The following is a 72089-nucleotide window of genomic DNA, read 5'->3' as shown; positions in this document are numbered from 1 at the left end:
TTTGCAGTTGAAATCTTCAAGGCAAGATTGTAACTTAGCAAATAAACACATAAATAAATCGACAACTTAACAAAGCACACAGATACATACAAAACCTACACACATGCAAGTCCCTTCCCTCAAACATAAACACGCATGGAGACTTATTAAAGTCTGAATGAAAACTATTCAGTCCACTATGCAGGATATTAAACCCAACAGTCCTTGCAGATAACGTCAATTGACTCAATGTCATACTTCATGACTGATCGCTCTGTAATTGCTGACGTGGCATTTACGTTGGACAGCGTCTAAAAATAATTGGCAGCATTTGGAGGCAAACCACTATTTCAGAACCTCTAAGTACATTGGTAAGCTCTTATAAGAGGCTGATCTGGAGTGCTGCCACCAAGGGTTAATCCACCTAAGCCGAGCCAGTCAAAGGTATCTTCAGCAAACAAGCTGCACTTCTCTCCTCCTGCCACTAGTAGTGGTCTAGGGTCAATCTGGGGCTGGACAAACCATTGCGATCCTTCTATGCGGAAGCCTTAAGGCAGCAGGTTTCAGACCAATCCTCAAACCCAAGGCCTAGAATTCTAACTATCGTAATCCTTGAGTGTAAATAATAACAGCTCAAAATGTAGCCTGTCCTCTATCCCAACTGAACCACTCACTACTTTGAGCTATGCTCTCTTCCCTTTGTGCATCAAATGTACTGAGATTGTCATACAAAAGTCAATGCTTGTGTATATGAAATTTTCTGTGGTAACTTCTGACTGTTTATATGTACAAAATTAGCATTTGGTTTTCACCAGAAAGGATAAGCTTGTGGGACTCAGGATAAGGCGGAGCTGGATCTGTGTGCTGTGTTACTCGCGTATCCATGGTTCCTCCTCAACAAGTGAGAAGTCCGCAGGGGAGCCATTTGAGGCCAAGGTTACCTGAAAGCAATTATCAGGAACAACTAACTGTTGGACCAAGGCACATTCAAAATGCATTAACCGGTGCTTACTAAACTGTTTATGGTTTGGAGCAGAGAATCCAGGTAGTTTGATATTTTAACAGCACAATTTATATCCAAATTCACAGAAATGTACCCACCACAAGACAGATAATAATTAGCTGCAGCAGTATTCCTTACAGAATGCTGAAAGACTGAATACAGATAGAGAAAATCATTTGAATTATTATATTTTATAAATATAAACTTTGTATTTTGTATTTTTTTACTAATTACAGTGAATCTCTGCCCAAAGCTAATCTTCTAAAGGGTTTGTGAAAAAGTGCCATGCGTGCTACCACACAGACCTATGCATTTGTGAAACACAGGGTCAAAAGAGGCATAAAATTCACAAAAAAAAGAAAGAAAACAACTGCAGTTTTCTTACTGATGGAAAACAATCACTTTTCTGTCAAGCTTAAAAACACTGAGCTTCAAAGAAATGAAATAGCAGCCTTTGTTGTCTCAAAATGTAAATGGTAAAAACGAGATGTGCATTAATGCATTTTTTGTCGAGAACAGCCAAAGGCATCTTGGCATTAGTACTATACAAACATTTGAACGATTTACTGTGCACATGTGTATAGTTGCCAAACTGATGATTTCCAGATAGTGATATGGATAAACAAAGTTTGTACAAAAACTGCTATTTCACCAAGTATCAGAACAAATAAATAAACCATATTTATTTATTCCTTCATTCTGTTTAATGTATTATGCATTCACATCAGGAATGACCAAAAAATACAAAAGTGTAAAAAAAATCACAATGGGACATACAATGTCGGGGAAAGAAATAAAAGCATCTACATACATGTTTCTATGTCTGTGAGAGTAAAATGTACCTTGCAGTCATCTATTTGGACCGGCTGATAGGAGTTGTGAGATGCATATACACCGTGGTTACTGTTATTCTCAAAAAAGGATTGTGTCTTGGCCATCTCAAAGTCATCTGGCCTTATCTGCTGTGCATCGAACAGGTCAAGCTCATCTTTGGAGAGGTGGTACACGATTCCCGCCCCGTACGAGTCACCAACGACATTGACTGATGTTCGAAAACGATCACTGTTTGATAACGCAGAAGGAAACAAAGAAAGGTGCCACATCTCTCAGTACTAAACGACTCCAAATGCCATTAGGGCTTGTACTAACATGCAAAGCGAATGCCTAAACATGCCTTGAGATTTGCTTTAACAACAAATCTTAATCTGGAGATCATTAACATATCATATATAGATCATATAATATAGACTGTGTCCTTGATTTATGAGTTAATTATTTTTTTTCCACTGAAAGAGCAGAGACAGAGAGAGAGAGAGAGAGAGATTGGTTTAACTTACAGCAGCCAGTCAACTGCTACCAGTAAACTGATGTCTTGAGTCGGTAGACCCACAGCAGTCAAGATCAGAAGCATCGTCACCAGGCCAGCACTGGGAATACTGGCTGCTCCTACGCTAGCGAGAGTCGCCGTAAGGCTACAAACAAAACAGAAATCTTTTATTTGATAAGATTGTTCGTTTGATAACTGCACACTTTAATACATCACATGACTCTCATTCTCACTTGGACAATGGCATAATGTGATTTTATCAATAGTTTGTTTTAAACAAGTATACTGATCATTAAAGGAATAAATCTGCTCAAAAAAGTCCAAACTGTCATAACTTATTCACCCTAATGTCAGTCCAAAAGCATTTGCTGTGATGCGTTTTCTGTAGAACTGAGAAAGAGAGCTTTCAAAGAATCTTCATGCAGCTTTTGTTCATACAGTTCTCATACTGACCATATGAAGCTAGAAATTATATATTTCCCTGTCTTCTGAAACAATATGATAGTTTTATATGGCAAACACACTGAAAGTTCATTCTTCATTTACTAATAACCATTCCTGCTAATGAGTTGTTAGCGGCTGAGTCAAAGAGTTGAACTTGAAAAGTAGATCAGCTCTATTCATTAAAGAAACCACTATTTTGAGCTGATTCTTTTTCAATGAACCGGTTAATAGAATTCATAAATCAAACTGTATTATTCTTTCCTGACTCAATGATCCAGATGTACCTAGGAATACTTTAAGGAATACAGAGCACAATTTATATTGGACTACTTTTCTGGTGCTTTTTTGAAGACATGATTACTATGAACTGTCACTGTATGGCAAAAACTGCGTAAATATTATTCTGTTTTTGTTTAATGGAAAAAAAAATAACACTAAACAAGTTTGGAATGAAGTGAGGACAAATAATTACTGAAGTTTCACTTTTGCCAAAACTATTCCTTTCATTTTATATAGCTATGTGGCTCAGCAGGTACATGCCATCAGAATAGCATTTTTGTAAAGTATACAGTATATATATTTCTGCGTCCAGACATTTGGTCTTACCTGACTGTCACAATCTGACCAGGATCAAGTTCTATTCCATTCATCTGGGCGATAAAGATGGCCGCTACAGCCTCATAAAGCGCTGTACCATCCATGTTGATTGTGGCTCCAACAGGTAATACAAAACGAGTCACTCTCTTGTCGATGCCCAGATTTTCCTCCAGACAGCGGAAAGTAACAGGTAATGTCCCAGCACTGCAAAAGATTTGAGTACAGATTCTTGTCATTATTCATAACTCAACTTCCAAACATGCCAAATTGAATAATAATTGCCTTCCCTTTATTTTAGTCAATATGTGTTCTAAGTCTCAAAGGTTTTAAAAAACAAAACAAGGCACACTTATAGAAAATGTTGTTATTTACCTCGAAGCTGTTCCTAAAGCGGTGACCCATGCCTGGAAAATTCCCATGAAGAACGTGAATGGGTTTTTCCGTACAAAAATAAAATATATTAATGGAAGGAATATGCCTCCATGAATAATAAGTCCAACGATGACAGTGACCATGTACATTCCCAGCTGCTTGGCCACCATTTCCAAATCATTAATTGAAATGATCTTGCCACAGATCAAACACGCAATACCGATGGGGGAATACCTGATACAGGACAGAGATGTGCAGTAAAGTCAACTAACAGGTTAATCAGACAGTTCAACACAGTTAAAGGCAGTTCAACTGTTAAAGTCACCATCATTATACTACTTTTCAAAAGTTTGGGTTCTGTAAGAGTTCGAATAATACTTTTAGAGTTAATAATAATACTTTTACTCAGCAAGGACACATTCAATTAAACAGCACAACTAATCTAAAGTGACAGTACATTTATTATATTTCTAAAGGATCATGTGATACGGAACTGGAGTAATGGCTGCTGAAAATACAGTTTTGTCATCAAAGGTATAAAATTCATTAAAATAGAAAACGTTTTTTTTTTTTTTTTTAACTATAGTAACATTTTATAATATTCACATTTTTACTGTATTTTTGATAAACTAAATGCAACCTTGGTGAACATAAGAGACGTATTTTGAAAAAAACTTTCTTACCAATCCCAAACCTTTGAATGGTAGTGTACATACTTCATATCTGTATAACAAACAGATTACTAATGTTGGGAATGGAAATCATGTAAACTTTACTCGTTTACGTCATTAACAATCATAAAAGCTGACCACATGATCATGCCGACAAGCTTCATAACGATCTCGTTGAGGACGTTGAAGAACTCAAGCATCAGCTTGGCCCTTTCTCCCATCTTTCCCATGCAAATCCCGAAAGCCACAAAGAACCCAATGAGACCTACAGAGACACACATTGCCACTATGTTAATCTGAAGTACATAAATGACAAATTCATGCATCTACTATGTGATCAAAGCCATTTATTACCTAAAACATTCATGCCACTCTTGAATTGAAGAGACTTCTTAATCACATATTTTGCTGCGCTTTTAGTTGCATTTCGTCCAAACCGATTTGGATTTGGAGGAGGACCTACTTCTACCTTGTTAGTAACAGTCTGGATCTACATAAAGAGATAGAAGAACTGTTAATGAAATATTAATGAAAGACTAATCAAAATTAACAGATGAAAGATCAACAGAAATGGCTTAAAAAGAGATTAAATGGATGAAATTATATGAAATCAAAAGCACAATCGACACCCACACACCTGCTGAAAACAAGCCTGAACGAGATTTTCTGGAAACAGATTTCTGATGAGATCAAAGAAGGCATCTAAACTGGACACTTCATCGTTCTTTTTCCCCTCACCGAGGTTTGCCTTCAGTTTGGGGTTTCCAGGGTGGATAAGGAGCACCAAGATGACCCCCAGCACAGCTGCAATGATGGTGGTAGACATGTAATACACCATAGCCCTTGTGCCTAGACGACCACTGGACTTGGCATCCAACCCTGCTAATCCTAAAAAATAAAGAGCAGTATGTCATTTAAACTACATTAAATCTTACTACATAAAAACTACTTCACAAGGCACCATTACTCTATAACTACTTAAGCATTGTATACTAAAAATTATACACAAAAATTATTTCTCAAGGTTAAGTTTCATAATTATTGCTGAATGAGTAATGAATCTGGAACGTTTTTTAAATGTTCTAATTGCACCTCTTTTTCTGTAACATGTTTAAACTTGTTCCATTCAGAGCTGCTGAAACTGATCCACCCTCAAATTTGAAAGGCATGCCTTTTTTCCCGCTTACACTGGATTACAAAGAACAAGTCAAAAGGACAAACAATGCCTTAATCATTATAAAATTACTATTTCTTTAGTTATTCCTTGGTTAAAATATAAAAGCTATAACACTATGGTTATAACTTGAACTCTGATGTCATTGCAGGCATTATTTCTACAGCTGTTGTTCTTTTCTATTTTTTTTTTCTTGCATTGTTGATGGTTTAACATCATACACATAGCAGAAAAAAAGAAGAAAAAAGTGGGTATTATTATTTTGTGTTGATAGCATTGTTGGAGGTGTTTAGCAAAGCATATAACAGTACCTGTGATCAAACTTGAGATGATCAGAGGCAAAATCACCATTTTTAACATCCTCATGAGAATGTCACCTGGGAAGGCAATGACCATAATGACATCAGCGGGGAGTGGGGATGCATACCGCAGTAGAATACCAGCTACTGAACCAATGATCACACCTAAAATAGAGACAGAGAATCACAATGAACATTGGACATTCAAAACATTATATTTTACCATAAGCAGTAACAAAAATTATTTTATTAGCTACATTCACCTACAGTACAAACTAAAGTGGGAAAATGCTAAAGTAACTTGCCAAGAACTGTGAGCACGAGTATCAGATTCTTCATGATTTTGTCACAGAAGCCTCCACACATGGACTCTTCAGGTAGTGGAGAAGGGTCCAGATGATTCTCATGCATTCTGATTTCCACTTGCTTCTGCATTTTGTTGGCACTGGTGGATAGAAGAAGTGGAGCATACAGTAAAGTATGTCAATATAAATTATCTAATCAAGGAACACTAGCAAACAGCACTAGCTACGTTTGTGATTTCATGTCCTTCTGAAAATTGCCACTTTACACAAAATTTGTTCATTTTTGCTAGAAATACAAATCGTTGTCGGTGTCAGTATGTGTGACCAAGATATGTTTGTGTATGACATGCTGCAAACGCAATGACACCGAATGACAATGCAGTGCAATTCTTGCGCTTACATCTAACCTTTTTATCTGCACATATTGTACAGATGCAATCAAAGTATTTGGACCACAGAGTGGAATGCAAATATACATTTCACACTGAACAAAACATGCAAAAAGTCATGTGTTTGGGCTTCTGAGTATCTGTCCATGACATGTATATCTGATATAAAACAGTAACCACAACAGTAACCACAAAGTAAAAAAAAAAAGGCAAATTTTTTTTTTTTTTTGTGATTTTCTTTAAGTACTGCATAACATCAAACTAGTTTCAATGTAATGGCCTTTTTTGCTGATCTTATGGAAATCTAGTGAAGGTCAAAAATGTGAGAGTACAGATCATATCAGCAATACTGGGAATGAGTTTTCTGTTAATATCATAACTTTAACATACCTGTCATTGTTTCTTTACTTTAATCTACCAGCTGTATAACTAAAACTAATGACCATGTCTTGTCACATGACACGAGAGTTTAGCTTTACTGTGGTCTGGATTAAAAGGTTCTTAAAAGTCACCCCCCCCCCCCACCATCTCCTTGTTTGGTTACATAACCAGTCTTGCAGTAATTGGGCACATCCATGCAACAGTATGTTTTATTATGTCCAGATAAGTTTCAGTTAAGTTGTATGTCTTTCTTACAGGAGACATTTTACAGGCCTACATAAACCAATGTCATTGATATAAGGGCATTTCTTTTTTTTTTTTTTTTGGACCAGCACTATTCAACAATCATTACCTGCATGGAAAATTAACGGTAATGCAGATAAAATCTATTACTAACACATGCAACAAAAACAACTACCAAGAAAATACTCAACACAATAGATCCTTTAGTGTTTGTGTACAATGTGACCTATCAGAGTAGCTGGACTCAGGCTCATCTGAACAAGATTAAAAAGCTGAATGATGCCAAGGATAGACACAGCTCCAGTCCTAATGAGAGAAAAGCCTGGTAACTGGTTAATTTTAGACACTGAGCACAGCAGTAATTGTGTTGCACAACAGTTGTGCGCATGTAGGAAAGGTCAGGGTGCGAATGAGTGTTTTGGTTTCAAATGGTAAATAATAGCAATTGACTGATTTAAATAATGCAGAACAAGTCCCAAAGATTTGATCTGTGATTATTAATTCTGATAATAGCACACACATTTATTGCTAAGATTGTACATTTGTCCTTTTATGTAAAAACTGTTGAATCCAATCTCATTAGTGACTACATTAGCTCCATCTCACTGACATGAAGTCTGAGGTGAGCAGCAACAGTTTGTCTGCAGGTTATTTAAAGATGAAGTGCTTGTCCTTTGGGTGATTTTAGAAATCAGTTCATTTAAAGCAATTAATTAGGTGACGCAACAATATTAAAGGCATATTTTGCACAGGCATTTCCTACAGACTTGCAAACTGCAAACACCTACAGAGTCCTATAAAAGTCTTGCATAAATGTCAGAATATTCATTAGGTTAAAGCTATTCAAAGGTTGCTAAATGAACTTGGCTTTCTATCATCCATCTTACCTGTTGTGGTGCAGTTACTGAAAAGGAAGAGTTTCACAGGAGTTTTCTAGAACGCCATGGGCTATAGAAATGACTCTGAATGAAATGCTGTCAATCTACAGTTTATCCATCAGGAAATCCTGTCCAGGTCATTAGAAATGTCAGTCAAAACTCCAAGCACTAGGTGAACAGCAATATAATAAGTGATTGCTCTGATGCAATCAGCAACACTTCCTTGCAAGATTATTCAAATTGATGGATAGGAGATTCCATGCACAATCCTCTGTCTTTGAATTGATCTTATCCCACCATTAGTACTAGAGAAATGGGAGAAGAGGTGCTGCTAAGGGCTCCGTGGGGCAACACAGAGGAGGAGTCTAGCATCCAGATTATGTGTAAGTAGCAGCTAATATGCTTGAGACTCCTCGTCCTCTCACTCTCATTGTTTCACCCCCTCCATCTCACTCCCCAGGTCTGATCTTCTCTAATGAGCTCTAAAATGAATGAATGGAATCAAAGAGTGATACACGGCAGAAAAGCAGATTCAGGCAAGCTGTCAAACTATAACTTTCATGCAAAACGGGTTCAAAATTTTGTGAACGAGTCCCTAATAACTCTAATAACAGAACAAGATAATCAGTTGTACTCTATATGTGATTATTTGCATACTGTAAATGACCAGTGCAAATGAACATTATAAATATATCCAGGCTTCATGGTTCTTTCCATGGAGACATCATGGCCTAAACGTTGTATTGTTTAAAGGAAACAATCTTGACCTGAGATGACCGTTCAGTTGCATGCAGATCCTGGCCTAACATGATAATAAGCCAGGGCTTCTCAACTCTAAGCACAGACGCTAACAGATCAAACAATTAGCAGTGCATGAGAACAGTGGCCTTCTCTAAGAGCCTCTTTTAATGACATAAAAACCCAAACTTCTGCTTGCTTATAAATATTATATTATATTATATTATATTATATTATATTATATTATATTATATTATATTATATTATATTATATTATATTATATATATGTATATGGTAAGTGTACACTGTAAAAAATAAATAAAAAGATATTGTAATTTCACCCATAAAAGACTGTAAAAATGCTACAGTAAAAACCTGTTATTCATCAGGATTTTTCAAAGTTGTAATTAAAACAAAGATTATTGATGTACCTATTTAAAGAAAATATTATTTTCTACTTTCTACTTAAAAATTTCACATTAAATTCAGTGTGTCACCTGCCATTTCTCAGTAATTAATTGTGAAATTTTCTAGCAATTTCTAAGTAAAACATATTTCTACTCCAAAACTTTTTTTCAGTGTTTTATGGTGGTGATCATATGTACATGTATATGTACAGTAAGTACAAAGGTTTTAGTAGCAGTGGGGCCTTGCTAATTCAGCAGAAAAGGACTGGTATATTTACCAGTTTTATTTATTTATTGTTTGTTAGTTTGTAAATGGAGGTTTTAACCTGTCATATTAGTTATTTTGTTTATATACATGTTTAAATTTTTCTGTATTTTTACAGAATTATTCTAGAATATGTTATTCAAACAAAGAAAAAAAAAAGACCAGATTTTATTTCAGTGTATAAAAAAGAAAAAATGATGACTAAATACATAAGACATTAAAAGTTTGTCTTTTAAAACTTAATCTGTCTGTAGTGAATTTGCAAGTCCCACCAGAGTATGAAACACTCATTTTGTGCAAGTGGAGAGGCTGGACTGAGGACACATGCAAGGAATGTGCACAGGCACATTGTCTCACATCTGCTGTCTGCCCCCACCTGTGCTGCACCACGCTAAATGCTGTACAGCACACTCTTCAAGCTCATCCACCTGACTCCATGCTTAGCAGACAGGTGTCTATAATTAACTAATCTGTTCCAAACCTCTCTAATCCCTCATACATAGACATGGTTCACACACATATACACACACATAAATTCTCATGTGAAAGTACTGCATGTACACAGTGTGTCAATTTTAAAATCTCTCATGCATGTATTATGTTATACAAGTAAACTCCTATACATATTTGCATTGGAAACCTAAGGCTTTAAAATAACTTTGATTTTGTGGTCTGGTGTTGATGTGCAATAATATGCATCTCTAGAAATTTGAACCATATATTGTACATGATTAACAAATAATCTTTTGTCAAAATCAGATTTTCCCTGAATATGTTATGTGGGAAATGGCAGTGCTCAATAGGAAAGGTTAACTACAATTACTACAGTTAAGGGTCATGCAGCTGATTAAGTAACACCAGCATGTGGTGCATCACATGTGTGATGCCTGCGTGTGCATCAAATGTGTGATGCAGATATGTGAAGTTACATCAAAACATACACAATCCACCTATAAAGGAAAGTTAATAATTTAATAAAGTAATTTATATGCATCCGTGTAATGGATGATTTCCTGTATTAATACAAAAAATAATAATAATACAAATAACACTTGAATTAATTAAATTTTTGTTAAAAAGGGTAACACTGTTAGACATTCCATGTAACATCGGCTAGTATATAGAATAAATAAGTAAATTCCAAGATAAATTCACCATAATGAAACATGTTATCAAACATGTTACAAGAAACCTAAAGCTAAAGTGGATGTGTGCAGACGTAGATGACATTGTGCCAGGAAGTGATGTTATTGTTGTATGTTATTTTTGTACAATTAATAAAGATGCATTTGTATGACATCTGATCAACTGAAAGATTACATTAAATATATTGTTTGTGTGACACCACAGGACTATTTAAAAGTTGCAATGAAACGGAAATAGCCATGCACAGATCTTTTCGTCCATATTGTGGTGTACATCCAAGTGAAACTGATTCTCAAAAAAATAGAATAGATTTTGAGATGTGGCCCTTGCACTCAACCATGAATTGAAGCTTGCAGTCGATTGTGAAGGGGCAAGATTTAAGCAAACTGAATTATTGAATTATTAAGTCCAGTGTTCAATACCAGAGAAAAGACTGTTGTTTTCACCAAAAGATCAAGTTACGATTTTTATTTTTTTATTATTATTTTTTTATTTTTTATGAAACATACACATGGATGAATCATTCACAATAAGATGTGTAATATGCATTTAAAAAACATTCATGCCAAATTTAAGTAAACTTCAACAAGCTAAAAAGTGATTAAAACTGGTTGAATAAAATTATAGAAATGGTTACTAAAATTACTGTATATACATTTAAAATAAATATTAACCTATAATATTTGTTGAGATAAGTTCACATCTGTATTATTTGTTAACTAGTTGGATAAGTTTTGAGTACACTCTCAGAAAAAAGGTACAAAAGCTGTCACTGGGGCAGGACCCTTGGAAAAGGTACTACTATGCACCTTTTAGGTACTAAAAAGTACACTAGGCACTAAAATGTACCTTTAAGGTACCAAAATGCAGCCTTTAAAAAGGGTACAAAGGTGTACCTTTTGAAAAGGTACCGCCCCAGTGAGCTTTTGTACCTTTTTTTGTGTATAGTGTATAGTGCCTTATGCACAAATTGCTCATTGTAAATTACTTTATTGTTATTCACTTTAAACTTTGATATATATATTTTTTTAATTAACTTACCTTGAGACCATTCTTTTATGCTTGATTTCTGCATCTTTACGCTTAAACACTTCTTGAAGGATTTGATTGTTAGCACTCCCACAACCTCCCACAATACAATAGTTTCACATGTGATGCTTAGTCAGCGTAAATCAATTCTGCAATGTTTGTTATTACTGAGAGGAAGGCTTTAATACTTTAACACACTTTTCACAATTCTCACTAAATGCATTTTAAGACTGTTTGCAAAGTATGAGTCAACTAAGTACATAAATGAAGCTTGTTTACAAAGAAGAAAGGCTTTAAAGTTTAATTTTTGGATGAAGCACAATATCACTCTTATTGTACCTCAGAAAGGGAAAGGCAAGCTAGAAAAGGTTAGATAAACAGACAAACCTAGAAACCATAGACATAAACACATACAGCTCTGCCTAGACTTGCCAAACTTCAAGAAACATACCGAATCCCCCTTCACTATTAAAATCCAACAGATTGTGTACATTCATAACACACACACACACACACACACACACACAAGCTGGCGCATGGCCCAGTGCGAGGTAGAGTGTGGGGCCCACCTCGGTCCATTCGTGTTCCATGGGTGGGGATTGGGAATGGGGTTGGTCCCCCTCTGTCTGCACCAGTTGCATCGCAACCCCCCCCCCCCCCCCCCCACACAAACACATGCACAAGTAGACACATGCACAATCATAAGGTCAGGATCCTACCCTGCAGATTATAGGTAGTAACGGATTAGCTTCTACACCCTCTATTTTCAGACACACAACATCACAGAAGAGTGTGGAAAACAGAGAACAACCCCCAGGGAATTTTTGTCATCCTAAACAGTGCATTTTGAATAGCTGAAAGATTACTTTGTGAGTTTATATATATATATATGTGTGTGTGAGTGTGTGTGTGTGTGTGTGTGTGTGTGTTTATGTATGTGTGTGTGTGTGTGTGTGTGTGTGTATATATATATATATAATTCATAAATATGAATAAATTAATAATTCATATTGTATATTTTAAATAATATATATTTATATAATTTTATATTTATTATTATATGTTTTAGATTATTTTTATGATACTTAAATATTAGAATGATTTCTGAAGGATCATGTGACACTGAAAATTGGAGTTATGGCTGCTGAAAATTCAGCTTGGCCATCACAGGAATAAATTAAATTCTAAAATATATTAAAATGGAAAGCCAAGTAATATTTCACAACATTACTTTTTTGATCAAACAGATTTAGCCTTGTTAAACATAAGAGAAAAACAAACAAACAAACAAACAAAAATCTTACTGAGTTTTGAATGGTAGCGCATGTATACTGTACATAAAAATAAGGATTTTGATAGATTTGAGAAAACTCTACATTAAATTATAATAGCATCAGTGGTCAACACTAGTTAGGTTGCTGGTTTCATCCCTGTAAGGAATGAGCCATGAGCTATCACCAGTGTGTCCTTATGAGGGCACTTAACCTCAGGAGGCCTAAGGGGTCCGTCCTTGTAAGTGTACTGTAATCTTTGGGTAAAGCTGATAAAATGACAACAAGGAATATTTGTTAACAAAAACACTAAATACAACATTGTGTTTCTCAAATTTAATTTATTTAAAAGAATTTTGAATAATAAATACACTGTCCCAGTTTTAGCTGACAAGGGCTGCACTAAAGGCAAGAGTAAATACATATTGATTGTGTAAAAAGAATGAGCAAATTGGATTGTGAAACATCCTGGAGAGAGAGCAAAGACAAGCTAAGGCCTGCAAACCCAGTGACTGAATTCACATGGAACGCTTCCTTTTCATTTTACCATGCAAAAACATATCCTCATACACACGCAAGACCATAAAGTAGTTGTGAAATCCCAAATTTCTCACTTTTTCTTATCAATGAACTTTTGATTTTTGACTTCTCTAATATGATATTTGACTTCTGTCAAATGAATGTGAAATTGCAAAGGACAAATGCGACATGTATCATCTCCATTTTCTATGATCTGGAACATGGAAAATGCTATACAGAAAATCACGCTATAATATTTGATCTACAGCTCTATATAATGTTCTTTTCAATCCAGTTTTTAAAGTTGGCTACCCGTGTGTAGACTGATCAAATCTGGATTACAGCCGCGCAGATCATATCCCAAGCTCACTAGCTCCAGCAGTTTCCAAGCATGATGAGAATCAGTGTCCTTCAGCCCTAAAGTGGGTTGGGAATCAGCAGAGGGGGAAAGAATGATCCCTCCGGTTTGAGAAGTGCAGATCATGGACGGGTTGAGTGGATGTTGGTGTTCACATAGCATGTTGTCAATCGTACTGATCGGTATACCGTGTTTGCTGAATTGCCCTTTGCACTTCACCACATCGGCTAATTCAATTAGTCCGGTCCGGGCTGCCTATGAGTGTGTGTGCCATGTGCTGGCCTGCTGTGGGCTAGCCAGTGAGGAAGGCCTGCTTTGCAGTGACCTCTCCACCCTGATGATACGGCAGGCACACAGGGGACACATACTCACTGATTCGAGCTTTGTCCACCAGCTTCAGCATGGCCGGGTTGGAGTCTAAAGCCATGGTCGCACTGCACTTTTCGCTCCATTGACTTCCATTCATACACATGTGAATGTGTCAGACCGGAAACGTAAGCCCGTGTGAAAAATGTTCGAATTTTGCTGCGTTCCAAAGTTCAAACTTGATGAACTCTGGCCTGCGAATTCGCATCACGTGATACCGTGTGACCAACGGCAGATCTATACGTCACAGCATGACATACATTTAAAACTGCAGCGCTGCAGGAAAGTGAAAGAGTAGATTGTATGTTTTTACATTTTAGATGTATTATAATTTGTTACTTGTTGAATTTAAGTTTTCAAAAAGTTGCTGCAGCATGCGAAACAATTTTGCTTGCTCAAAGTCTAGCGTGACTGCGGCTTAAGACGTGTGGATCGTAGTCCGGATGGATCAAGATCTGAGCAATCTGTGTGGGAACAGAGATGATGAAAGACTTGAACTGAAAGAGGCTGGTTGGTTTGAGAAGTAAATAATCAGTCACACAGTGAGCAGCCACCACGACTCAGTGCTGGCTGACCAGAGCCCCGCTGCAGACAAGCTGCCATCTCTGGTCCTTCTTAATCCATTCTTTCTCTTCCTCTCCCTCCTCTTCCTCATCTATGGCAAATGTGTCCTTATGTCTTTTAGTCCTTGCCATAAGAGGACTGGCATTGTACAGACGGGTATATATGGCAGCATGCCATGGCCAGTGAATCTCTGTGAAATTTTGGGGACTGGCAGATGGCAATTTACCACATACTGGAAGAGAGTGAGTACCTGTTCTGTGAGTGAGTGAGTTCTGGCACAGATTTCTAATTTAATCAGATTATTAGTGAGTCCCAGCATTGGAAAAATGAAATAAAATGAGTGTTATCGATTATTGGAATAATAATGTGATTTTGCTTTGTTAGCCTACATCTGTCAAGGTTATTAGAATATTTGTAAATAGGAAAATCGGTTTGCTGTAAATGTAAAATTATATATATTTGTAAATAGGAAAACAGAATACTTAACATGCTGTAAATGTGTTAGTGCTTCCCCCACCTGGTGAACAGAAGAAATGACGTCCACTCCACTTGCCAGTCTTTAGGCATGTGTGGCGTGCACTCAGGGCCATTGCAAGGGGGGTGGAGGCCCTGTGCGAAGCTGACGTGCGAGGCCCTTCACATTTTTGTATGTGTGTGTGTGTGGTTGCTATAGTAACGAGCCCAACTTTAGCACGCATCTGATCGATTGTGATGCCGTGCTCACTGACATGCTTGCGCAAAAATCACGGTCACGCACACGCTCATAAGGATCTACATAATAATAATAATAATAATAATAAAGCAATTACATAAATAAATAAGAATGCTAAAATGACTTCTAGGCTTGTAGACAGTTATATATGAAGAGTTCAGATGGAAAAGCCTCTAAGTGCCATCCAACATTTTCTTCTAAAATGATTATTTTCTCATGCTCCTATATGTTTATGTTCAGTTATTTTACTTTAATGGGAAAGAAAAGAAACTATTCATTGCCATTAAATTGAAATTACTGAATCTACACATGGGAGCCTGATTAAAATGCTCACTTTAGAAGAAAATTTCAAATGGCACTTAGAGGCTTTTGCATCTGAACTCTTCATATGAAGTAGTAATCAATTTACACTATTTTAAAATAATAATTTATTTTAACATGTGCACACTCACTCTTGTTCGTATTAATGGTCGAAAATGCAAACGTCTGTTGTCACATTTATTTATGATTTACATGAATCATTAGCATATCGCATATTTTCGATTTAAAACTGCAAAATTTCATAAAAGGTTGAGTAGTTTGCATCAATAGATAGTCTATTGTCGACCGCTAAACATTTCTATCGTAAAACAGTTTTATAGCTAATGCAGTAGGCTACTACTTAATTTTTTCCACAAACTTGCGTTGTGACACCGACAGTAATAAGAGTATTATTTTTTTTTTTTGGTGGTCTCGTTCATTTTGACATTGACAAGCGCTGTAGGACCACTGAGGCAGACCAGCCTAGGGACGCTCAGGCCCTCGCCCGGCCCGTGTCCGACAGCTTATCAGAATTACTGGCCCGAGCCCGTCTTTCCCCCCTTCTACCAAAACCGCTAATACTACTGTTTCAGCTATTATTACTATTATTCAGCTAATATTACTATTATTCAGCTATTAAAAATAAATCAGTTTTGTATGTAATGGTAACGTGATTATATTTTGTTTAGTTTTTTTATGAATTTAATTAAGAAAAACGTTTGGACCATTTTTTTTCCATTAAATATTTTTTTTTTCTTTTTTTTTTTTGCGACCAAGTGGCCAGCGGCAGACAGTGAACCTATGTTTTAGAAAAAATTTAGCCTTCTCAAATCATCACGACTTGCCTAAAATAAAACCTATAGATATAAAACAGTTTAAACATTAAACCCAGATAGCCTAAATGTGCGCTATATCCAATAGTTTGTAATGGGAGTGCAAGCTAAAGTGCGCTCTGCAGGACATGGATACGCCAGCGCAATCACTTGCATTTTTTTCAGTGGATACGCAGTCATTTTTGCTCATAAAGGTAAGAGTAATACAACATTTGTAACTGTAAAGGGTCTACTTTTATTTGTGTGCACTCACAATATCAACAAAACGTTGTGCTTTTATAAAATAAATAAAATAATCATGATGCTTTTTCTACCGTCTGGTCTTGAACAGGAGCACTTCACAAAAATGAACCGAAACTCAGCGAATACATGCCTCACAGACATGACAAATATATCTATAGAAAGCTTTAAATGATTACTTAACAAAATTTAACAAATCAAAAACAAAATCTCTTTCATTATAATCATAATCCGTAAAGATGCACTTCTCTCTAAAGGCGCGTCTAATGAAGAGGTGGCGAGTCAGGATCGGCAACTTCATCCTTGCGACACCGACTCAGAAACAAAGAATTCAAATATCTCCTTCCTATTTCCCCCTCACTCATTTATGGTAATTACTTTTGTCGATGCTTTGCTGCAAGCTTAAGCCTATTGCGTGCATTTTAATGCAGAACTCTTCAGCTGCGCTGATGGCACGCTACTGCTGCTGGACACTAAACACTGTCGAGTCGCTCTTGACAGTCGTGGTAGCACGGTCTCCTGTTGTTTCCACCAGCGCGGCAATTTTTTCATCAATAATTGATGGATGTCTAAAATATAAAAATAACAAGAAGCCTAAAACAGGACCGAGGCCCGGCCCGCGTCTGAACTATGTCATGAAAATTGGGGTGAAATGCAGGGCTCTAGACCAGCCTAAACGTTAAACAGCCCTTGCGACGGTACTGCGTGCAGTACCACAGTGGTTCCCAACCATGTTCCTGAAGGCCCCCCAACACTGCATGTTTTCCATGTCACCTTAATCAAACACACCTGATTCAGATCATCAACTCATTAGTAGAGACTCCAACACTAGAAATAGGTGTGTCAGACAAAGGAGAGATGCAAAATGTGCAGTGTCGGGGGGCCTCGAGGAACATGGTTGGGAACCACTGCACTACCTGAATGCTTTTAAAGCGCTGAAACACACTCATATTCTATGCTGGTGTACACATGGTGGAAAGTTGGGGGCAAATCTCCAAAAACAGGAAACGCTTTCTCCAGTGTGTCTGCTTCAGTCCCTCTCTGAATGGATGCAGAGTAGAGCTTGTGGACTGGACTTTTCCTAGCATTAAAAAGAGGATCTAAAATGAGGATCTAACTTTACCAGTTTAAAACCACACTGTCACAAAGAAATGACAAATGTCTACCTGGAAGGAGGTTGGTATTTTAAGACCTTCTGCCGCACAAGTTTTGAAACTTTAGGTTCTCTGCAAGCTGTAAAACAGTTTAGGTGTTCAAGTTCACAGTTTGTTTGCAAAAGGTATTTCATAATTGGTTTCAAACTCAAAGTATAGATGATACCTCTCACACACAGAGGCCGACTGCCGCTCCAGGTCCCATTCTTCTGGCGTGTACTTTTTGAGTCTCCACTGAGAATATACGTATTGTTGCAGAAATATTATATATTTTATATATTATATATTATATGTTGCATAATAATCTGCCATCAGAACCTGAAACCTCAGTGGAGTATCCATTGTGGAGTTGTGGTGGAGGTGGACAGTCTTTTATGATTGCTTCTGTAATTCAAATAACAGTAGAAGGGGTCACTAAAATTTGCAATGATCCAACAACCTTTTTACTAACAAAACAGATTTTTAGAGCAGTGAAAGAACAAAACAAAAGCTGATTCTAAGGTATTCTAAGGTTCAAAGAAGCCTGACTCCCAGGCATACATGCACACCTGACTTTGATTGTAAGCAGCTTTGTCAAAAACAGTTGTCATAACTATAAGTGTCTGGAGACCCTTTGTGCATACAGGAGCACTTCCACTCCAAGTGCTATTGGGAAGGCATGCCTGCTGAGATGCTCCCTTAAGCTTGTATGGTTTATAGCAAAGATACTGAACCGAAGTGAGGATGTCACCTTCCTTGTACCGCAGGAAGTTGGGAGTTGCACAGAAAGGTAGTGCTTGTCCTTGTGAAAAGCACTACAATATTATGACACATTAAAAATTAAACAACATTTTTTTGCTGAGAAATTAGTTTAAAGTAATCTCTCCACAAGTGTGAAATCATGAAGTCCACTCAGCAAAAACAATAAAAATCCACAAAGAGGACCATAAAATTAGAGATAACATATACCTGTGTTCATAAAAGGAAAGGAGCTGTATGCTTCAGGATTTGATAACCAAATTATTAAAAATGAATGAAATGCTAACATAATATACTCAAAAATAAATGAATAAATAAAGAAATAACATGTAATAAACAAAAAAACAAATAAAATTAGCTGACTATTAACTGATTTTGTACCTGAGACTTCCTGGAATGTAGCAAAAAAGCCGTCATAGTTATTGTAGCCATCAGACACAAAACGAGAGTTTCCAGAACTTCTGATTGGTGAAGGGCTTTCATCCCCACAGTATCTGCCAATCACAGGCGACGTCAGACTGATACACTAAAAACCTCTACATAGTCATATCGACAACTATGGTCAGACTCCAGGCTAATCATTGAGAGCCTGAATACATGTGAACATTGAGAAACGGTATTGTGATAATATACTGTACATATTTGCTGATTAGCTGATTCAATTGAGAAATGTTTAAACTAAAAAATTGTATTCATTAGCTTTGTAGCATTTATAGTAGATACCTGAGTTCCATCGTTGCTTCTTTGCCAACCTGTAGTGTGTCCATTCACATTTGGCATTTATTGGACAACTTTCACATGACCATGTGGTCTCTGTATAACTTCTCGCAAGCTAAAGTTGGACAAAACATGTGTATCTAAAATGATTTATATATTTGTGACAATAAAAAGCAATAAAGTTGAACGTCATGCATTAAAAGGATTCTGTAAAGGACCGAAAGACTCACTGAGACAGTCTCCACAAGACCACCCTCGACAACATGATGTGCAGTACCTGCCTCTGATCATCCTTGGCCTGCCAGTCGCCATTGTTGCAAGTCTTGCAGTTGTCAAAAATGCTGCAGCCTTGGTGGATATAGAAATGATTTACTTAATTAATAAATAAAGTTTATGAAAACAGCAATTGGAATGCGTAAATAATTAATAAACAAATAAATGAAGTATGCTGACTCTCATATATTAAAAAAATAAATAAAAAAATCACATGTGCATGCAATATAAAACCATAATATGAACTGCTCAGATTGAAAAAATAGCCTTTCTGGTCTTCTAAAGTTCAAAATGTAATATAATATAAACTGCTCAGATTGAAAAAAATACACTTGCTGGTCTTCTAAAGTTCAAAACGTCTAACAAAGTTGTGTTTCCTCTTACCCTGGTGAAGGATGCAGGGGTCACACTCATCCAGAGCGTTTCGACAGCAGGGTACAGCATAGCCCACCTTTGTTCTCTGAGATGGGCACTTACATGAAATCTGCTCATACTCACAGCAGGTATGGCACATGGCATTCCATTGTGGGCCGGGACACTTATGCTCCTGCGACTTAAAAACTAAATCAAGCAGACTAGAACTCAGAGACATAATGCCTTGCATGCTTTTCTAGAATTCATGTGACTTACATTAAGTGAACGGTGCCGTCTTCAAATGAAATAAGTGATAAGTTTCATTTGGCATGTTAGAGGAAAAGTCAATTTATCTTCCAATTCAGTCAGGGAAAACTGGTGTGATGGTTTATGAGGGAATATTGTGCCAGAGGAAAATGTAAAATGTTATAACGCTGTAGACAAAAAAAGTCCTTCTTTAAAGGAATAGTTCACCCAAAAAGTAAATTTGCTGAAACTGTACTCACCTTCAGGTCATCCAAGATGTAAATGAGTTTGTTTCTTCATTGGAACAGATTTTAAATTTAGCATTATCACTTGCTCAGCTGATAGCAAGCAACCACTGAAACGATGTTAAGTCAATGTTGATGCATCAATGCTAGCTGCATTGATTAAATGTTACAAAGTGGTGTTGGTTCAGTATCACTTTTGCAACAGCAAAGTTACACTATGATTGATTCGACATCACTGCTGTTAAATTAACATTGAAATGAACAAAAATAATCAATGGTAATATTTTTGAATCAGCATTACACTATGATTGATTCCACATCACCGATGTTGAAGCAATAGTGAAATTAACAAAAACAACCAATGATAACATCAGTGAATCAACATTACACTATGATGTTGATTCTACATCACTGCTGTTAAATCAATATTGAAATTAACAAAAGATTATCATTGGTAAAATTGTTATATCAATGTTAATATGTTGGGTTTTTTTTTTTCACTTTTGCTGAAATACTGAAAATACAACTGAAATGTCGTCATAAAATAATGTTGCCATCTGATGTAAGTTAATGATGAAATAACATTAATATTTCTGACCATTTGAAAGTTTGGGGAAAACCTTTTCAAACATAAATGACACCTTTCCAGCAGTCAATTTATTTTAGACCAGTATGTGGCGCTGTAATGTGGCGCAGTATGTGCCAAAGAGATACACTAAAAACAGAGAAGAAGATTTGGACTATGCGCATAAACCTTGTGCGCAGTATACAAACGAACATGGAACAATACACTTATTTATATGTTTTAATGTTAGTTAATAAAAAGACAATCGTTCAGTGTTTGTTCATGTTTTTGTTGCTATTACGTGACGTAGCGATGTCTGAGGGGCAAGACGTGGGCTGATGACATTATTGTTTCACAAAATATACGGATTCGGTGTACACACGAAAACGCAAGGGCGGCATTTTCAAATTTATACACTCTGGGACACGGTTTAAAAAAATATCGGTTTCACTTTCCCAAAACGCCGGATCCGTGTGGACGAAACGCCTATACGATACAAAATTTATGCGTATACAGCTAAACGCGTCTCCGTGTGGACGAGGCCAAAGTTTATCTCCAGTCCTAATTAAACACACCTGAACCAGCTAATCAAGGTCACTAGGATCAATGAAAGCTTCCAGTCAGGTGTGTAGGAACCAGGGTCGTCCACAGACATTTTGAGGGGCAGTGGCCAAACCAAAAATGGGGCACTAGGGGGGTGGTGGGTGCTTGTTAATACAAATTATCCAGTTGTTACAAATATACAATTAAAAGAGAAGACAGCACACTCTGTACTAACTGTAATAAGACTGGGCTCTCCCTCACTCTCTGAGACTGCTTCTGCCTTCATCTTCAATGGAAGTAGGGGAGAGTGGGGTAAGTTGAGCCAGTGGGTATGTTGACCCACCTCCTGCATCTTAGCAACTGTACACTTTTACTGTCATGTGATGATGTATTTTGGAACCACCCATCATTTCTGCCAGACTGTGAAAAGGAGAAACACACTGGGGGAATGGAAGGCACTGTGGCCGTATCCAGGCTTTAAAAATTAGTGTGTTCTGGGTGGGAATTGTGCTATAATAACCCCACTTATCATATACACTAAACACTTTAAAAGAGAACGATATGTTGATGTTTGTGAAAGATGTTTTCTCTGTTTTGGAGGAATGAGCATTGTTAAATTATATCACATTGCACCATTACTTTAGGTTAGGGGTATATAATTTTATCAGTTGTTTATTATTATTCAGCAATACATAGGCCTATTTAGTTATAGGTTATAGTTTTTATCAATAACCATTGCTATAAAGATGGTAACTTTGTTTAGTGCCCTTATGAATGTTGCTGGCACGACTGTGTGAAAATGTAACTACAATATGATGTAGCATAGACGCAATGTACTTGTTCTACAGATCTCTGGACTAGTGTTATATGCTACTGTTTTGATAGTGTTGATAATGTTTCTCACAGATAATATCATGATGTGTTTTTTTTTTTTTTTTTTTTTTTTTTTTTTTTGCGTTTGCCTCACCGTATGTGGTATCCTGTCAGCAATAACATGTCTGTGGGCTCTTGATTACTATCAATTTAGGTTCAGGCAGTGTTGCCAGATATTGCTAAAAATAAATAATATATATATAGCATAAAACCAACCAAATGAAGTTTAAATTTCAATATTTAACTGTTTGCATTTTTGAAACAATATGTTGAACACCAAAGTTGTAGCCTTCCTAAGAACAGACTAAACAGAGCGTTTGTTGCCCATTAGTGACTACAGGTGGATATATATATATATATATATATATATATATATATATATATATATATATATATATATATATATATATATATATATATATATATATATATATATATATATATATATATGTTTAGTGGGTACGGAAAGTATTTATATATATTTATATTTTTGGTTCGGTGTTTTTTTGGAGCCATTTGTTTTGATGATTTTTGTTAATATTTTTTTATGTTTATTTTTTTCATAGCACCCCATATTGACAGAAAAACACAGAATTGTTGACAATTTTGCACATTTATTAAAAAAGAAAAACTAAAATATCACATGGTCCTAAGTATTCAGACCCTTTGCTCAGTATTTAGTAGAAGCACCCTTTTGATCTAATACAGCCATGAGTCTTTTTGGGAAAGATGCAACAAGTTTTTCACACCTGGATTTGGGGATCCTCTGCCATTCCTCCTTGCAGATCCTTTACAGTTCTGTCAGGTTGGATGGTAAACGTTGGTGGACAGCCATTTTCAGGTCTCTCCAGAGATGCTCAATTGGGTTTAAGTCAGGGCTCTGGCTGGGCCATTCAAGAACAGTCCCGGAGTTGTTGTGAAGCCACTCCTTCGTTATTTTAGCTGTGTGCTTAGGGTCATTGTCTTGTTGGAAGGTGAACCTTCGGCCCAGTCTGAGGTCCTGAGCACTCTGGAGTAGGTTTTCGTCCAGGATATCCCTGTACTTGGCCGCATTCATCTTTCCCTCGATTGCAACCAGTCGTCCTGTCCCTGCAGTTGAAAAACATCCCCACAGCATGATGCTGCCACCACCATGCTTCACTGTTGGGACTGTATTGGACAGGTGATGAGCAGTGCATGGTTTTCTCCACACATACCGCTTAGAATTAAGGCCAAAAAGTTCTATCTTATGATATACAGTAGGTACGGAAAGTATTCAGACCCCCTTAAAATTTTCACTCTTTGTTATATTGCAGCCATTTGCTAAAATCATTTAAGTTAATTTTTTTTCCTCATTAATGTACACACAGCACCCCATATTAACAGAAAAACACAGAATTGTTGACATTTTTGCAGATTTATTAAAAAAGAAAAACTGAAATATCACATGGTCCTAAGTATTCAGACCCTTTGCTGTGACACTCATATATTTAACTCAGTTGCTGTCCATTTCTTCTGATCATCCTTGAGATGGTTCTACACCTTCATTTGAGTCCAGCTGTGTTTGATTATACTGATTGGACTTGATTAGGAAAGCCACACACCTGTCTATATAAGACCTTACAGCTCACAGTGCGTGTCAGAGCAAATGAGAATCATGAGGTCAAAGGAACTGCATGACGAGCTCAGGGACAGAATTGTGGCAAGGCACAGATCTGGCCAAGGTTACAAAAAAATTTCTGCTGCACTTAAGGTTCCTAAGAGCACAGCCTCCATAATCCTTAAATGGAAGACATTTGGGATGACCGGAACCCTTACTAGAGCTGACCGTCCGGCCAAACTGAGCTATCGGGGGAGAAGAGCCTTGGTGAGAGAGGTAAAGAAGAACCCAAAGATCACTGTGGCTGAACTCCAGAGATGCAGTCGGGAAATGGGAGAAAGTTGTAGAAAGTCAACCATCACTGCAGCCCTCCACCAGTCGGGGCTTTATGGCAGAGTGGCCCCGACGGAAGCCTCTCCTCAGTGCAAGACACATGAAAGCCTGCATGGAGTTTGCTAAAAAAAGAGAAATAAGATTCTCTGGTCAGATGAGACCAAGATAGAACTTTTTGGCCTTAATTCTAAGTGGTATGTGTGGAGAAAACCAGGCACTGCTCATCACCTGTCCAATACAGTCCCAACAGTGAAGCATGGTGGTGGCAGCATCATGCTGTGGGGGTGTTTTTCAGCTGCAGGGACAGGACGACTGGTTGCAATCGAGGGAAAGATGAATGTGGCCAAGTACAGGGATATCCTTCTCCAGAGTGCTCAGGACCTCAGACTGGGCTGAAGGTTCACCTTCCAACAAGACAATGACCCTAAGCACACAGCTAAAATAACGAAGGAGTGGCTTCACAACAACTCTGTGACTGTTCTTGAATGGCCCAGCCAGAGCCCTGACTTAAACCCAATTGAGCATTTCTGGAGAGACCTGAAAATGGCTGTCCACCAACGTTTACCATCCAACCTGACAGAACTGGAGAGGATCTGCAAGGAGGAATGGCAGAGGATCCCCAAATCCAGGTGTGAAATACCTGTTGCATCTTTCCCAAAAAGACTCATGGCTGTATTAGATCAAAAGGGTGCTTCTACTAAATACTGAGCAAAGGGTCTGAATACTTAGGACCATGTGATATTTTAGTTTTTCTTTTTTAATAAATGTGCAAAAATGTCAACAATTCTGTGTTTTTCTGTCAATATGGGGTGCTGTGTGTACATTAATGAGGAAAAAAATTAACTTAAATGATTTTAGCAAATAGCTGCAATATAACAAAGAGTGAAAAATTTACAGCGTCTGAATACTTGCCGTACCCACTATATATATATATATGTGTGTGTATTATATTTTTTTTTTTTATTTTGTAGTGTATTATGTAATGGAAAATTTATTTTTTGTTTGGTCTTTTTTTGGGGGGTATAAATTTTTTGTTCAACAAATTGTTTCAAAAATGCAAACAACACCTGTAAAAGGAGTCTGTAAAAGGACATTATTAAATTAGTTTTTACATTTTTATTTATTGCACATGGGTTTGAATCAGATTTAGTGGGATGGTCATTTTATACCGGGGCGGACTGGTCATCTGGACGTTCTTGAGAAGTCCAGAACAGCTGTCGGCATGACTGGTTCATCATCAAAAAAAAAAAAGTGTCAGCTAAAGTGATGTTGACATCCGACAAAGGGGGCGCCAATGCAATCTATTTTTGCTTATAAGAAACCGAAGCTGCCGTATACGGCCCGCAATGTCTCTTAGTGCGGCCCGCTGGATCATTTTAGACTCGGATGATCAATTTTTTAATATTTGAAATGTAAGTAACGTAAAGATTGCTTTCAGTTTAATAGTATCTCCAACCAGGAGACGTTGTTAATTTCCAGCCGCTCCCCGTATTAATTTCAGTGTAGTAGGACGTGCACTCTAATGTAAACATTCACTAACATTAGCAAATAATACATGAAAAACTGACCATGAAAACAGCATTTTCCAGTTAAGATGGTAAACAGATTATCTTTTTACCAAGTTCAAGGGGATGCTTATATTTTTGGAAATTTGTTATTTAAATCGTCATCACAACACTACAACAGGGACGCCAGAGTTGCACTTGCCTCAAATTTCAAAGGTAAAATGCATTGTCAACAAAAGCTTTTTGCCAAATGCATGACAGAAATGTTTGCAATGAACTATGTTCTTAGGGTTTCCACGGGTCCTTAAAAAGTCTTCAGTTAAATCGTTTAAATTTAAGGCCAAGTAAACTCTAAAATGATACAAAGTCTTAATTATTAGAGGTCTTAAAATTTGGGGACAGAAAGACAAAAATTGCAATATATATTAGTATGTAGATTAAACTTCAAAATGCTATGATTTCACTGAATAAACTTGAGCTCTGTTGCCCATCCCTGCTATAGAGCATATAGACTATGAGCACTATAATCCCAGGACACCCCGGCCCTTGTCTGACATGAAAATTCCATTCATTCATAAAGAGAGAGCAGCGATTCTACAATGGGTTAGATTTGAGAGATAGGCCTATTGAGTTAGAAAATAGAGTAAATGAAATCGCCTATAAGGTGATATGTCTGATTAACATGACACACACACACACACACACAGAAAGAGAGAGAGAGGGAGAGAGAGCGAGAGAGACGTGTGAATACTCAAATAGAAGAATTCTGTTGTTTCAGGTTTCTAGATTCTAGGTTTATGCTTATTATTGTCATATACATTTTGCATTCTACTCTTTTTCTATAGATTTCAAGTATTTAATTCATACAATAATACATTTATTTCAATCCCCTACTGAAAAAATAAATAAAAATATATGAACCATCACATAATTTGTAATGGTTTTACTGGTTGTAATGAAATTCTGTTGGTTTTAATGGAAACTGTAATGGTGCCTGTTGGTCTCTACTGTTAATTGGTCTTCTTCTGTAGGAGGCTTTTGTTAAAACCATTAAATCCTAATGTAATATGTCCCAAAAAACACACTACATGAAACCATTATTTAATGGTTTTAATGGTTAAAAGTTGATGGTTTGTAGTGGTATTTGTAGTGGAAATCATTAGAATTTCGGTGATGGTTTCGATTGTTTTTCTCATGGGTTTTGTGATGTTATTTGCCATACATGTGACAGAATTGCTGTAATAATGTGAGATTGTAGCGACTGTTTGTAGTTTTGTTTGGCCTACTTGGGAGAAAATCCAGGGCCGTTTTTCACTCCCAGTCCATCCCTGTTTTACACCCAGATGGTGCATCTTATTCTAATTCTAAGAACATGGATATTTTGTACAAAACTTTTAGAAGGCCGAGTCATTACCGACAAAAACAAAAACAAACAAACTACCAACTAATTACTAATTCAGCGGTCCGATCAACCACTGACTGTAATGTGGATCATAATGCATCTACCTGGTAATGAACGACCTTCGGGGACTGTGGTCTCCACTCTCCAGAGAGCGGCACACAGATTGTGAATGATGCTGCGGAGCGGCGGGAAAACACGGAGTGGATTAGTGGAATCAGCGGATCTTTAGCGGAGCGGGAACAGACAGCTTTGAGCTGGGGTTGATGGGGGGATTGGTGAGAGGGCTAACTCAGCCGATGAGGGCAATGGGGCAGTGGCTCTAGCTACCGGGCAACCCCCCTGTGCACGGCCCTGGTAGGAACTAAACTCTTCAAGAAGAGGAATAAACACCTCTGAACTATGGCCATTGCGTAAATCTCAGGGTCGTGCACAGACATTTTGGGGGCAGTGGCCTAAACCAAAAACGGGGCACTAGGGGGGTGGTGGGTGGTTGTTAATACAAATTGTCCAGTTGTTACAAATATACAATTAAAAGAGAAGACAGCACACTCTGTAATAACTGATTTTATTGCAGATGTTTTGATAAGACTGGGCTCTCCCTCACTCTCTGAGACTGCTTCTGCCTTCATCTTCAATGGAAGTAGGGGAGAGTGGGGTAAGTTGAGTCAGTGGGTATGTTGACCCACCTCCTACATCTTGGCAACTGTACACTTTTACTGTCATGTGAAGATGTATTTTGGAACCATCCATAATTTCTGCCAGACTGTGAAAAGGAGAAACACACTGGGGGAATGGAAGGCACCGTGGCCTTATCCAGGCTTTGAAAATTAGTGTGTTCTGGTCGGGAATTGTGCTTTAATAACCCCACTTATCTGTAAGGGAAACAGGTCAATTTAGCTCAAAGGGAATCATTTAAGATTTTCAAGGGAATTTGAACAGAATCACTGTTTCACGGCTGAGCAATGAAACGGCCAGCGATTCACTGAACGAGCCGTATAACATCAAATCTGCGCTGGATATTAATATCCAAAGTATAGTGACAACACTATTAATTAGCACAGTAACAAGATCGGCAGTTTAAGACATTAACTTGTAAGCACAAAACACAAGATACTTCTCTTTTCAATATAAATAAGGCTTTATTAGATAAATCTAAGACATATAAACTAATCTAACACATAAGCACACGCACTCACACATTCACACAGTTGCAGGAGGATAGAGAGTTAGGAAAGGATGGGTTTAAGAGAATGAAAATGTGAAATCCCAAGTTTACAGCAATACGTGAAATTGCATAGACATAAACAACCATCAATCACTTAATTAACCCTCGCATTGAGTTCATCAATTAGGTTAAAAATTATATTAGATAACACCAGTACAGATGTGAGTCTGGAGGTTACTTGTGTTGCCTGTGTAATGGGGTTCCCTTTGTTGTCGCTGAAAAGGGGGTTTCCCGAAGTTGCTGATTGGCTGGAAGTTCAGTAGTCGTTGAAGTGACGTCTTGGGAAGCCCGTGGTTGGGCGTTGGCTGAAGATGCAGAGTTGTGGGCTGGTTGTAGTTTCAGACGGGCACGCAAGGTCAGACTCGGAGACACGGCGTTACAAAACTTAACTCAGAACACAAAACTCTCAAACGGAATAGAAAAGAAGTAAAGTTTGACGAGACTAAGTGGTGTTTCTTCTCATCGTGGCTAAGTAGCAGCAGGCGTGCAGGCCGAAGCACGCTGGAACGGCGCTCGAAGAACACTAAAAGTGATGACAAAGCATGACTAAAAGCTAAAGCTAAAAGCCGGCATGACTGATAGCAAAAGCTAAACGAAAGCTAAACGCTAAAAGCATGACTAAAAGCTTAAACTACAAGCAAAGCTAAAAGCAAAATTTTATGGTGTCCTGAGTATTTAAACTGGCATTTTGGCCACACCTCAAATGTTGTCTTGACCAATTAGATATTGTCTTTTCTCGTGGTGTTGCATTGTTTGTCCCACCCATTCATAAATCATATGTTATCTTATCAAGCACATGGTCCGAATTTTCCCGCTCTTGCAGAGTATAATTTGGACATGATTCCTATAACAAGAATATGATTGTTTTTACAAACAACTGATGGTCAGAAACGTTTCAAGCAAGAAGATTCGAAACACACACATACTAAACATGAATATGATCCCTTAAGCTATTCAAGAGTTATTTAAAAAGACATACACAATAAGTGATTAGAAACATTATAATCAAATGTGGGGGTTACATGTATGATATGGAGTTGAGCAATGGACTGATATCCATTTAGAAGTCTTTTTTGAGTTCATTTTGGTGCATATATGCATTGGAAGGCATTCTCTGTGCCATTCTGGGGAGTAAGGATATCTCCTGTGAAGACCAGAGGGGTTAACAGGTCTCCTTAGGAATTTCAGTCTGGTTCTGCTAGGTGGGGGGAAGTCAATCCAACGATCTTGTTTACTCTCATGGCTTTACATGTGAGGGTCAGACTGTCCATCTTTCGAATTACTTGCCCCAAATTAGACAATCTCTTCTTCGAATTGAAATTGTCAATAATTGTTCTAATGGTGTTAATGTTGAAAGCTGTTCTGTGAAAGAGTTGGTTATCAGACTGTGGTGCTGGGAGTTGATTTACAACATCCTGCCTTTCTGTGGAATTCGGCTCATGTTTCAACCAGGCTCCCGATCGAATCTTTAATTTGTCTGGTTCACGCTACATATCATATACACTAAACACTTTAAAAGAGACCGATATGTAGATGTTTGTGAAAGATATTTTCTCTGTTTTTGCACCATTACTTTAGGTTAGGGTTAAAACCCGATTCCAAAAAAGTTGGGACACTGTACAAATTGTGAGTAAAAAAGGAATGGAATAATTTACAAATCTGATAAACTTATATTTTATTCACAATTGAATATAGATAACTTATCAAATGTTGAAAGTGAGACATTTTGAAATGTCCAGCCAAATATTGGCTCATTTTGGATTTCATGAGAGCTACACATTCCAAAATAGTTGGGACAGGTAGCAATAAGAGGCTGGAAAAGTTAAATGTACATATAAGGAACAGCTGGAGGACCAATTTTCAACTTATTAGGTCAATTGGCAACATGATTGGGTATAAAAACTCTCTCAGAGTGGCAGTGTCTCTCAGAAGTCAAGATGGGCAGAGGATCACCAATTACCCCAACGCTGTGGCAAAAAATAGTGGAGCAATATTAGAAAGGAGTTTCTCAGAGAAAAATTGTTAAGAGTTTGAAGTTATCATCATGTACAGTGCATAATATCATCCAAAGATTCAGAGAATCTGGAACAATCTCTGTGCGTAAGGGTCAAGGCTGGGAAACCATACTGGATGCCCATGATCTTCAGGCCCTTAGACGGCACTGCATCACATACAGGAATGCTACTGTAATGGAAATCACAACATGGGCTCAGGAATACTTCCAGAAAACATTGTCGGTGAACACAATCCACCGTGCCATTCATCGTCTCCGGCTAAAACTCTATAGGTCAAAAAAGAAGCCATATCTAAACATGATCCAGAAGCGCAGGCGTTTTCTCTGGGCCAAGGCTCATTTAAAATGGACTGTGGCAAAGTGGAAAACTGTTCTTTGGTCTGACGAATCAAAATTTGAAGTTCTTTTTGGAAAACTGGGACGCCATGTGATCCGGACTAAAGAGGACGAGGACAACCCAAGTTGTTATCAGTGCTCAGTTCAGAAGCCTGCATCTCTGATGGTATGGGGTTGCATGAGTGTGTGTGGCATGGGCAGCTTACACATCTGGAAAGGCACCATCAATGCTGAAAGGTATATCCAAGTTCTAGAACAACATATGCTCCCATCCAGACGTCGTCTCTTTCAGGGAAGACCTTGTATTTTCCAACATGACAATGCCAGACCACATACTGCATCAATTACAACATCATGGCTGCGTAGAAGAAGGATCTGGGTACTGAAATGGCCAGCCTGCAGTCCAGATCTTTCACCCATAGAAAACATTTGGCGCATCATAAAGAGGAAGATGCGGCAAAGAAGACCTAAGACAGTTGAGCAACTAGAAGCCTGTATTAGACAAGAATGGGACAACATTCCTATTCCTAAACTTGAGCAACTTGTCTCCTCAGTCCCCAGACGTTTGCAGACTGTTATAAAAAGAAGAGGGGATGCTATACAGTGGTAAACATGGCCTTGTCCCAACTTTTTTGAGATTGAGATATTTTGAGTGTTGATGCCATGAAATTTAAAATCAACTTATTTTTTCCCTTAAAATGATACATTTTCTCAGTTTAAACATTTGATTTGTCACCTATGTTGTATTCTGAATAAAATATTGAAATTTGAAACTTCCACATCATTGCATTCTGTTTTTATTCACAAATTGTACAGTGTCCCAACTTTTTTGCAGTCGGGTTTGTATATAATTTTATGAGTTGTTTATTATTATTCAGCAATACGTAGGCCTATTACTGTTATAGTTTTCATTAATAACCATTGCTATAAAGATGGTAACTTTGTCTAGTGCCCTTATGAATGTTGCTGGCACGACTTTGTGAAAATGTAACTACAATATGATACAGCATTGATGCAACATATTTGTTCTACAAATCTCTGGACTAGTGTTATATGCTACTGTTTTGATAGTGTTGATAATGTTTCTCACAGATAATATCATGATGTTTTTTTTTGTTTTTTTTTTTGCGTTTGCGTTTGCGTATGTAGTATCCTGTCAGCAATAACATGTCTGTGGGCTCTTGATTACTATCAATTTAAGTTCTGGCAGTGTTGCCAGATATTGCTGTGAAAAAAACCAACAAAAACAAATAAATAAATATATATTTCCACCTGTAGTCACTAATGGCCAACAAACTCTGTTTAGTCTGTTTTTAGGAAGGCTACAACTTTGGTGTTCATCATATTGTTTAAAAAATGCAAACAATTAAATATTGAAATTTAAACTTCATTTGGTTGGTTTTATGCTGTTAAAGTTAACTTTAAGAAAAGAAATATGACTGTCTGTAAAAGGAAATTATTAAATTAGTTTTTAAATTATTATTTATTTCACATAGGTTTGAATCAGATTTAGTCGGATGGTCATTTTACACCCAGATGGTACATCTTACCCACTGACTCGACTCGGGTCAACTTACCCCAAACCCGGGGCAAACTGAGCCATGGGAACACTTTTTAATAAGCCATATTTTTTAGAACCCTTTGTATTTTATAAATTTTTGTCCTTTAAAATGATAGGAATACTTTCATTTGGATGAGATAGATACTTTAATTGTACTTTTGCATCATTTTCCCTTATCTTGAGGACCACATAAGTAAAAACTGAATAATCTTACCCCACTCTCCCCTATAAGTATTAGACATTAATTTAATATTTTACAGCATGAATCTATATTATATACTAATAAACAACTAATTTAGAACATTTAGAACATTTATACTATATTTTGAACTACTATAGGCTTACTATAATATGGTTTTAATAAAATATGATGTGTTAAAGATTACTAGTATCAAGACAAGTGGTTATAATGGGAAATATACCTAATTACAAGAATTAAAGTGTGACAAACTGCTAAATATTGTATATGATGATTTACCTGCTGGCTTGCTGGAGCTTTGTATTCATGTTTGCAATGCTGAACTGCCTTTAGCAGCCTCCTCTCGCTCTTTCTCTCTCTGTCTTCTTTTTTGTGAAGGCATTTATTTATTTATTTATTTGTCTTTCTACAAAGTGTGCCAACAACAGCAAATTTGGTGTATATAATTTTATCAGTTGTTTATTATTATTCAGCAATACATAGGCCTATTACTGTTATAGTTTTCATTAATAACCATTGCTATAAAGATGGTAACTTTGTCTAGTGCCCTTATGAATGTTGCTGGCACGACTTTGTGAAAATACAATATGATATAGCATTGATGCAACATATTTGTTCTACAGATCTCTGGACTAGTGTTATATGCTACTGTTTTGATAGTGTTGATAATGTTTCTCACAGATAATATCATGATGTGTGTTTATTTTTATTTTATTGTTTTGCGTTTGCCTTACCGTATGTGGTATCCTGTCAGCAATAACATGTCTGTGGGCTCTTGATTACTATCAATTTAAGTTCTGGCAGTGTTGGCAGATATTGCTGTGAAAAAAATAAAAAAAAAAAAAAAAATATATATATATATATATATATATATATATATATATATATATATATGTATATGTATATATATATATATTTTTTTTTTTTTCCCCACTTGTAGTCACTAATGGCCAACAAACTCTGTTTAGTCTGTTTTTAGGAAGGCTACAACTTTGGTGTTCAACATATTGTTTCAGAAATGCAAACAATTAAATATTGAAATTTAAACTTCATTTGGTTGGTTTTATGCTGTTAAAGTTAACTTTAAATAAAGAAATATGACTGTCTGTAAAAGGAAATTATTAAATTAGTTTTTAAATTATTATTTATTTCACATAGGTTTGAATCAGATTTAGTCGGATGGTCATTTTACATCCAGATGGTGCATCTTACCCACTGACTTGACTCGGGTCAACTTACCCCAAACCCAGAGCAAACTGAGCCAGGGGAACACTTTTTATATATTTTTAGAACCCTTTGTCATAGATACATTCTGATCATTTAAAATGATAGGAATACTTTCATTTGGATGAGATAGACACTTTAATTGTACTTTTGCATCATTTTCCCATATCTTGAGGACCACATAAGTAAAAATTGGATAATCTTACCCCACTCTCCCCTATAAGTATTAGACATTAATTTAATATTTTACAGCATGAATCTATATTATATACTAATAAACAACTAATTTAGAACATTTATACTATATTTTTTAACTATTTATAAGCCTACTATAATATGGTTTTAATAAAATATGATGTGTTATAGATTACTAGTATCAAGACAAGTGGTTATAATGGGAAATATACTTAATTACAATAATTAAAGTGTGACAAACTGCTAAATATTGTATATGATGATTTACCTGCTGGCTTGCTGGAGCTTTGTATTCATGTTTGCAATGTTGAACTGCCTTTAGAAGCCTCCTCTCGCTCTTTCTCTCTCTGTCTTCTTTTTTGTGAAGGCATTTATTTATTTATTTATTTATTTATTTATTTGTCTTTCTACAAAGTGTGCTTTTTATTCATTTTATTATGTGCTAGATGGACATCTTTGACTGTTGTCCCACTCGAGACCCAGCCTTCTTTATCATTCATCAGCGCTGTGGCTCTGCAGTTGGGGTCGCCGTGATTTTGCCAAGTAAGACATGTTCCTGCACATCTTTTGTTGATCCTGGATCAACATTACTGTCCAAAAATATAGACTTAACCCAATCGCTACCCCAAAACCTAACCCTACCCATATTTTTTTTCCTAAAATCAGTGTGAAATGATAGCTGATTAAGAAGGGAGTAGAAGCACCTAACCCCAATCATAAGGCTAAAACAGATACTTCCTGAAAAGTTATCCCTCAATTCTGGTTGATAGGAATGTTGTTCCAGGATCATCAAGGATGTTGATCCAGGAACATGTTGTACTTGGTGAAATCACGGTCACCCTGCAGTTGGATAGGCTACTATTATGCGCATCAGGTGTTTATAAGAGCATGCACAGGCTTCAAAAGTCACTCAAAATGTTGTCAAATTAGACAGATAGTGAAACTAAAGCGCTTCTACTCATGCGGGGGAATGAAGACAATGGAGCAACATTTAAAGATCGTTTCCGTTTACTAGGGGTTGCACGACTACTGATTTCTGCTAGACGATTTCTTATTTAAAAAATACTCGAGTTACTCAACTACTCGTGGTTCATGCTACTGTAAATGAAAAGACATGAAACCTCGACTAGTCTATGCAAGCCCTACCATTTACAGACATCACAGGATTTACCGGTATTTTGATTCTGATCTGTGAATGGTCTCTTACTGGTAAAAAGCCAGAATGCCGTTGCTTGTGTGATCAGCATATTTGTGTATTTATCTGTAAAGGTATTGTTGTGTGAAAGGGGCTAATGTATAGTCAGTATCACCATTATCAGCAACGCGCTTCTCATTTTTTTAATAGTCCCATCCTCATCTGCCTTCAGCTCTACTAAAGGAAAAATGGTAATGTTCTGTGCAAACATTGAGTATTAGATGCAATACGTGGGCTGTGTGTAAAGTCTGATATTCTTGCTCACCTTCATGTCATTTGCACTTCAAGAAATCTGTTAAATGTTGTTGGAACTTTATTCATAAAATTCCTAATAAATATTACTAAAGCAAGTTGCATACACTTTTTTTTTAAGAATTTAGAAAAATGGATGGTTTATTCAAACACTCATAAAATTTTTAATTAATGTATATTATTAGTTTCAGTAACAATAAATCAAATGCAAATAACAAGCATGCAAAACAAAGGAACTAAGAAATAAAAAGATATGCATGAAATTGTCAGGTGGTTCAACAAACAAGACTTCAGCATAGGAATGTTCACCACTGAAATGTCAATCTCAACTAAAATGATGGTTTGAATCAAAACTCATTATTGTATCGAAGTCACCATGCTATCTGGGTCACCAATGGTGCAATGGGTGCCGTCAGAATGAGAGTCCAAACAGCTGATAAGAACATCACAATAATCCACAAGTAATCCACACGACTCCAGTCCATCAATTAACATCAATTAATGTGTTTGTAAACAAACATATCAAAAAGTTTTTAAACCTTTAAGCCTTAGTTTCTGTGTCCGTAATCGATGTTGATTTCTGCAGTGAAAAACCCATCTAGTCTGAATTAGGAGAGAAATATGCACAGATCAAACACTGTTTACAAGTGAAAACAGTTCTACTATTGAAACTGTTCTAATCAGTTGCAATAGTGCTAAAATTGTAACCTACCCCACTGCTTCAGTTTTTGTGTCAGCAAGTTTCCTGTCTGTCTTGCTGTCTTTGAGTTCACAAAAAAGATTCCTAGTCAATTCCTGGCACATTTATCTAACTTCTGTTTTTATCATTTGTGAGAATGTCCGAAGAGATTTATGCACATCAAGCACATGCATCCAGATTTACTGAACAATAAACAGAACTGAGCAACACAAAGACAACTTTTGAATATTTAAACAGATTCATAATTTTCAGCAAGTATGAAAAAAGTTAACTGGTACTTAAGAAACACTTATCTAAAGCTGACCTTTAAAGCATATGCACTTTAATGGCATGTAACCTGCAGAATAACATTAAGTGGTGTTAAAGGACTAAACATACAGTTGTATAAACATATTTTCCAGTGGCATTTAAATTACACAGTGCATTGCAGTAACAGTGTCTGTGACAGAAACACAGTCATTACTTTTGAAAGTAAATGTTACAGTTCTTGCAAAACTCTTACCATTTGGCCAAGATGCTCCAGTGCTTAAAAACTGAAGAAGATAAAGAAAGAGAGGGAGTGAAGCAGCATGGTATCCACTCTTAGAGGACATCCATATCCCTGCAGTCACAGCCAGCTGGCCTGAGGGAAAGAGCATTCTTCTGCCTAGACTTCTGTTTTGTCAAATGAGCTCCTGCAACATGAGGCCAGTGATTAGTAACCCCAGTCTCTGTCTTTCCTCTTCCACTCTCTCTCTCTTCTCTCTCAGACAGTTTCTCTTACTCTCTCCCTCAATTTACAGTCTGTTGCGGTTTCACTGCTCAACTGTTGCTGTGACGTAAGACGTTTGATACAGAGCAAGGGGAAACCTTTAACCCATTCTCCTACTGTTAGACACAGTTACTTCTAAATATTCCTCTCAATAACGTTCTGTCAACAAACCAAATTGTTGTAGTTGTAGCTGTAAATGTAAAAACTGTAAATGTAGTTTCTAGAGAAGTGTATAGGAGAATTTAATAATAATAATAATTTATGTGCTGACAAAGCACTGTTGGGAGAATATATATAACGCATAGGCAACATTTCACTGGTCAAGCAGATAATATAATGTGGAAAGGTATACAAATGACTGACTCTGAGAACTCTTTCATTTGTTCTCTCTCTCTCTCTCTCTCTCTCTCTCTCTCTCTCTCTAACACCCTCCCCCATCTGTTTCTCTATTTTCCTGATCCATTTGGATTATTTTCTTTACATATAGACTTTCAGCCTTCTGCTGCAACTTTCACTTTTGTTATGAGAAAAATATTTGTTTTTCTCTAAGGTGGGTGTTACAAAGACAGATGTGGGCTATTTCCTAGGTTGGTAGAACGGTTGAGCAGGATAGACTAAAGAGGAAAACATTTCCCCCTTTTGTTTTGAGTTCCCATGGAAACAGAGTTTCCATATTCTTAAAGGGATGTAAGTGCCCATCTCAGGGAACAAAAGTGGGCTACCCTGCTGTCGAAACTCTCTGGATGAGTGTGACCCCTGCATCCTTCACCAGGGTAAGAGGAAACACAACTTTGTTTGACGTTTTGAAGTTTAGAAGACCTGCAAGTGTATTTTTTTCAATCTGCGCAGTTCATATTATGAATTTATATTGCATGCACGTGTAAAATTTATTTTTTAAAGGGGTCATATGATGCTGCTAAAAAGAACATTATTTGGTGTATTTGGTGTAATGCAATGTGTTTATGTGGTTTAAGGTTCGAAAAACACATTATTTTCCATATAATGTACATTATTTTTTCTCTATGCCCCGCCTTTCTGAAACTCGTTGATTTTTACAAAGCTCATCGGTCTGAAAAGCAAGGTGTGCTCTGATTGGCCAGGTATCCAGTATGATGTGATTGGCTGAATGCCTCAATCGTGTGATGGAAATGTTATGCCCCTTACCACAGCGGTTCCCAATCCCAGTCCTCGTGCCCCCCTGCTCTGGATAATTTGCATGTCTCTCTTTGTTGAGAAACCTGTTTCATATAACCAGCTCATTAGAAGAGAGCGTGAACTGTTCCGTCTGATATGATCCCTGCACCGTGTTCATTGCTCCCTACTCCCTGAGCAGGGGAAATCCATTGAAGTTTACTTCACTTCTGAACATTCATTCATGTATTTGTGTTGCACTGCTGTCTGCAGCATCTTTACACACAGACGAGTGTGATATCATATATCTCTGTAAATAAATACAATTTAAATTCACATCTCTCACACTTTAAATCCCTTGGAATGGAACATATACACTCGTTTCGAACTGGAATCATGGCGGAATATCCTGGGATGTCCACTTCACAGGGCACTTATGGTCAAATAGAAAAAATGTTGTATGTGTTAAGAGGACTGGGATTGGGAAATGCTGCCTTACCACACTGTGATGTCATGTCCCAGTGTGACAAGACAAAAACAATATAACCCATTATAAACGAGGCATTTGTTGCATCCAGTGGGGACATAATTACTGATTATAATGACTTATACTGTCTTTTTACGCATTGCGTTTTGTGTATCGCGCCGCATAACCATAAAACCATGTCTGCATTTGTGATCAGAGAAACTTGTGTTTGAATCATCAGTGGCAAATTCTTTAAATATGTACTTTGTACTTACAGACTGTGCGTCAGAAGCACCAGACTGTCTTTGCAAAGTTGTAACTGCGCCACTTTATAGAAACAGACACCGGCATTATAGAATACTCTTACAGGAAACAGTCCCCATCCTCCGTAAAACGAGCTGCACACATCTGAATATTTGGGTTGAATACAACAGTTTTGTAAATACAGCTTAACCAATGATTTCTAGTTGTGTCCTCTTTTGGAAGTCAAACAAAGTAGCTTCGCTTTCACAATGAAACACAGCGTCTCCACGACATGGCGCCGGCAGCAACAGCAAGAATCAAAGGTATGCCTCCTTTCTTTGCGTGAACATTTGGGCGGTGTTATGTAAATCTTCCCACATCGTAACGTAGACATGGGGGCATGTTAGAACGAGCCGTTTTAGGAGGGTGTGGACAAGCCTTAACTTTTATAATGAATATCTCTTTGAATTTGAGACTTTAGTCTTTGCAACTTTACAGATCTTCTTTATACACCAAGAGCTTGTAACACTCCAAAGAGAAAGGAAAACTTGAAATTGCATCATATGACCACTTTAACTGTTCCCAAATACACTCATTCTGATTGAATGAAAAGAAAACCCCTTCTCTTATGACTGTGATGATTAATAAATGTGTCACAAGGAGAAACATATTATAACAGTGAAAAAAGGCTTTTTAATTATCCTGCTGGTAAACAACAGTTGATCTCACCTATCAATATTTACATTTAGAGGGGTACTGTGTAATTATATTTTCGTTCAAAACAATATCTCAGTATCTCTGCAACTGTTTTCCAGCTTATTTTTTATTACTGCATTTTTCCACCCTCTCTACACCATACAGTATAAATTTTCCATATAAACCCTCCTCAAAGTTATTTTTTTCATTCTCTCCAAACATTAAAATCTGCACCCAAATCCATATACCACTACAGCTTGGCATGTTTATGATTGTGAGCATATTGAAAACAAATTCTAAGATGTTTATGTCCTCAGAATGTTTAGCAGTTTTACACTGTCATATTGAAGTATAGCATCAATGCAACAACGGAACAAGTGTCCAACAGCAGGCAAATAGCATATGTGCATAATACATTTACCAAAATGATCTACATGTTTTTGTGTGTTTTGTTTTTTTGAGGGGTTGTCAGAGATGTTTTACATGCAATGCTGACATTTGTTTCAGCTGTGGCAGCTTCATATAAACAAAATTCCACAGAAAGGACAGTGTCTAAAACACATTTTCAAAGAAACATCTCTTTCCAGACTTAGTGACAAATATTAATGAATCGTGTTGACAGATTAAAAGGACATTTGAACAATTTTTTCGATTATCACAAACTTTTTAGTTCTGTTCAGGGGTAGTCACACTCCATCAATGCCTAAGCAATACTGGATTATATCCTTGCACAGCAGGGTATGATAGCAGGAGACTGTTAAAACTTATTGAAAACCTAGACTTGCCTCTGGATGTTTTGAGTTAAAGTCAACTACCAAACAAGAAACATTCAAGAACCATTGTTGATGGTGTGTTCTACTTAGCATCTCTTGCTCAAGGGCAGTCTGAAGGGAAAAAGGCCTTCTCTCTAAAATATTCATGGACATTCTGGACAAAGTTTGTTAAAATATGCATTTCCAATGAGAAGGAACATCGAGGTAACAGACACTTCGTTATTTTGCCACTTTGGCATACCCTCTGTTCGGCTCTGCAACATTTATTCACTATATTTTAATGTTGCTCCTTTTTATACCACCTGCATCACTATTCTTTGTTGCATTCACAAAGTAAAAGATTAATGGACCATTAAATGCATTTAAATATAGCACAATGGAAAATGGAGTGAAGTGTCTGCATAATGTGAGCATTTGTGTACAAAAAGAAGCAGTAATAGTTAATATATGACAAATTGCTTATGATGTCCCCTGTTTGTAAGAACCTTTAGATAAAAGATCATAAAAAGTTTTTTTTTTTTTTTTTGATTGCCAAAATCACAACATAAAGCTTCTTACTCGTATTATTTGCTTTGCTAAATCACAATTACAACACCTGTCTAAGTGATTAATATGATTCTTCTGGTTGTTTGAGTTGGCCCAGTGATTAAGCAGCCTGTAGCAGATAAACAGTCTTTTTAATTATTTATTAAGGTTTATTTTTGAGTTCTTGTTGTCAGTCAGGGGTCTTTCTTTCTTCAACAGAACAAGCACCTGGCAACAAAAGTGGACATTCCACATCGGCTGCTGCACTGATCTCAATGAAATCCTGCAGCGGGCCGAAGCTGCCTCCAGATCAACCTTCCTCATTCTACTGGACTTGTCTGATGCATTTCAAGCTAATGACGTAGAGCTTATGCAACATGACAAAACCTGTTCTCAAAGACCAGCTCACAGTCTCTGTACCAATCTCCTTTCAGACAAATTGGCCAGGATGAAAGAACAACACCCGTAACACAACCTAGCAAAGACAGGCCCCCTTGTCAACCCTTCCACCCATAAAACATGACAACATCTCCATACAGATAGGCTTAATTGGTTTTCTTAGACCTTCTTGCAGCTTCAAAACATTTCAGTGCAGACTTGTTATCTGCACTGAAATAGGTATAGGTTTTTTCAGATGAACTGCTGTTAGTGTATATTCATTAAATAAATATACGTTCTAAACATTTCATGTATTTCAAACAGAACTCCACACAAGTAACATAACTATAACTAACTAATAACTTAGTAAATCATCAATTCAAGATCTACTTGACAACTACTTGATTATTTTTGGTTCTTTGTCATTTTGCATTATTTGATGTTTGCTTCATCCTGGGTTCCTTTTTAAGTCATACTCCAGCATTCCCTTACGCATTCATGAACATGTGCACTCTTCTAAAATGGTGCTTATTGAGCAAACACTAAAATATAGTAAAGGTGAAAGTGACGTGACGTGACCGAGTATGGTGTCCCATACTCAGAATTTGTGCTCTGCATTTAACCCATCCAAGTGCACAGTGCACACACAAAGTAGTGAAAAAACACACACCGTGAACATTTTGCTGCAGCACCTGGGGAGCAATTAGGGGTTTGCGATTATGTTGCGACTACCCTATAGACTGAAATAGATATATTTAAATGGAATGTTAGATGTTAGGCATTGTACTGCTTGTTATCTTCCTTATTGTGCCCAAGAGCTTAATTTAAGTCTACGTGTCTTACTAACAACAGACTGTGCTTCCAACCAGAGGTTGAGAACTGTAGTTCCAACCACGTACGTTTGGGATGCTGTTTAGAAATGTTTTGAACTATGGTTTTTGGGAAACGCGGAATAGTTGAACTATTTCGGTAACAGAGGAACTTGAGACATAGTTGGCTAATGATGCTTTTTGGAAACACGCTTCATGGTCTGGCTTTGTTCCACTATAACAACATCCCATTTTGGTGACCACCAAACTAGTATCTTGCACCCAAACCACAACATATCTCAGTGTTCTCAGCAGATGCAAAGCTGCAAAATCAGTTTGTGTGCATTCAGGTGAAGAGTGACAGAATAATGGCAGGGGGAGGATTTAGGCACAACACCTGCAGCTTTTTCATGCTCCTGGCCAGACATTTTGGGAACATGGGATGACCAGCTGTATTTCTGGAAGTATATTCAAGTAATAAGTAACAAGTCAAAATGGAAATACAATAGAATCTGCTCACACATGACAAAACAACCCATAATGTTGTAATATTGCCACACTAAACCAATTTTTAACAAATAAATGTCATTGTTGAAAAAAAAAATGCATTATTTAAAGGTGAATTTTTGAACTGAATTGTGAATTGCTTTTTTTCCATAGGCTATGACCATCAGTGCATGTGAGCATATCAGCTTAATTATATAAGTGCTGTTTTCTATTTGTAAAACTTTTTAATCAGCAAAAGTTACTGAGTGCACCTTTAAAGGGATAGTTCACCTTCAGTTGCTGGTCCCAACTGACTCGCATAGTGTTTTTTCTTTTCTTTTCTTTTTCCATCCTATGGAAGTCAATGGGGCCTGCAACTGAAGGTGAACTATCCCTTTAAGTAACAACCAGCCCGCCAACTAATCACGCCATGTAACTGATAGGTCGCCAGAGACCTCAGTCAGGGTTTAACTTACTATGCAAATAAATGCTACTGTTGACAGAGAACTTTGTTAATATATCTAATCCGAATAGTTTCCTGTGCATATACCAGAAAAGTCTAAACATCCTCGTCTAACATTTTCGTCATTCGCCTTCCCCCTGGAGAAATATGAAACCACATTAGTCAAGTCTCACAATCTGATTATGGTCACATGGTTCGCGCCCATGCGACTGGAGCAATACAGAACGCTGGAAGAGTTTGAGAGGAGAGGAACATCGCATAGGAGAGGAGAATTCATAATGATTATATTTCAGCCATAGAAGAGGTAAATGGAAAGCGAAATGGACTAAAATGCGTTTTGAAATCATGAACGCTGGCACGGTTAAATTATGCGCGTCACTTTGTATGTGGCTTGGAATAGTTACCTGGATAGGAAATGTTAAGTTACATCTTTGGTCTGTATTTGTCCAACAATCCGCTGAACGGGACGTTGTATTTTCTGTTTTAAACGAGCAGGTTAATGTGTCTAAAAGACACGCGACGGAGAACGCAGGATTGCGCGATGGAAAAACTTTCAATATTCGCTCCCCAGTCATTCGGAATAACGTGATTGAGCACCGGGTCTTCTGGAGCGCGTGGCTGGACGGTCTCTCCACTCGTGTCTTTGACGTGGAACACGAGAGGAAGTGGAGAGAGCAGGTCCGGGACGCTCGGGTGGTCGTACTGGAAGCGGGCTGCGGCAGACCCACAAACCGTATCGCGACCTTCGCCGACGGCACGAGAGCATGCGTGCGATACGGCATCGACGCGGATCAAGTGCTGGGAGAAACGCTGTCGTATTATCTAGCGGAACTGCTTGGGATTTCCAACCTTCCGCCCTTGGCGCTTTCCAAACTGAACCTGTCCAGTGAGCAGTGGGCAAGTGTACGAGGAAATATCGAGGCGTTAGAATGGTCCCCAAATGCCATTGTGTCTCTCACCGAGTTCATCCCGAATGTCACTGGAGTGTTTATTCCATTACATTTGCGGAAGCAGCAAGGAGGAGGTCTGCAACTCTCTGCTGAGACAGTATCAAACATGACTGTAACATATCTGGTTGAATTAATGCAGTGGAGTGATCTAATCATATTTGATTATTTAACAGCCAACTTTGATCGAATTGTCAGTCACATTTTCAGTCTCCAATGGGACGCGCGCGTGATGGAGAGGACCACTAATAACCTTCTCAAAACAAACAATGGACATTTGCTTTTTATTGATAACGAGGCAGGGCTTGTTCACGGATACAGAGTGCTTTACCTCTGGGAGCGATATCACAGACTGCTCCTGAGTTCGTCGTGTATATTTCGGAGAAGTACAGTCCGGCGCATATCTGAGATGAAGCGCTCCGGTAACAGCGCCAAGCTGCTGTGTGAACTGTACCGCGCGAGGGAACCGTTGGCGCGCGAGCTGGGCTCTCTTTCCCAAGAGCACGCGCTTACATTGCAGAACAGGATTGATGTCGTTTACAAGCATATTAAGCAGTGCACAGAAATCATGTAGACATTTGCGAGATCAGGTGTTTCTATTTGTAGGTGCTACACGTTGGTCTATAAATAAGTTGCTATCTGTACTGTTATCATGATATTCCAGTGTGAACATTTAATGAATTAATGAATAACGTAATAGAATAGGGATATTAACAAAAGGCTGTTATTGTTTAATCTATGGGTTGAATCATTCCACCTCTCCTGCTGGAGAAAAAAAGATCTTAAACCAGCTTAAGCTAGTGAAGGTTACTGGTTTCACAGGTTGCTCTTTTGGTGGGTTTTAGGAAAATTTAGGGCACTTTTTTGGGTCAGACTGGGAGACAAGCTTTCAAACCAGTTGAGCACCAGTTTGGGCAGGCAGCAAGCTGGTTTAAGATGTTTTGTTTTCATGAGGGTCCATCTGGTTAAAAAAATAAATAAAGACTTGCTGGATCTTAGTCAAAATAAATAAAAATCAAATACATGTTTTCCCTTCATTTCTATGCCTGTGTGATATGTTAGTTGTGTTAATATGGTTTTGATGACTAGGGGAAACTGGAGAGCATTGTAGCGAAATTTATTCAGTTTTTAATTTTTTTCTTCACACTGTCTCAAATTGTGTCCTAAATTTTAGATGCATCACATATTTTATGCTATTTATTTATCCCTAAACTGTCTAAATGTATGTCAAGTGTTAGTGCTGTTGTTACATCACTACACTACGGGGATAAGTTGTAACACAGAAAAGTAATTTTTCATAAACGTTGATCTACACTTCATTCAATTTTTTACAATATTTGTAGGTCCAATAGAAGTAAATTACAACCCTCCCCATCTGTTCAGCCATGATGCTTCTCATTTCTATAACATGTAGATGAGATCATCTTAGCATTGGTTGAATATGAATAGGCCTGACAGAATGATGTATGACTGTCCAATGCAGCTTATTATGAATGCTGAGACAGCAATGCGTTTTTTTTAATACTATGTCATCATCTTTATCAGTAATATTGATCTCCATGACTGATATATTCTATGAAACCCTTCCTGAAATACAATTACATGCATTATTTCCCTAGTTCAAAATTATACTTTATTTGTGTATTTGCCCACATTAATACTGAAAAAAACCTTCCTAACTTGTTTGCAAGAAATGAAAATCTAATATTTTTATTTACATTATTAAATCTGTCAGTTATGTTCAGTTCCATAAATCAGATGTGATGGAGGCAGGGTGAACTGTCACTAAATATTAAAGTGAAATCTTTGAGCACACTTTCATGAGAGCATGACTTGATCTCGTCAAAAGTTGCAGAAATGAAAACGCAATATACAGCTTTAGTCACGTGGAAGAAATACTATTTCATGAGAATTCAGAAAGAAACAAATATGGCGAACAGAGGGCTCCATTCCTGCATTTCCCCACAGACTCTCAGTCCTTTCATGGCCAGGGGTGTTGAGGTGTATTTGGTTTCAAAGGCATTTGCAGCTTTCATCAACTCATATCCTCTTTAAGCTATTTTATCATGACTGCTTAGGGATCAGGAACACCAACAACAAAGTGAGCTTTTTAAATACTTTTCTGTGCCACATATATTTTAAATAGTTCACATTGGTATGACTTGGAGTCCTATAGCTTATATACAGTAGAGGTAGCAGCAGAAGTGATTAAGTGGAGGTCAGAGGTTAAACAAAGGGGAATGTTTATACCAGATCAGCCACCTGCCCAATCAGTCACTTTCCGTGTCAAACACACCCTACAAGCATAGCTAAATATGTTTACTCTTACAGTTTGCAGATCACAAACTATATCAGTAAGTCTGCTTTACTGAAACTCCAACTGTTCGTGTTGTTGGGTTTTTTTTTTTTTTTTTTTAATAAATACTTTTATTCAACAAGGGTGCATTAAATCAGTGAAATGAAGACATACTATTACAAAAGATTTCTATTTCAAATAAATGCTGTTCTTCTGAACTTTCTATTAATCCTGAAAAAGAAAAAATGTTAAGAAACACAACTGTTTTCAAAATAGATTATAAACTTTTGTATTCCCAGCTCTAAACATGAAGCTCAAAAAGTCGTTCCAAAACGAAGTTCTTCTGTATTTGAAGCAAGGCTATAGGCATTATGTAATGGCCTCAGAGACCAGGCCTTATTCTATTTTTCAAAGGTCTGTGGTTTTGTGTAATGCTGTAACTTTTTATATTAGGGTGATATATGGAGCAGCTTGTAGACTATATGGGCTTTTTTTTTTTTTTTTTACAGTTTCCAAACTTCAACAAAAATGAAACCAATTCCCTGTTGTTAGGATGTCAAGTATGGTTAAAATATTAACCCATTTCCCCCCTCTGTGGAACACAAATAATTAACTCAGCCTCCACACAAAAAGCTTTCCCCTCTCTGTACGCCACTAGCACTGATGGAACCAAATAGAATCCATCTATAATAATGACAAATACATGGAGCCGAGTGCAAGTGTGAGAAGTTTGAGTTGGATCGTCATCTATCAGAACAGACGTGGGAGTTGCAGAATGGCAAAGTGGGTGTAAGCGTGAACTTATAGAGAATTTAATGACTCTGTTTTTCAGACTTTTCACAACCTTGAATGAATGTATGTACATGCACATGAATGTGTTGTGCATTAGTGGAAAGCTGTACATAAAAATGATTTTGCCAGTAAAAGGTATTTTTGTGTCTCTTGCCTGTTATAGTAAGGATTTCAAGAGAAATACTTGCTCATGAATGCACTATTTGTTGAAGTAAATCTCCTACTCATGCACACAAACACATGTACACACATGCAATTCATGAGTTGCTATGGAAGAACAGAGGCGAGGCCAAAGCACTCCAAAGCAGACTGGCAGTAATTGGCATTTCTCCCTCGATCTCCCCAGGCCCTATTTTGCTCCCACACTGAGGAAAACGGAAGAGCAATAAAAAATAAATAGGAGAATGGCACACAGCACATTCCTTCCCCTGTGTTTCCCTCCACTGATCTCAAAGCACATTGAGCACAGAGGAAAAATGGCTCTTTCAGGAGCCCCTGCCAGCTCCAAGACACTACTTCCTACTACATCCCAATGGTTCAGAAAAGATGAAGTCACCCCTTTTGTCAAAAGTAAAGTAATGGCCTCATCCACATAGTCTCACTCACAAAGCTCTACACATAAGCCCTGGTACTCTTTCATAATACGTTCTTAAAGAGAGATTTCATTTGTATATTGAAAAAGAGATGTTTTTGAAATAAGACTATTCTGCTCACCAAGGCTGCATTTTTAATTAATCTTATTTTTTTTAATTATCTTATTTAATCAAAGGTATAAAACAGTAAAAACAATATTAATGTCATATATAGTTACAATTGAAAAGAAAATATTCTATTTTAATATATTTTCAAATGTAATTTACTTCTTTGATGGCAAAGCTTTTCAGTGTCACATGATCCTTCAGAAATCATTCTAATTGATTCTTATTATAATAAATGTTGAAAGCAATTATGGTGGTTAAAACATTTGTGGAAACTGTAATGTTTTTTTCTCTCTCTCTCTCTCTTTACATTATACACATAAGTTACCACGTATTTATAAGTTACACTTCATCCTTAATAATAATAATAATAGTAATAAGGGTTAAGTCTGTAAAATTAGGTATTACCCACCCTTCTAAGTGGCCAACATAGTCATTTTGGGCTTCTTTTTTTTCTTTTCTTTTCTTTTCTTTCTTTAATTACGTTATTTAAAAAAAGAAGAACAGTGGTCAGAGAAATCAAAGCTGTGCATATTCAGCCACCAGGTGGCAGTCTGTTATAACTAAGTGGAGTTCTGCATGCCACCATTGGTGTACCACTCTGCCAGAAAGTAAAAAAAAAAAAAAAAAATACCTTCCCAAGATTATTTTTCAGATTTTTGCTGTGAAAATATTTGTGCATATTAATAATGAAAGCTAAAACCAGATAATAGTTAGGATTCATCACATAGTGGACCATATTTGAGAATGTTAATCCCATAATATCATGTGTCATTTTGTGTGTCGCTCATCCCCCTCCTCTACCAGTACCCCTTGCACCTTGCTCTCAGGAATCTCCAGACAAGGGAATGCCTCAGTAATTCCCTCAGGAGTTCTGATACTTCCTCCCGCATTAAATGCCTTAGGGTACCAGGTGATGAAAATATTTTGTTTTCCCTGTGCCAAGAGTGGTCAGTGCAGTCAATATGCTCAGCCAGGGCTTATTGTAATGGGTAAGACCCCCCACAGAGGAACAGTCAGTATGGACCACATTTTCACTCTCCCAAACTACAAACATGCTTTCCCTTTACACAAAAGAGAACAAGGAAGAAATGCTAATCACCTGCCTATCAAACTACCATGTACTGTCGGCTGTCAATCCCTAAAACTGGAACACACAGACATTTTAGGCCATGTTTGCAATGTCAGATAAGCAGGATATAATATTTTTTGAGATTACAGTCATTTTACTGTAAAATGCAATCAAATGTATGGGTTTTGGAAGTAAAAACTGTGAATTCCAATTTATGAAAACTGGTAAAAGAACATCACTGCATGACACATTGATTATATTTTATTTAAATAATTTTTCTTCTCATTTTTGATGCCAGTAATGTTAAAACGAGGGTGTTACGTGTTACATGTTATAATGTTTATAGCATTTTGTGTGTCCATGATGGTGTTTTTGTGTTGTGTGTTTGACCATTTGCACCTACTATATAAGAGTACTGGCCATGTTTTATGCACAGGCCACTTACAATGATCTCTGACATGTCATGCGGCTTTCTATTGTGTTACCTGTGTTATTTTTGTGGTTATCAGTGCATTTTAAGGTAAAGAGCAGATTTTTTGGTATAGTTATATTATATCACTTAATGATACAGTTATGAGTTGTGAAATATACTGTACAGACAACATTATAGCATCTTGTATACCTGAAACACTGTCACTTTTTTTTCATTCATTTTTTAACAGTGTGTTCAAAAGCTTCATTCTGCTCTGTTGGGAGTTTGTAGGCCCTGACGTTTCTCAAATGCACCCTTGAGTCCTTCACTTATCTGTGCACTTTACTCAGTAAAATGTTCTGAGGGCCACTTATTCGCTTATTCAGTTCACTGCTAGTTTAAAAACAGACTTCACTTCCTCTCATCAAACATGTATTCCAAGCTCTGTGCAGTCTGCGAGCTCATGCAGGACTTTTAAAGATCCCCCGTAGGGGAATGGTGAGTGAGCGCCACACTTTCACTTGACAAAACAGCAAACATACCTTCCCTTCATTGCCACACAAAAGATTACAAGCAGGAAATGCTAATCGTCCGCCCATCAAACTACCACAAGTCTGAGGTGAGCTGCTCTGTTAGCTGTCATCCCTGCAGAGCCGCTGGGCTTCTGATGGTTTCATCTGCCCTCAGAATGAGACATCCACGGAGGCTCAAACAGTGGCTCAGGCTCCCAGAACAAAAACAGTCCCAGGCTCCAGGGATGTGGGCTCATTATTAGTATGCATGCCGTTGTGTTCTCCCATTGACTTCTTCACTAAGGACAAGGCCAGAGAATCACTCTTTTATTAAGCAATGGGGAGCTTATCTTATTCATCTGTGAACCGCTCCATTACCTATGCAGGCAGAAGAATGTTATCTCATTACTGCTGTCTGTCCGTGCTTCAAACGTGTAGAATGTGATACGGTCCATGTTGAGGAGGAAATTTAGATTATGGCATTGTGTATATTCAAAATATCAAATAAAGGTGAGTCTTAAAGGGACAGTTCACCCCAGAATGAAAATTCTGGCATCACTGTTGTATGCATGATATTTTATTCTTCTGTTGAGCACATAAAAGATGATTTTGAAGGATGTTTCAACTGTTTTTGTCTGTACAATGAAAGTCAGTGGGGTTCAAAACAACAGTGGACCCCATTGACTTTCATTGATTGGACGAAAAAAAAAATTACTTCTTTTATGTTCCACAGTGGAAAGTCAGTCATGCAGGTTTGGAACAACATGAGGCTTAGTAAATATTTATAGAATTTTCATTTCTAGGTGAACTGTCCTTATAAATTGTGTGTGGTTCTCTTATGGGCTGTTGAAGTCAGTGTTATTTTAGTATAATTTAGTAGATGTTATTTAGTTTTAATATTTTGAATTTTTTTTTATGTTCGGTATTTATTTTAATTTTAGCTTAATCTTTAGTAATTTTGCTTCAGTGTTGTTTATTTTTAATTTTATGAGCAAATTTTGCATCACTTTTGTCAATTTTAGAATATATTTTATATATTTTTTTATTTATATTTATTTCATGTATTTGTTTTTGTTTATCTCAGCTAGTAAATTTAGAACTTATTTCAGTTATGTGCCAAGGCAATATTTCTAATTCTTGGAATATTTATATTGAATTATTTCAGCTTTATTTCATTTAACAACAGATGTTTTTAATAGTTTCAGGTCTTAGCTGACGATAACAATGCTGGTTCACACATCAGGAAACAAGATACATATGAGACATGATGTACAACATTTTCTGAGCTCTTTTTTAGATTCTCGACTGTATCTTGCTGTTTTCTTGTTCAACATTGCTTGAAACATTAGTGGATACTTCATTTTTAGTTTATACTCCCATCACAGTAGGCTGTTAATGCGGTGCCTCACACTAATATTAGGCAGGCATGCTCATTCAGTCTCACTCATTGTGTTCTCACCTCCATCCAAAAGCTTGAAAGTTTTTTTTTTCTATTCCTTAATCAAATCCCCCCTTACACCCGCCACACACCCAGCCTCAGGCTCCAAAAACGCACAGAGCGGGAGGCAGCACGTCCTTATTCAGACACACACTGCCATCCACAAAAGTATAACAACCCTCAACCCATCCATCACACTGACCCCCCCCCCCGGCCACCCTCTCCCAAAACAAGAGACGGTTTTGGGGTAGCACACACTCCAAACACCTTCACATGGAATACAAACCGCCCGGCCCACGGCTCCCTTTTGTCCTGCCCCGGCCGGGCCCCCTGCATAATGTAACCAGGCAGGAACAGAGAAAAAAAGGGAGTGTCTGGGCTGAGGCACTGGACCTGCCCTCACCAGCCCTCTTCTTTCTGGTCACCAGCAGCATCTCTTGTGTGAGGCTCTCAGAGGGGTTGGTAAGGCCTGCCCCCCATTGCGCTGATACCACAACAATAAACTGGTGTCCATTCACAGTCAGAGTGGCTGTCCTTTGCTGCATCCAAAAGTGTCCACAAAAGTGATGCATTGATGTTGAAGAGTCTTAGTTTTGGCTTCTTTTGACACTGTCTTAGACTTAGAAGAAAAGTACTTTTAAGATGGCTATTCAACAGAAAACATCATTCAGCCTTATTATTCCAGTGCCATTTTTTGTGGTTTAAGCACACAATAACTGAAACCCTGCTAGCATTAACTACACTTGGTCAGTAGTTATTAAACTACTAATAAACTGGACTTAAATATGGGCATGTTATTTCTACCCCTAAAAATGACTTTTTAGTGAAGCTAGGCTGATTTGGTCATATTAAAAACATAATATTTAATATACACTTCCATTCAAAAGTTTGGGGTTGGTGATAAAACTGATATAACTGTTTTTGAAAGAAATCTCTTATGCTCACTAAGGCTGCTTATATTTGTTCAAAAATACAATAAAAACACTAATATTGTGAAGTATTATTGCAATTCCAAACAACTGTTAATATAATATAATTGCTGTATGTACTATTTTGGTCTCACTGACATAAATACGATAATGCACAATTAAGATGTTATTTTATCTCTCTACACTGGAACCTCTGCTATAGTTCTTTTTTAGTCCCTCCTATTTGGTAACACAGAGCTCCCTGTTGCTAAAGTGCCATTCAAAGGCAGCAGTGTGGAATTCAGGGATTCCGCCAGCCTCATGCCCTTTCCTGAGCGGGCATGTGCCACTCAGACAGCAGGGGCCACAACCTCAAATTACGCTGCATCCCAATACAAGAACCCTGCTGTGTAGGGAGGAGTGCAGATAGAATAGTGGCACACACTCGCATTAGCAGGACTGTTTGCAATTCAGTGTTTGTGTGAGGGTAAAAACTGTGAGGCTGTATGATTGGCTGCTAGGGAAATCTAGCTTGGCCTCTTTCATGACCACTCTGATAAAGCTTTCTTCAGGATTTGCTATGGTTGTCTTGTCCTGCTGCAGCTGTCCTTTAGGAGACAGCGAGCACAGTGAAAAGAACTGGCCTTGAGGGACCAGAGGTAAAGCAGGGTTGATGGGCTTATATTATTCAGCATTGTAGAGCATGACGCCTCTCATTAACTAATATTATTAAGTGGAGCGAGCGCAAAAGATAAAGTGATTTCAGTTGTGATGAATGCATAAAGAAGAAAAGAGAGAGTGAAAGGAGGAGAGGGAGTAATAATTTTTCCTTTTCTCTCTTTCTCTCTTTTTGTTGTCAACTTTTTTATGAATAAAAATGATTTAGTGAGAAAGTGTGGACAGAGTCATTTAACTTAAATACATATCAGAAATGATTTCTGCCTCTGCTCAGAAAAGCAGTATGTAGATATTTACTTTTATCCAAATGCTTTACTATATTTCATATTTAGTTTTTTTTTTCATATTATATATATATACACACACACACACACATACACATAATATGAATATACACACATTATATTAATTACCCATATATATGTTAATTATTATGTTCATTGATAAATTGAACTTATGCACTGCCATTATGTTACCAGTTAAACATAATAAAGGAATTGAGTGCTCAAATTCAAAGTTGTTAAGTGAACCAGTGTTTTTCATCATTACTATTACTATTTTGCTATGCTATTGCGTTTTGAATATTGTATTGACAAATCAAAATCCAAGACCGGAACTATCCATTTTATAATAAAACAATAAATGGGGATATCTTTTAGTCGTATTGTTCAGACCGGTTGTATGCGTTTTGTAGCTAAAATGAATAACATTTGTAGTGCGTGTTGAGAAATGACATTTGTATGCGGTGTCTCTATGCATGTGTGTCTGTGATGGAGGTCATAGTCCAGGGCAGGCATTGAACTGGAATGGCCTGCAGGGATACATGTTGCTAGGCAAAGTGCACTGGCTCAGTTGGAGTTGAACGCACAATGCAGAAAGGCCCATTGGTCCTGATGATAATAAATGAGGTGCCAGCGAATCTGTGGTCTTGCGGAGCTCAGAGAGCTTAACGTTGTCAATGCCGTCTGCCATTATGAGTTTTATTTATTTGAAGTCAGGCTTTTATTACTTCAGGGAGTTACAAACCATGGAATGACATTTGAAATGGCCAGATATTTCTTCATTTAGTGAGATCATTTGAAATGCTTTATATGTAAGGAAGCTTTTTTATCATGATGTATTTGGCCAAATATTCCAAAGTAACAAGTGTGACTGACTTGTGGTGACACTGAGAGAGTGTAACTATGCATCTAAGTCTCAGAACAGCTCAAGTAAGCATGAATTTGTGTATAAAGAGTGTGTTTTTTAACCCAAACTCACGATCTAGCTCATCTGATCAGTTTCATCACTGATTGTAGCAGGAAAGGCCTAGACTGATTCTGGAACAGCTGAGATGGTTGGATCTCTCAGGGCCAATCGTATAGCCCCTGGCATGGTTGATTTTAACGGTATCTGTGGCATGTCATCCTCAGGGGAAAAAGTCAACCCTCCTGAGTGCTGTAAACCATAGACTAATCTCAGCGGCCTATACTGTCAGGGGTCACACTGGCCGCACGCTAGGGTCATCTCGTGACCTCTTTCCCTCTGGCCGAGCCTAAGGTGCCTTTCAATCCAAACAGTGGTGTAATTATCTCCTTATTGCAGGAGTGCTGATGCCTGATGAGAGAAGATTCAAGAGGGCTTGTCAAAGATGAGAGGCTTTAGATGCGTAATTCTCATCTCTCATTAGTTGTGGCCCCTCTCTCTCCAGCCCATGGGCACACAAAGAGCCTCCGCTCCCCCAGCTGAGAAGGGCTTCATCAGGGACAAAAAGGAGTCGCTTAGTTCCTGACTGGAGGACAGGCCAGGCCAGGAGGTGGAACAGCAGGGCCTATGCCAGCTTAATCCCAGGACTACGTTATAGGAACATGACTTGTGGACTGAAATCCTCCTCTCAGGGACTTGGAATCCTCTTATTGGAGTCACAGTAGACTTTAGGGATAATGTACTCCCAATAGCCACTACTGACTGAGCACTTGCTGGGAGACGGCATAAAGACCACAGGATGCATTGAGTGCAGGATGAAAAACATGTTAGGCTTCGCTGGGGAACTTCCTTTCATCCTCTGGGTGACAAAATAACGTCTTTGGCTGGCAGGAAGGAAGGAATAAAGTTTGATGTGTTATCAACACTTTCACAAAAGTGAATTCTCTATTGCTTGTCATTCAGAACATTGTGGTTATATTTATATTAACAGACTTACCTAGCCTGTGTTCTTCATCATGAGTGTGAATTCTGTTGTAAACCAAAACAGTGACAATCAACATCCTGTTCAGGAATTTTATTTGAAGTAGATGAGAGATTCTAAAAAAAAAGTAAAGTAAAACAGGTTTGTTTGCAGTCTAGATAAAATCCCTGATAGATTCTGTACGGCTATGTGTATAATCAAAATAGATGCTTGTTCTGTCATGTTCTGTCACTGTACTGCACATACACTGTTCATAATGTGGTGTTGTCCTCAGTAAAGGCATATAATTTTGCTAACATTTCTAGAACATTTGTATAACCATGGAAAAACCTTCCCGCAGATTTTAAAAAGGCTCACAGAACTTTCTTGAAATAGTGTTTCCATAACGTAAATGAGATATTAGGAAAACATTTTGGAATTTTGAAGTTCCAATGCATGATGCCATCCTGCAAAAACTGCTAAAAACCACAGTCCTTCATCATCCCGTGCCTGGCTATGGTTCCTCAAATGAACGTTTTCTCATGCTAATCAGGTTCTTTGTAGTTGAAGGGATTTGCTCTGTGGAACCTTTGTTCCCAGTCCAACAAAGAGTCCCCCAAAGTCAAGCCCACTGCCATGCTAACACAAAGATTCGTGGTTTTGAGATGCACGTCCCCAGTTCTATTCATACTGAGCGCACCCTTCAAAACTCCCTCAAAAAATCACTGATCACTAATGATCTTTCACAGACTATATCAAATGCCTATCTCCTTCCTTTCAGAGACATCAGAGATGTTGCTCAGTTTCATTTACTTTTCCTCAAAGCCTAATTGTATCCTTCCAAATTAAAAAATGAGTGGGGGTGGGGCTGGCTGGGATTGGGGATAGAAAAACAATCCATAAACACATTTGGAGGAAGGAAAGATATATAACAAATTATAGAAGAAAGTTTTTTTCATCCCATACAGGCACTGAAAAGGAACTACTGAAAGACAATAAAGGGGGCTTTAACTGTTTTTTGGGGTCTTGCAGTGTCAAAGACTATATTACTTTTCTAAACAGAGGACAATCAGTAGGCTTTTTGCCTGCTTCTCTCTTTGTGTAGTAATTGGGTTATTGGTGTATGAGCATTATAAAGATGCATAGACAAAGTGCAAAGGAGGAGTTAGGTAGGGGGACATCTACACAAAGAGACCTTTCCCTTTACCATTTCTAATTGGCCACCCATGGCCTTTTGCTATTCACCCTTCACATTTTCATCCAGAAGCCAAAAAAAAAAAAAAAAAAAAAAAGGTATTTTATTTGCTGAGAACTCGGGCTACTAACTAGAAGAGTATTTACAAACACATTTGAATTTTTTTTTTTTTTTTTTTATTAACCTTTTTTTACAGTTTCTTTATACAGCTGTAAGTCCAGTAAATTCAAATCGTATATATTTTATATAATAGCCCATAAATTAAGAACCTGAAACAGAATTTACAGCATTATTTTCAGTGTTTCAAAGGAGTCAAAAACTTCTGACACCTTTCAAAGTTTCAGAATAATGCAGAGAAATGATTGGATTATTCTTTTCTCTTAAAAATGTCCCTGTAACCCTTATACATACCATCACTCTTTGCTTTTAAGCTTTCCCTGAGCAGCTTTGGAAAGATGTGAGAAAGATGATCTAATTATTTCATTTACTTATTAGAACCCATGGCATCTCACCCCAGCGTTGGCCTGCCCTGCCCGACCCCTTGAAAGTCAGTCTGCGTTAAAGGCCATTTTTATTTCTTTACCCAAAGAAGACAATGGTAATTTGATTGCCAGACCCTTTCCATATGCTTGCAGACCTGTGCGGTCAACAAAAGCCCCCAGCAACCCCTGCAAAGTGTCAGCCCCCCAGTCCCAAACAAAAAAGTAAAAGCAAACACATTGAATCTAGTTAAAGAGAGAATGACGCAAACAAACACAAAGAGGGGAATTAACTGACCCGCAAAAAAAAATGCTCTCAAATACAACTGGTCTTCAAACGGCCAAGGAAAAGCTGTATCTGTTCTGCACTAGAGGGCTGGTGAAGGGAGATAAGAAATTGAATTGATAATTGAAAAAAACAATGATTTTCGACTAAAGCTTGACTTTTGTCCTTATCACCTCTATAATAGTCAGGCACTGAATTAGCACGGGCAGATGGCGAGAAGATTACAGCCATTTGAATATATAAAGAACTGCTTCTTAAACACGATAATGAAATAGAAATGTGTTTCGCAATGAAGACTGATAGTGAAAGCCTCCCTTGCTTTATAACCAAATGGACTGAGGCCTGTTTCTACCAGAGCACTCTGTATTTCAAACTGAAATTCTGCCCAGTGCAGCTCAGTAAGAGTGCTGTTTTAAATGAACCTCAAGAAGGAGGGCACGTGTGGTTATGTGACACCAGAGCATAAATGAACCTGCATTGTCCTGGCAGATCATTGCCTCGTAGACTCATTAAACCTCCCCACCACCTCTGACTACAAGGAAGCACAGCATCCTCTTTACCAAAGAGCCACAGGGCCTGGGGTACTGGTTTAAGCCAAACAAGGATGCCATTACTCTTCACAATACTCTGAATGGGTCAGCGGGGAGAAGGGCAGTCTGGTTGAAACTGGGGAATGTTTAATTAAACTTTGGAAAAGCTTGGAAGTGCATCTAGACCAAATGACCCTCCAGCTGAAAAGAGGGATTAGGCCAGTAGAGAGAGAGCAAGTTCATTAGAGGAGCGCAGGCACAGGGATGGCACTTATAAGAGAAGGCCGCTGATGTAATTGTGTTTCACAACTGTAGGCATTCGTTGCACACACTAATTAGGAAAGAAAATTTCTTTTGGGAGCAAATTTTTACTACTTTTCTGAGGAGACATACTTGACAAACACTGTGAAAGTGATAATAATAATAAATAATAATAATAAATAATAATAATAATAATAATAATAATAATAATAATAATAATAATAATAATATATATATATATATATATATATATATATATATATATATATATATATATATATAATACAGTATATATATATATATATATACATATATATATGAAAAAAGGTTACATTTATTTGAAGTAGAAGTAGTTAATGCATCCCTGCTGTATACATATGTATGTATGTATGTATTCATTTTTTTATTTACTTACCTACCTACCTACCTACCTATCCTAAAACTCTGTAGTGTGCAAATTATACATAGGCAGGGCTGAAGACAGGGAGGACTGTAGCATCAGCCTCAAAGATTGCATAAAATGGGCCCATGTATTAGTGTCCCAACCATTCCTGGTCTCCCCGATTTAGTTTTAGTTTAACTACCTTACAAATAATGTTTAACATAATACCTGAAAACAAGTTGAAAGGCAAAAACACACTGTTATCGTCATGCCCAGAAGACTGGGGGAATCCCGGAACATTTTGCTCAGCATATGTTGTAATACTTGATACAGAAGGAGGGCAAACATCTGTGCACATCTATAGGGATTCTATCGTCATTGTAGAAATTAGCAGGGAGTAAAGCAGTTGTTGAAGAGCTGTATTGGTGTATTAATAATTAACCATTTCCCCCTTTGCTTCCTCCCCCATAGACCTTCTCTCTGCTGACATTTCCAGGGACTGTTCTCCGTAGGAGGACGGACTTCTTCATTTAGAAGACAGGACAATGCAGTACACTGCTTTTGTCCCTTTGAAATCCTGCTGGGCCTCAATATGGCCGGTCAGGGATCAATAGGGAAGCACAATAGTCGTTACTCTGCAGATTCGCTGGGACTTTAAAGAAGGCAAAAGCAGACAGCATCCAGACCGCATGGTGTCTGGCCACACTAGGCACAAATGGAGTGATGTAAAGAGTAGGAAGAGAAAAAATGTCAGTGGAAGAGGAAGAGGGGTTGTGGCACATGAGATTGTTCTGAACTGAGCTTGGAAATAAGATCAAAGAACAGACATACATGTACTTTTTACTAGTCAGGTTTCTAAGGTTATATTTCTTTTTAGTAAGCTTAATTTTACTTGAATGTATAGCATAAAAATCATGACATGTGATGCCAACATTAGACATTGCTTATCTATTCTGTAATCTCTTTCGATGCAGGTCCTTTACCTCTGTGTGTGGGACAGATGGTCCTCCATTCCCCACATCCTATCACAGATTGAGCTGGTCTTTGGTTAACATTTGACAGGATGTGATTTCTTTACTCAATCAAAGACAGCAAGAATCCTAGCCCAAGTCCATTGTCCGAGCGATTAGAGCATGAATGGACTCTCAAAATGGAGAACCAGTGCAGGGAGACAGCATGAAGAAGGAAGACGAGGAGGAGGAGGTGAAGGAATGCATTTTACGGTGAACGAGAATAACTGGCCCCAGGATCTGGACTTTGTATGCTTAGTCCTCCGCCCTGTGCTGCGACGTGGGGCTTTTTAGGCAACACAGTTTCTGCCACCCCACAACTCAACAATGAGAATGAATACGCAGCAGGAAGTCCCTGTCCTAGTGGTCCAACCCCATCTGCCCCCCTACTAACCAACTAACCAATGACCTTTATTAGTCGTTTTTTGTACACTTTCAGAAATAAAGGTACGAAAGCTGTCACTGCGGCAGTACCTTTTCAAAAGGTACACTTTTGTACCTATTAGGTTCTAATATGTACACTTTAAGTACTAATATGAACCTTTAAGGTACCAAAATGGACCATTAGGGTACAAATATGTATCTTTTGAAAAGGTACCGCCCCAGTGACAGCTGTTGTGCCTTTATTTCTGAGAGTGTAGTGAATAATAAATCTACAGTGGGATGACCTTTACGAAACCTACAGTGGGATCAGTGTGGTCTAATTCCCAAACAAATGACTCTTATGAGACGGTTTCTTTGTAGTGAATCAAAAACCTACAGCAGTACCAGAGTAGTCAGATTCAAGAACATTTTTTTTTTTTTTTTTTTTTAGTGAATCAAACACAAATAATGCCCCTAAAGCAGTCTGATTTCCAAAAGAATGACTACTTTGAGCTGTTTCTTTTAATGAAAAGTACAAAATAAGAAGTTACAAGTTTAATTCAATTTGAAAATTCAAGTTTTGTGTAATTATCATGATTGTCCACTACATATATACATAAAATATTAAAATATAATGAATATTCCATATCTCCAATTGGTCTTTGGCCAATAGCCAAACCATTCAACACAAAGAACAAGTGCAGACATCTACCTCAACTGTGCTGCTATGTTCGTTTGAGATCTATATCTGTATAAAACAAATGGTGCTGGTAAATGAAGCTTTAAATTCTTGTTCTGGGGCAAAATACAGTTGTATGTCAGTTAGTGAATTGCCGCTACTGCAGGATGGTTGCATGAGGGGTTTTCATGCAGACAGCATGACTCAAAGTGTTCTTGACCTCGATGAAAAGAACAAGGTACTCCAAATGCCATACTCTAACCTACGTGCAGTGTGTCATTCTACTGACGGGACATCATTCAGGAGAGAAGCATAACACACCATGTCAGTTGAAAAGTGGGAAAATGTTAAAGACAAGCTGGGTCATGTTTAGGTGACTATTTTGTAACTTTGTATAAAGAAACACAAATTAACACCATGGATGCTGATGATTTCGCAACATTCATTCACCAACATCTGCAGGTTTATTCGTCATCTTTTTTTTTTAGTCTGTATGACTTTATTCAAAATGAATAAAAATGACAAAAATGATAAATCACACATGCTCTCATAGGACATCATTTCATCATGCCAGTCTTTCCCTTCATGTTTTCTTTCTTTGGTTCTGTGAGAGTGAGATGAGGTAGACTCAGAATTTGTCTTGAATCAAGTGAGCTTTCAAGGCACACACAGAAGTCTCCCTCAGGATCTGTCACTCTGCATTTCAGTCTCACCAGAAGAATGATGGTATGCTGAATGGCATGCACTTTCTGACAATTCACACTCAACCTGATTCTGAGGGAGTTTGGAGATTTTTGAAGAGAGTCCAAAACTCTTCCCTTGACCTATTCACATTTGTATCACCATTCAAAAGTGTGGGTTCAGTAAGTTTTTTTTTTTGTCTTCTTTTTTATTGAGCAGGATAACTGTTTTATAATTTTATATTGATAAGTGTTTTTTATTTTGTGGAGAATTAGGATGTTGGATACCTGTTTTCAACTTAGAAATAATTGAAGACTGGAGTGATGATGCTGAAAATTCAGCTTTACAATCATAGGAATAAATGACATTTTAAAACAGTTAGTGAATTTCTTCTAGTGAGGCAGAAAAGCTAGTTCATGTATCCATGACCTCTAGACTGGATTATTGTAATGCACTGCTAGGTGGTTGTCCTGCATCCTCAATAAACAAGCTACAGGTAGTCCAAAATTCAGCAGCTAGAGTCCTTACCAGGTCAAGAAAATATGATCATATTACCCCAATTTTCTCTGCACTGGCTACCTATTAAGTTCCGTATCAGTTACAAAATATCATTACTTACTTATAAGGCCTTTTTCGCATTTGGCTCCCAAACTCTGGAATAGCCTTCCTGATAATGTTCGGGGTTCAGACACACTTTCTCTGTTTAAATCAAGATTAAAAACACACCTCTTTGGCCAAGCATTCAAATAATGCATCTCAGAATTTTGGACTGCAGTTATATCTGATCAAATGTGCATTATTATTCTTTAACTTGGGTTAAACTAATTAATTTTATTTGGCTGGAACAGCAGCTACGCTAATTATGTCTCTATTTGTTTCTCTGTTTTGCCACGGGATCTACATCCCGTGGTAACTAGGATTTACACAAGCTCCAGTCTGGATCCAGAACACATGAGAAGAGATGATGCCAGCCCCTCAGAGGACCTCAGATGATGCTAACCCTGAAACAACATACAGAACTACCACATTTTGCTATAAGTTTGATTGCATAATTGCTGTTAATAGTGTTAATCGTCTGTTTGTTTACATCTTTTATTGTATCGTAAAAAGCGCTATACAAATAAACTTGAATTGAATGGAATTGAATTGAATTGAATTAAAACATATTAAAATTTAAAACTCTTCTTTTAAAAAGTGACATTTATAAATATTAGTTTTATCTGCATTTCTTCATCAAAATAATGCCTCTGGTGAGCATTAAAGACTTCTTTCAAAAAGCCTACCAGCTCCAAATCTTTGATTGGCTGTGCATAATCAACAAATTTGTTTAATATGAAAAACTCCTGAATTTGACCTTTTTTCAAGTGTGAGCGATCCTTCATAACATATTTTTCACATATGGTATAGTAAGTCATCGCAGTTGGGACTGCCCCATTATTAACCCTCATGTGAGTGTGACTGACAACATGTTGAGGGGCAGTTACTAGACGGTTTACTTTTTGTCTCGAGTATCAACAGAGCCAGGGGCAAATGTCTTAACATGCATTCCATAGAGTCACCGTTGCTTGTCATATTTGTGGTGTTTTTGCATGGTGCTGACATGATATAACATTGAAATAAATAAAAATGAATGTTTATCTGATCCCCATTTAATTGTTCTGTTTATTTGTTTAATCTAATGGTTGTGTTCTGACAGTCTGACCAACTTCATCACAAGACTGAAGACAAGTTCAGTGTTGCCAGCACAGAACTAATTTACAATGCAAAATATATTAAAACAGTTATTGTAATCATATTTCACAAAAGTACTGTTTTTACTGTAGTTCTGATCAAATAAATGCAGCCTTGGTGAGGATAAGGGAATTCTTTCAAAAACATTTAAAAATCTTACTAACCCCAAACTTTTGAACAGCAGCGTAAATGCAATGACTTGAATACACTTATTCTATTATGAACGTTTGTTTTTCATTTCTAAATTAAAATTAATGTTGACGTTTTTAAGGCAAAAAGTTTAAGAAAATATCTGGGTGATATGGCTGTCCCGACATCAGGATCAAGAACATTCATCTTTATTAGTAAAAGCATTGTGTAGCACAGGATCAGAGATAGTGACAAGGAAGCAAGGCTTCAGAGAAACACAGTGATAATTTAGCTTGTGAGAACAGTGAATGGAATATGGAATGGACAAGTGACATGAAGCTCAGTCACCTGTTTTCTCTTTCTCAGCATGCTATGTTTAGCTATGCTATGGTCACTCTTCAGCCATAACAGCAGTTTGCTTACAACTGAACTGTACTCAACTTTGTAGACCATGCATGTAAGAAAAAAAAATAAAAAATATATTGCGCAAATATGACATGATGGAAATTTCTATTAGTTTAGAGCACTGATATACTCTGTTAAAGGAATAGTTCACCTAAAACTGAAAATTTGCTGAACATTTACAAGGCATCCAAGATATAGATGCGTTTGTTTCTTGGAGAAATTTACCATTACATCACTTGCTCACTAATGGATCCTCTGCAGTGAATGTATGGGCGCCATCAGAATGAGAGTTCAAACCGCTGATAATAACATCACAATAATCCACAAGTAATCTCCAGTCCATAAATGAACTTATTGTGAGATATTGAAACAAACCCATCATTAAAATGTTTTAAATTTAAGCCCTTATGGATTATGGACTGGCTAAAATATACACTCACCTAAAGGATTATTAGGAACACCTGTTCAATTTCTCATTAATGCAATTATCTAATCAACCAATCACATGGCAGTTGCTTCAGTGCATTTAGGGGTGTGGTCCTTGTCAAGACAATCTCCTGAACTCCAAACTGAATGTCAGAATGGGAAAGAAAGGTGATTTTAGCAATTTTGAGCGTGGCATGGTTGTTGGTGCCAGACGGGCCGGTCTGAGTATTTCACAGTCTGCTCAGTTACTGGGATTTTCACGCACAACCATTTCTAGGGTTTACAAAGAATGGTGTGAAAAGGGAAAAACATCCAGTATGTGCCAGTCCTGTGGGTGAAAATGCCTTGTTGATGCTAGAGGTCAGAGGAGAATGGGCCGACTGATTCAAGCTGATAGAAGAGCAACTTTGACTGAAATAACCACTCGTTACAACCGAGGTATGCAGCAAAGCATTTGTGAAGCCACAACACGCACAACCTTGAGGCGGATGGGCTACAACAGTAGAAGACCCCACCGGGTTCCACTCATCTCCACTACAAATAGGAAAAAGAGGCTACAATTTGCACGAGCTGCCTGGTCTGATAAGTCTCGATTTCTGTTGAGACATTCAGATGGTAGAGTCAGAATTTGGCGTAAACAGAATGAGAACATGGATCCATTGTGTCTTGTTACCACTGTGCAGGCTGCTGGTGGTGGTGTAATGGTGTGGGGGATGTTTTCTTGGCACACTTTAGGCCCCTTAGTGCCAATTGGGCATCGTTTAAATGCCACGGCCTACCTGAGCATTGTTTCTGACCATGTCCATACCTTTATGACCACCATGTACCCATCCTCTGATGGCTACTTCCAGCAGGATAATGCACCATGTCACAAAGCTCGAATCATTTCAAATTGGGTTTCTTGAACATGACAATGAGTTCACTGTACTAAAATGGCCCCCACAGTCACCAGATCTCAACCCAATAGAGCATCTTTGGGATGTGGTGGAACGGGAGCTTCGTGCCCTGGATGTGCATCCCACAAATCTCCAAGGTGCTATCCTATCAATATGGGCCAACATTTCTAAAGAATGCTTTCAGCACCTTGTTGAATCAATGCCACGTAGAATTAAGGCAGTTCTGAAGGCGAAAGGGGGTCAAACACAGTATTAGTATGGTGCTCCTAATAATCCTTTAGGTGAGTGTAAGTCCATAATTCATAACACTTTCTCAGTGAAAACCTCCACCCCCTGTTGTCCCCTCACTTCAAAATTTGTGACATATTTGCTTAGAACTCCTCTTTAGAACTGGTTTTTACTTATAAACAGTGCTTGATTTTTGAATATTTGTCTCCTGATTCAGACGAGATGATTTTTTTTTTTACTAGAGAAAGCAATATTATGGATAGAGGACTTGTATTTAGCCATGGTTTGAAGTTTAAAGGTCTTTATGGTGATTTTGTTTATTACAAACATGCTAAATTTGCTCTACAAGACATTAATAGATGGATTGGAGTCATGTGGATTACTTGTGGATTATTGTGATGTTTTTGTCAGCTGTTTGAACTCTCATTCTGACGGCACCCATTCACAGAGGATCCATTGGAAACCAAGTGATGTGATGCTAAATTTCTCCAAATTTGTTCAGATGAAGAAACAAACTAATCTACATGTTGGATGGCCTGAGGGTGAGAACCAGTCCTTCAAAACAGCCTCAACCAAATAAACATTCAGCTTATGTAAAATGGCATACAATAAAAACAAAAAAACTAATCATTTTAAATACAAGCATTTGCATAACAGTAGACTTATTACTCAGATTCAAGAGGGGTGGGGCCTGAAGTTCCCCAAATTTCACTCCAGACCAAAGAAATCTAATTGAACAATAGGAATATGCATCAAAACAGCAAAAGAGGGAAGGAAGAAAAGAAAGAAAGAGAATGAGGCAGTAAAAGAAGAACTAACCTTAAAGCAGCACTCTATAGAGGAGCTGACCTTGAAAACAGGATGGAGACAAACATATGGATGTCACCAGTTAAGCATCCCATCAAACAGTTTAGCTTATGAATAGCTTCTGAGAATACCTCCATAATGGATACAAAGTTGAGAAATAACATATTGGTGTAACCACAAAGCACAGGCACATTTTTGTTGGGTTGAGAGAACATCCCAAACCAGTAGTCTTATTCAATGTCTAGGAGAGAAGAGAGCTGTGAATAGAATTAGGGAAAATATGCATAGTACAAGAGCTCTCTGACAAAGACTTAATGGTACGTTTGGCTCTTTTGAAGGGGCAGCAAAACCCCTAAACCTTTAGTCCTCAGACCCCTTCGACAAACCCCAACCCCCCTCATAAACCCATTCAGACTCCTCTCCACCCCACCCGCACCCTCCGTTCCTGTCCTCCGCTTACAGAGGGCGGCTCAGGAAGACTAGGAGATGAGTATTGATATAATGAGCAGGAGAGAAAGCGTACAAAAACACTGCAGAAAGCATAGATGTGATTAGAGCCTGAATTCCATTATGTGTTTCTGCAATGATGGACAAATACACCCAATGAGAAAAGCATGGGGTGAGGCATTGGGAACACAAAAGCCCCTCACAGAGATGCAGTTGAATGTTCACAAGAGGATAGGTCTGGACGGTTAAATATTTAAAAATATATATTAAATTGTCTACACACAGACATTGCAATGCAAATACGCTGAAGTAAATATTGCTCTTGGTATACATGTGAGCTCTTTTTGTCTTTGGTCAATGAGATGAAATACAAAACGACAGGACTTGCATGTTTATTGGAAGGGCAGATTTGTATGTTATGTGCCATTCACAAGTGCACAGTACATACTTGATGTAATTACATTAGGAGATTTGACAATGAGTTTTTGTGTGTGTGTGTGTGTGTGTGTGTGTGTATGTGTGTGTGTGTGTGTGTGTGTGTGTGTGTGTGTGTGTGTGTGTGTGTGTGTGTGTGTGTGTGTGTGTTTTTAGGGGGCCGCCATCAAATCCATCCCATCGTATTCTCATTATGGAGATTGTGTAAATAATTTTCTTTGGAATTTACACTAGCTGGCGCAATGCACTGCTGCTATCTAAATAACTGGACCAGTGTAAACAGTCATTGTATTTGTTTGGAGCAGCTATAGTGCACTGATGAGTGCGGAATGATAATCAGCTAAGCAAATGTTTGATCAAGCATGAACACTTTCTTGAGAAAGGCACCATGGAGTCATCATGAAAGTCATCTGGGTGTACAGTATACCTGGAAGTCCAGGTACAGAATTCTGTACAGAGTCTTTGGGCTTTTTTTAATTGGTCTTTGAAGGGCTACTGCTCTGATTTGAGTCAATTTAAAATTGTTCTTTAATGTCATTAAAAAAATAGCATTATAAGTGTAGCATGATGATTTTAAAAAATCATATTAAAAAAAGTACAATTCTGTTTAAAAGTTTGGGGTCAGTAAGTCCCTTATACTCACCAAAACTGCATTTATTTAATTAAAAAAACAGTAATACTTAGAAATATATTTACTCTTTAAATAACTTAATTTCTTTATTATTTGAATGTAAAGCTGAATTTTCAGCAGACATAATTACAGTTTTCAGTGTCATGTGATCCTTTAGGAATCATTGTAATATGCTGACTTGCTGATTAAGAAATATGATTTTCTATATATATGGTGTGTATATATATATATATATATATATATATATATATATATATATATATATATATATATATATATATATATATATATATATATATAGGCTTTATAACAATGTACTGTAAGTCTTTACTGTCATTCTTAGTTGAATGCATCCTTGCTGAATAAAAGTACTAATTTCTTTCAGAATTCTTACTGACTTCAGTTAAGATCATAGTGTATGATTTTGCTGTTTTAATATATGCAGTCTTATATTTTCTGTAACATAAACATGTTCATGATGGTCTGAATGGAAAACAGTGGCATTTGCCTTTTTTTTCCCCTAATGCTCAGGTACTCTTTCATTAAAATATATTCTTTGTAACTCATATTAGAAATAAACTTAAAATGGTCATGTTGTCTGCAAAACAGAGTAAGCAGCTTCTCCAGCTGAAGCAGTCTGAGAAACTATAGTCTTTTTTTACAACTGCATTTAGTTGGATATTGTTTTTTACTGACTGAGACATTTGTTGCGACAACAAAAGGAATGTGTATATTCTGCTAGTGACATCAACACAAACTGACAGTACTTTGCATATAATTTTATTTAGTATATAAATACAAAAATACTATATATACCCAGTACCCCTGGTTCGGAGTCACTAGGCTTTCATAGCAGTGGCTTCCAGCACCTGCTTAGTTATTGACATAAAAAGAGTTTGGAGCATGTCCCTTATCATCAGGCCTTTGATAAATGAGCTTAGGTCTCACATCTATGCCTTTTTGTAACTATAGTGTCACACTAAGCGTACAGATTGTTAATCACAAAGTGATAAGAGGAGGCGAGAACACCAGGCAAATTATTAAACTTGAAAATTAAGAGCACTGAACACTGGAGACCCAACTGAAGCCACAAGATTTTCATCTTGCATGCTATCATGCAAAGATGTGAATGCAGAAATGGACTAATATTACCAAAACTGAAGATGCTTTAACGTTCTTTTAGGGTACCACCACCACCCATCATTCTTTGAAGCATGTGAAGCTTATCAGGAGGAGAGTCTTATCATTATTTGTCTGGTGAAGCATGGTGGCCCAGGGGGACAGCTGAAGAATGGCATCCAGCGGGCAGGCCTAAAATGGCAGGGATGGAATCTGGAGTGACACCCTAGCTTTTGTGTGACCTCTTTCAGAGGGTCATCACTGTGTGCTGTCACTCTGTGTTGCCCTCAAACTGACTGTACCTGTTGTTTTGAGCACTAGGTAAAACTGGAGTAGATTTAAGGTGCATTCGCAAAATGACTCCAGCAATAATTCTTGGAAGATCACAAAATAAAAATAAAACACACACTACCAGATTTAATTTAAAGGGGTCATATGATGTTGCTAAAAAGAACATTATTTTGTGTATTTGGTGTAATGAAATGTGTTTATGCGGTTTAAGGTTAAAAAAACACATAATTCTCCACATACTGTACATTATTGTTTCTCCTCTATGCCCCGGCTTCTGAAACGCGTCGATTTTTACAAAGCTCATCGTCTGAAAAGTGAAGTGTGCTGGGATTGGCCAGCTATCCAGCGTGTTGTGATTGGCTGAATGCCTCAAGCGTGTGACGGAAATGTAACGCCTCTTAACATATTGTGATCAGGGGCGTTGCACAAGATCCCGGGCCCTATGCATAGGCAGTCCTGATGGGCCCCCATGCCCCCTGAAAATATCCAGGTAAAATAAAATATATTCCAGACTTTTCAAGGGCCCTCTCTTCCTTTGGGGCCCTGGTAATCAGTACTGGTTTCACCCCCAGTCCGACGCCCCTGATTGTGATGCCTTGTCCGGCCAGAGCAACGAGACATAAACATAAAACCCATTATAAACATGATTTCTAGTCATGTCTTCTTTTGGAAGGCAAAAACAAAGTAGTTTCGCTTTCTCAACGAAACAGCATCACACACCGCGGCCTTGAGTGAGCGAAGGCCGGAGGCCTAGAGTGAGCAGAGGCGGGCGGCTTGAGGCGGATTCTATGAAGGAGCGTACCTTGTGTTTGCAGCAACCACATGTGATGACCCCGGTCTGGACGCCGCTTCGTCCACGGTGAAAGCCGATTCTGCGATCCTCAGTGCAAAGTTGATGTATTTTCTCAGTGACCAGCACGGATCAGCTCCAGGCATGACGAAGCGGATATTGTCCTCTTTTGGAAGTCCAAACAAAGTAGTTTCGCTTTCACAGTGAAAAACACAGCATCTATACGGCATGGCGGCGGCAACAACAATACTAAACGAGAATAAAAGGTACACCTTCTTTCTTTGCGTGAACATCTGGGCGGCATTATGCAAATCTTCCCACATAGTGATGTAGAGATGTGGGGGCGTGTTTAAATGAGCCGTTTTAGGGGGGCATGGACGAGTCTCAACTTTTATAAAGAACATCTCTTTGGATTTGAGACTTTAGTCTTTGCAACTATTTTTTACATCGAAGCACATTAACATGGTTAAAAAAGATTTTTATTTTAGATAAATGCAGCTCTTTTAAGTTTTCTGTTCATCCAAGAATCCTGAAAAAAAAGTTTTGCAGTTTCCTTAAAAATATTAAGCCACACAACTGTATTCAGGATTGATAATAAAGCACCAAATCAGCATATTAGAATAATTTCTGAAGGATCATGTGACACTGAATACTGGAGGAATGATGCTGAAAATTTGCCTTAAATATAATAAAATAGAAAACAGTTATTTTAAAGATATTTCAGAATATATCTGTTTTTATTGTATTTTTTATCAAATGAATGCTGAGCTTAAGAAACTTATTTACAAAACATTAAAAAAATCTTACCAACCCCAAACATTTGAACGGTAGTGTAAATAAAAATTCAAAATGTATATGTTCAAACACTGACTAATGAATCACACAATGGTTCTCATCAATAATTTACAACAAAATGCAATATAAATCAAAAAGTTTGAATATCAGATTGAATATCAGAGTGGCACTTCAGTAATAATTCCTGGAGTGTACAATATAATTTTTTTTTTTTTTTATTGCATTTGATGAAAGCCATGGTTAATAGCACTTGTGAACAGGAATTTAAAAAATAAAAAATCAGTCACTCGTGATATCATTTACATCCTTTTAGCACTGCAAAAAATAATGGTCTTTACTGCCATTATGGGAAGTTTTTAATGAAAATGACACCCTAACTAAATAGAAGATGTGGTGTGCAGTGGACAGTTCACAATGAAGCCAAATGGTGAGGTCATAACTGCCCATTCTGATAACAATCATCATAATCATCATAAGACAACACAGCTGATCAGCAGGAAATAAACATGAAAACACAAACATCTAATCAGCCACCAGCCTTCATCCCAGTAGAGAAAGCTATCTGATTATTTAGATTACATTGGGGGCCTGAATAAATTCAGAAAGCCACCCACAAAGGGGGCCTCTATCAGACCAGCTCCTCAAACAAGCAGAAGCCATGGAGATATGAGATGCCTCACAACAATGGAAGTGTGGCTGAGAGATATAGGAACTTCAGGAGCGTATTTGCTTACAAGGCCCCTGGCCAGCACCAGCACAGAAAATACTTACTGACCACACACAGGTTCACCAAATCACTGTTTGTTAAATCGTCGTACATTACAGGACTAATCTTTCTCTTATCTCCTATTTTTAAACATCACTAATGAATTTTCTCAAAAAGAGAGTCAAAGCGTGAATGTGAAATAAAACAGTCTCTCTCTCTCTCTCTCTGCAGAACTGTGGAGTACAGTGCTCAGAGCAGCGTTTGTTTTGGGTGTGTGTGATGAAGTTCGAGGGGGGGGGTTTGGCCCTCGGCCGAGACGGATGACTATTGTGTGTGTATGAAGGAGTGTGTGCAGAGGGTGCTGGGCAATTTAAGACAGCGTTTAGCATGCAGAGCCAGACAGGGTAAATCAACAATCATGAGCCGAGAGAGAGAGATGAACAAGCAAAAAGAGAGAGAAAAAGGAGAAGGAAAGACATTTGTTTGTAAAGAATAAAGAGAATCTTGTCAATGTGATGCATGAAATCCAAGAATACTGTATTTGTAAAATATTGTATCTCAGAATTTTGCTGTATAATTTATTCTTGGAAAATAGGTTGTTGTTTTCCATATAAAATGCACAAATACGACTGGGATTGACAGGTTTCTTCTTTGAGATCTGTCCTATACTCTCAAAAATAAAGGTTATTTATTGGCATCTATAGTTTTATGAAGAACCTTTAACATCCATGGAACATTTAAATTGCTCAGCATGTTCTTTATAGTGAAAAAAAAACATCTTCTTTAGAAGATGTTCTTCACTATTAATAAAAAATCCTTTTGGATTATTTTACTGATAAATTTATTGGAGACCCCAAAATGGTTCTTCTGTGGTATCACTGTGAAAACCCCCTTTTTTTAACAATCTCCAAAATGAGAATTAGAAAAAAAGATAGAGTTTAGATAGAAAAAAAAAACAGAGGGAGTGAAAGATTAAAATTAGTCCCACAAATGAGGCCCACACCCGGCCCCTTTCATTTGTCACTGGACCCAAATCAGGCTTTTGTGTGGGACTCTGTAAAGTAGTGTCAATCATTCTGCTGGTGTTTTATTAGAGAGGGGATTTTTTTATGAATTTACTCTTCATGAATTAAAAGGACCTCCTGCTCTAAGTGCTGAAAATAGGCAATACAGACTGAAGTTAGACATCACAATGCCACTCGTACACTGGAGCGACATCAAAGTGCCCAAGACATCCAATCAGATTTATGTTGAAGGCACTATGTGATGAATATGGTGTAGCCCTCACACAAAAGTGCTTTTGTAGTCACTTAAATCAGAGGGCATTCAAAATCAGCACGGGTCTGTCTGATTGGATGATGGCGAAAGGCCTTACAGCGCATCCAAACTTCACACACACAATAGAAAATGCTAATTTTCATGCACTCAGAACCTTAGTGCTTGGTTGACTCACATTTGGAGCACTTTGAAGGACATCATTTGAAGTAAGAATAGAACTGCTTTTTGCATGGTCTAAATTGGGAGAGTA

The 72089-nt window shown here is 37.6% G+C and overlaps 2 protein-coding genes and 2 long non-coding RNA genes across 4 annotated transcripts in view; 1 reads left to right on the top strand and 3 right to left on the bottom strand.

Annotated features, from left to right (window-relative positions):
- LOC109093838 (excitatory amino acid transporter 2-like) overlaps positions 1 to 8424 on the bottom strand; it is a 9422-nt gene extending 998 nt beyond the window's left edge. Inside the window, exons 1-11 of the mRNA XM_042760679.1 lie at positions 8072 to 8424; positions 6172 to 6311; positions 5879 to 6031; positions 5031 to 5281; positions 4748 to 4883; positions 4532 to 4658; positions 3723 to 3956; positions 3360 to 3554; positions 2320 to 2454; positions 1825 to 2044; positions 1 to 920 (exon numbers count right to left, since the gene is read on the bottom strand). The exon at positions 1 to 920 is cut by the window's left edge and continues 998 nt beyond it. Coding sequence (XP_042616613.1) covers positions 849 to 920; positions 1825 to 2044; positions 2320 to 2454; positions 3360 to 3554; positions 3723 to 3956; positions 4532 to 4658; positions 4748 to 4883; positions 5031 to 5281; positions 5879 to 6031; positions 6172 to 6301 — 1653 coding nt within the window. The 5' untranslated portion in view covers positions 6302 to 6311; positions 8072 to 8424 and the 3' untranslated portion in view covers positions 1 to 848. The remainder of the gene's footprint in view (positions 921 to 1824; positions 2045 to 2319; positions 2455 to 3359; positions 3555 to 3722; positions 3957 to 4531; positions 4659 to 4747; positions 4884 to 5030; positions 5282 to 5878; positions 6032 to 6171; positions 6312 to 8071) is intronic.
- Positions 8425 to 17119: 8695 nt separating this feature from the next.
- On the bottom strand, positions 17120 to 22238 carry LOC109093837. The gene is made up of 7 exons (XR_006160486.1): positions 19651 to 22238; positions 19427 to 19535; positions 19085 to 19197; positions 18284 to 18349; positions 18132 to 18199; positions 17978 to 18044; positions 17120 to 17892 (listed from the first exon to the last, which is right to left on the bottom strand). It is a non-coding gene; the product is annotated as an uncharacterized LOC109093837 (long non-coding RNA).
- Positions 22239 to 34516: 12278 nt separating this feature from the next.
- On the bottom strand, positions 34517 to 37180 carry LOC122145666. The gene is made up of 3 exons (XR_006160487.1): positions 36742 to 37180; positions 36252 to 36300; positions 34517 to 36142 (listed from the first exon to the last, which is right to left on the bottom strand). It is a non-coding gene; the product is annotated as an uncharacterized LOC122145666 (long non-coding RNA).
- Positions 37181 to 42982: 5802 nt separating this feature from the next.
- Positions 42983 to 47345, top strand: LOC109083501 (four-jointed box protein 1-like). Its single transcript, XM_019098290.2, has one exon. It carries the CDS (start codon positions 43291 to 43293, stop codon positions 44479 to 44481), a length of 1191 nt encoding a protein of 396 aa, XP_018953835.1. The 5' UTR covers positions 42983 to 43290; the 3' UTR covers positions 44482 to 47345.
- The last annotated feature ends 24744 nt before the right edge of the window (positions 47346 to 72089 follow it).

This window comes from Cyprinus carpio, chromosome A7, assembly GCF_018340385.1.
Source record: "Cyprinus carpio isolate SPL01 chromosome A7, ASM1834038v1, whole genome shotgun sequence".
NCBI classification, from domain to species: Eukaryota; Metazoa; Chordata; class Actinopteri; order Cypriniformes; family Cyprinidae; genus Cyprinus; species Cyprinus carpio.
Note: the sequence above shows the minus strand (reverse complement) of the source record. Positions and strands in the feature narration are given on the sequence as shown.

Coding starts and splice junctions, on each gene's coding strand:
- LOC109083501 (XM_019098290.2), top strand. CDS start 43,291: ATGCGTTTTGAAATCATGAACGCTGGCACGGTTAAATTATGCGCGTCA.